Source organism: Salvia hispanica, chromosome 2 (assembly GCF_029641045.1).
Source record: "Salvia hispanica isolate PSC_SH4W2 chromosome 2, Shi_PSC_v1, whole genome shotgun sequence".
NCBI classification, from domain to species: Eukaryota; Viridiplantae; Streptophyta; class Magnoliopsida; order Lamiales; family Lamiaceae; genus Salvia; species Salvia hispanica.
The window spans coordinates 51,746,984-51,819,072 of NC_142693.1; the positions used below are offsets into that span (position 1 = coordinate 51,746,984).

The 72,089-nt window shown below is 46.8% G+C and overlaps 2 protein-coding genes across 2 annotated transcripts; both read left to right on the forward strand.

Annotated features, from left to right (window-relative positions):
* The first annotated feature begins 19,448 nt into the window (after positions 1-19,448).
* Positions 19,449-28,216, forward strand: LOC148932600 (uncharacterized). The gene is made up of 6 exons (XM_089065176.1): positions 19,449-19,592; positions 24,827-24,984; positions 25,432-25,692; positions 26,248-26,313; positions 26,776-27,354; positions 28,189-28,216. The coding sequence occupies exons 1-6, from the start codon at positions 19,449-19,451 to the stop codon at positions 28,214-28,216; spliced, it is 1,236 nt and encodes a 411-aa protein (XP_088921302.1).
* Positions 28,217-46,346: 18,130 nt separating this feature from the next.
* On the forward strand, positions 46,347-46,982 carry LOC148932601 (uncharacterized). Its single transcript, XM_089065177.1, has one exon. The coding sequence runs from the start codon at positions 46,347-46,349 to the stop codon at positions 46,980-46,982; it is 636 nt and encodes a 211-aa protein (XP_088921303.1).
* Positions 46,983-72,089: the final 25,107 nt, after the last annotated feature.

The following is a 72,089-nucleotide window of genomic DNA, read 5'->3' on the forward strand; positions in this document are numbered from 1 at the left end:
TACTAATTAATAGTATTATGGGAAGTGGGAACTTATAAATCTTGTTGAATAGGAAGGGACACGCGCCTACGACACGCGTGCGAAATCCCGACCTCTCAATCAGCTCCCATGCCGATTTGAGGGTGAAGTTACTTTGTTTCGACAGAACCCATCTTGGTATATCCTTGGCTCCTTGCAGGATAGGGGTGGCAAGGATTTGTTCAATAGCTCGTCAGGGTATCCCAGCTTGGTGCTGGAGGATTTGGAGCTTGCTAGGACACCAAGCACCATTCGACCAGAATTCTGCAACCTGGGTTAGAGGGGAACCCCTGTCGTCAAGACTCAGATCCCGAAGGGGGGAATTCTCCAACCAAATATCGTCCCAAAAAAGGCAGGAACCGTCGCCAATGGCCCACCTGATATGCGGGTGAGTCTTGGGCCAAGCCCGAGCCAAAATCCCCCAAGTTGGGCTGCAGTTGTTTGGGAGGCCGGGGGAGATGGGAGACTTATTTGTGCAGTATTTTTTAAGCGTGTAATCTACCCATAGCGATGATTTTTCCCGAAGTCTCCACAGAAATCTGCGGACCCCGAGGCCTCCTTCCGCGGTGGGGAGACAGATTTGTTCCCAGCTAATCCAATGCGTTCTTTTGAGGTCGGCTGAAGAGCCCCAAAAAAACCGTGCAAGTTGTTGTTCAAGTTGTTTGATTATCCCTGCCGTGGGTTCAATAGCCTGAAAGATATGGATTGGTATTGCTTCGAGCGTACTCTTAATTAAGGTAAGACGGCCCCCAAAGGATAAATGTTGATGGCCCCAACCATTGATACGTTTTGCCATCTTCTCTCGGAGGAAAATGAACATATCCGACCGTTTAACGCCTCTATAAATGGGAACCCCGAGATAAAGGAAAGGGAACGAACCTCTACTGAAGCCCCCTGTATTTTGTATCCTTGGAGCCCATTCCGAGAAGCCAGCCGCGATGAAGAAATTGCTTTTCTGGAGATTTATCTGTTGACCCGATGCGGCTGTATACTCGTCAAGGCACCGTTTGAGCCTCTGGATGGAGGCATCTGCCGCCTGGGTGAAAATGATGATATCATCCGCATAGGCGAGATGGCTTATATCTCCATACACGGTCGTGAGGATTTGAACACCATATTTCTATCTCCCAGAATTAGTTTGTCAAGCGATCGAGAGAGAAAGTCAGCTGCAATTACGAAGAGAGCAGGAGAGATGGGGTCTCCCTGTCTTAGTCCCCTCGTAGATATGAAGAAGCCCGACGGTGTGCCATTGACTAAAACTGAGAACCAGCAGCACCCAACACACCGGCTGATCAAGCTATTCCATCCTTCTGGAAATCCCATTTTTTCAAGGATCTTAAGAAGGAAAGGCCATTGGACCCTATCATAAGCCTTGGCCATATCCAATTTCAGAGCCAGGTTTGGAGACGGGTTGCAGCGGGAAAGCTCGTGGAACATTTCCTGAGCCAAGAGGACATTATCACTTAGAAGTCTACCCTTGATGAAGCCACTTTGGTTAGGAGCAACGACTAAAGGGAGGAGAGGGGCCAGCCGAGCAGTGAGGATCTTGGTGATAATCTTATTTGTAACATTGCACAGGCTGATTGGTCGATAGTCTGACCATGCCTCCGGGCTAGACTTCTTGGGAATGAGCACGATCATCGTGGCCGTGATGCTTCGTGGTAGGAATGCCCCACGAAAAAACTGGACAACTGCCTCAACAACATCTTGACCAACGGTATCCTTGCATTCAAAGGAAGAAGGATGCCGTAAAACCATACTGAAGGTCACATCTCTCACTTCCTTGGGGTCGGGCAAGGCAATAAGAGACTCTCGATCAATGTCCTCCGGAAGTCTCTTGATAAAACTAAGATCTGGGTCGGTGAGGTGAGGTTCAGTGGGCGCAAGGAGGTCTTGAAAGTAGGAGACTGCGGATGCTTGGATTTCCTTGTTGCCCGAGATAACTCTGCTGCCATATTGGATGGAATGGATCCGGGATTTAACTCTTTTCTGTTTTACCCAGCTTTGATAGAATTTAGTGTTTCTATCACCTTCCGCTAACCATCTAACCGCGGCTTTTTGCTTCCAAAAATCTTCTTCCATTTTCAAAAGGAGGATATATTCCGCAATGAGCTTGTTAGTTCGAGCTCGGTTGCGGCTGGATGGATCTACCTCGAAATCCACCTGTGCAATTGCGATATCCTCTTCCACTCTTCACAAGTTGGAGAAAAGGTTCCCAAAAGTTTCCTTGTTCCACTTTTTGAGGTCGGCCTTGAGACGTTTAAGTTTGATCTGCAATCGGAGGAGGCCCTCAGCGTTCACTCCCTGATTCCACGAGTTTCGGACGACCTGCTGGAAGTCCCTATGCCGGATCCACATGTTTTGGAACCGAAAGGGATTTCCTCCACTTCTCGAGTCGGCTGCTAAGCTGCATCTCGAAAGTAGCGGCCCATGGTCCGAGCAAATTCTGGGGAGATTGGTGACTCGGGTGGTGGCAAAAGTTGTCGCCCAGGTTTCATTTACAAGCATTCTATCCAATCTCTCAAAGAGGTTGTTCTTGGCCCAAGTAAATCTCGATCCATCGGTTCCGGGGTCGATTAACCTGCAATCTTCAATGGTCTCTGCAAGGTCAAGCATCTCCCTTTGTCGATTTGTATTGCTTCCTTCCCTTTTGGAGGGGTGCAAGATGGTGTTGAAATCCCCTCCGACAAGCCAGGGGTTATTCTCCATTGGTTCAGCCAGTTCTCTAAGCTTGTTCCAAAGGGGGTACCTGCCTTCCCTCGTGCATTTTTCGTAAACAACAGAGATGAATAAGGGTTGGGATATCCAGCTCACAGATAGCCTCCCGTGCATCACTTGTTCCGTATCTATCTCGATCTCAAACATCGAGCCATGCCGTGTGAAGGTCCAAATCTTCCCATTGACATTGCTCCCACGGAATGTCAGCCCCAAAGCTCGCGAATAGAAGTCCGGATCCGGAGCCGTGAGGGGGTTCAATGATGGCCAGGAAAGCAACATTATGTGAGACTATTAATCGTTTAATGGCGTTGCGAGTGGGTTTATTTGCTACCCCTCGAACGTTCCAAAACAGAATATTTAAAGACATTTAAACAGATAGGGTGGTACCTTCGGGGCGATCGTTCCCCTTGCCTCTGCCCCTTGCATTGCCCTTTCCATGATCTAGGCGCAATCCTCTGACGACTGTGGATGCCTCCATATTTGTATCTCCATCCATATCCGCCTCATCTTCGTAGGCTTCCGTGTCAAAAATCTCGTTCTCCATAAGCACGTGATACTTATTGATGCTGAGGATGTTTGTGCTTAAAGGATGTATTTCCTCGTGGGGATTACCACTGTGATGATTCTTCATGGGGTTTAGGCTCGGGGGGGAGAATGAGTGAGTCCGACTCGGATGGCTTTTCCTTCCTCCGTTTCTCCAGCCCCCGCCATGCCCAGGGGATCGACTCAGCCTCTTGTAATGAGCCGGGTCATCCCTTCTTTCCCTGCCTCTTCTGCTGCCTTGGTTATGGAACTCCAGAATGTGCATGCTTGAGTGTGGCTGATCACCATACATATCCAGCCTTTGAATTGGTTCTTGGTACTCTTGAGATCCGACCTCTACTGGGTGGATTGGCGTGGGGCTTCCTTGACGATTCTGTATTTTGTCTTTCCTTGCCCATTCGTACCTACCTTTGGATTGGTTCTGTTGGACTCCGGTTTTCTTGTTGTGGTCTTCCTCGGGTTCTTTATTCTTTTTGTCTTTGGGAGTCGACTCCGGCCAGGTTTGGCGTTTGTTTCGGGCGATTGCATAACAGTTAACTCTTTTATGGCCCACATGTCTACATTCAGAGCAGTAAGGGGGAAACTTATCCCAGACCACTTTGACTACTATCTCATTTCCTCCCATTTCAATGACAACCTCATCTGCTGGAACCTTTGTGGTGTCAACTTCAATGCATAGACGAGCAAAGGAGAGTCTAGACTTATCCGGCGTGGATTGATCAATTTGGATTGGGTTACCAAGGAGCTTCCCAATGGCAAAGAGGGCCGATGTATCATATAGGTGAAGAGGGAGGGCAATTAGGTTACACCATATCACTGCAGTGGGGGATTCGTGGAAGAGATCAAAATCTGAGGTCCACTTGAAGACTCTCATTGGGTTGTGCCCGACAAACCATAGCGGGGTCCCCTTCGGCCCGTTGAGTAGCTTCGCGTAATCCGTAATATCATCCAACTGAATCAGAATGTGTTTTGCGTTGATCGATCTCCAAGTGTAGCCATATAGCTGAATTTAATGTTTTCCAACGCATGTTGGATTTGGGATGCCGAGGGGATCGAGTGAGAGAATTTACCGATGATGGCGTGCCCTATGACGAGAGAGTGTGTTTCTTCCGGTGATAAGTAGATAGCAGGTCTATCTTTGTTGAGGGATATCGAGCCTATCTTTCTTACAGCATTTGGGTCAAATGGTTGCGGGCCCGATTCAGGTCTAGACCCTCGGAGGACGTCGGCGTTGTTGGCTGTTTCTGGTGCATGATCATCATTTCCTTTACTCGCATGTGCCGAGGAAACTCTCGGTGCAGGGAAGGCTGTGAAGGAGGACACAGGGGGACCCGACCACGGGTTATGACCAGAGCCGCGCATTTGTTCTTCCCCGACCAAGGGGTGGAAAATCTTCCGGCGGGAACATGGTGTTGGCGGCCAGCAGAGGAGTGGGCACGAGAGGGGTTCTCTGGATTCCCGGAAGCCAGGGGATGCTCTGTTTAGTTGGGAGAGGAAGCGGAGCTGCTGTGCCTAGCGGTTGCGCGGTATATGAGTCCACAGCTGCCGCTCGGCTGGGGTCTGCAACCCAGAGCAGAGAGTCCACGTTGCGCTGTTTAGGCAAAGAAGGTTCCAAGGGTAGTGGTGGGTTATCACAGCCCGATCCCTTTTCTTGACTTTCATGAAGAAGACTATGTGAGATTTCCCGGCAAGGGGAAAGGGGGGTTGAGGAGAGAATCTGGTCAGGTGGCCCCTGAAAAACCACGATTTGGGTGGTCGGAGGTGAGGTGTCTGCCCTTGGAGAAGTTTCTTCCGACAGAGTGAAGGCCGTCACCCTCATATTTCCGGCGTCGGTCTGAGTGTCTTCTAGCATAACATCCAAAACTTCCCTAGCTGGGTTGGCAGAGTTGTTTTTGTCTCTATTTTCATCAGCATTGACCAAGGGGTCTGCCCCTTGCCTCAGCCTGCAGAACAGAGGAAGGCTCTAGCATAGCAACCTGGTCATCAACCGCCTGCGGGTCAAGGTTCCGTTCTGGCGAAATTCTGGTAGGTGCTGAATGGCTCTTTTCATTAGGATTGTTATCAATGGCTGTGACTAATACCTCCAGAGAGGCCGGAGAGGGGGGTCCCCATGGGTGGCTCTAGCTGAGCTGGTTCTTGTTCGGGGATCGGCTCCTTGTTGGTATTAGGAATGACCGGCGGGGAGTAGATAGCGTTCACCACATCAGCGACCTCTGAGAGGTCCGCCATCAGATTCCGTCTATTTCGAAGTTCCCGGCCTCTCTCCTCGATCAGCTCGTTGTGTGCTGTTTTTTTGACGATGGCTTTAGGTCCGGCGAAGGAGAGAATGAGAACCTCTTTCTGCCGTTTCCTTTCAAAATCGGTCTGGGAGTAGATTTTCTCCCTTTGGTGCGTTTAACAATGCCTTTTTTGGCTCCAATTTCCCATGGCTTTGGTCGGAATCTGTGGGAAGCTCAGCTCGGAAGACGACCGGTTGAGGGGGGCTGCTGCTGTCGTCGGGTTCTTCCATGGTGCGCCTGGATGGTTCGCCCTAGGTGGTTCCGGGGAAAACCTCGAAGCAGCTGGGGGGTAGCCGAAGATGGCCCACGCGGCGGGGCGGTGGATCAGGGCAATGGGAGATGGCGAAGCGGCGGGGGGTTGGTGGGGGTTGAGGAGGAATTCTAGAGAGAAAATCCTAGAGAGAGAGTTTTTCTAGATCGGGTGCTCATTAATGAAGAATGGTCGACACATTTTGCTTCCAAAAGGATCACAGTTCTACCAAGGATAGTGTCTGATCATGGCCCTCTCCTAATTCGATGCGCGGAATCAATTAATAGGGGGCGAACCCCGTTCCGGTTTCAAGCTATGTGGACTAGAAACCGTCTTTACATTGGATGGTTTGGTGTTTTGATGATCCCTACCTTATTGACCACAACTTCTGTATTTATTATTGCCTTCATTGCTGCTCCTCCAGTAGATATTGATGGTATTCGTGAGCCTGTTTCTGGATCTCTACTTTACGGAAACAATATTATCTCAGGTGCCATTATTCCTACTTCTGCAGCTATCGGTTTGCACTTTTACCCAATTTGGGAAGCAGCATCCGTTGATGAATGGTTATACAATGGCAGTCCTTATGAACTAATTGTTCTACACTTTGTAGCTTGTTACATGGGTCGTGAGTGGGAGCTTAGTTTTCGTTTGGGTATGCGCCCTTGGATTGACATCATAATTTTTCCGACGAAGTCAGGAGGATCTGGAATGAGGGCACCGGGTTCTATGGGATGAAAAACCTTCAAATCAAGTTGGGTCGTGTCAAAGAGGGACTTAAAAAGTGGAACAAGGAGGTCTTCGGCAACTTGTTTGTTCGCCTAAAGAACGCAGAACAGGAAGCCGTTAACGCCCAAATTATGTTTGAAGTAGAGGCGAATGCGGGAAACAGAGAAAGGCTCCACAAGAAGACAGCTGAATATCTCCTTTGGTTGAGAATGGAGGAGGATTTTTGGCGTCAAAAGGCGGCGGCACGTTGGGTGATCGAGGGGGAGCGGAATACTAAGTTTTTTCAAGGTTGGGTTCGGCAAAGAAGATCGAAATACCGTATCCACGAAACTCAAGAGCGGGGGAACATGGTTTCTGAGGAGGACGAAATCAGATCGTTAGCCGCCGCTTTCTTCCAAAACATGCTCTCATCGGATGCTCAGCAACTGGAAGAACCGAACCTGGACCTAATCAAAGCCTTACCTGCAGATTTGGATACCAGAGATATGTGTAACAACCCATCCAAGGAAGAAGTGAAGAAGGCAGTCTTCGGAATTTCTGCGGATAGCACCCCGGGGCCGGATGGATTTTCATCGCTATTTTACCAAGTTTGTTGGGATATTGTTGGCGATGACGTATTGGCGGCCGTAACTAACTTCTTCAACGGAGCTTTCATGCCAAGGAGCTTCTCTGCGGCCATGATTGTTCTGCTACCGAAGAACGAGAACCCTCAAGCCTGGTCGGACTTTAGACCAATCAGCCTTTGCAACGTCTCGAATAAAATTATCTCAAAAATTCTGTCGGAGAGGCTGGCTCCGATGCTTCCTATCCTCACAGTTCCAAATCATAGACTCTTGAGTGATAATGTTCTTCTTGCGCGGGAAATTATACGGGACCTTGCAAATTGCTCTCCAGCTCCCAACGTGGCAATCAAGTTAAACATGGCGAAGGCTTATGATCGCGTTCAGTGGGCATTTCTGATCAAGGTCTTACGCAAAATGGGATTCGAGGAGAAGTGGATTTCAATGATTGAACGCAGCATCAATTCGTGTTGGTTCTTGGTTCTGATAAATGGGACGGCGGCAGGGTTCTTCAAATCGTCAAGAGGCCTCCGGCAAGGGGATCCGCTCTCACCCTCCCTTTTTATCCTTGCGGCAGAGTATTTGTCAAGGAGCCTTGATAATCTTATTCTCGGAAGATGGGAGATGAGGTACGCAACTACGAGATATGGATTGGAAGTGTCGCACCTCGCCTATGCAGATGACATAATTGTTTTCACACAAGCAAAGAAGGAGTCGGTTGATGAACTCATTGAGTGTTTGAATCATTATTCGGCTGTGTCAGGTCAGAAAATAAACATGGCTAAAAGTCAGTTTTGTATTGATGAGAAACACGTGAGCTGGGCACCGAACATTGAGTTGAGTGGTGGCTTTCAATGGGGATCCTTTCCTTTCACCTATCTCGGTGTCCCTATCTTCAAAGGGAAGAAGAAAATAGATATGTTCTTGTTCTTAAGAGAGAAGATCTCATCGCGTATCCATACGTGGTCCCACAAGTACTTATCATTCGGAGGTAGGCTCACGCTCATTAAGAGCACCCTCGGAGCTATCCCTCTTCATGTGTTTCAAGTCCTTGAACCAACCAAGGAGGCGTTGAAACAGCTGGAGGGTCTCCTTGTGAGGTTTTTTTGGGGCACGGCGAATGAGAAAAAAGCTACTCATTGGATTAGTTAGGATCAAATTTGTTACCCCACGGATGAAGGAGGACTCGGGATTCGTAAATTCGATGAGATGGTTGAAGCCTTTGGGATGAAGCTTTGGATCCGCTTTAGGGAGCACGACTCGCTATGGGCAAAGTTTATGTTAAAGAAATACTGTCGCAACATTGCTCCTTCATTAACACCATATTCAAAGACGCAGAGTATCACTTGGAAAAGAATGGCAGAGCTGCAAGCAAGACACATAACCGTATTAAGGTGATGGTTCCCCCATTTGAAGCAACTAGAGAGAAACACTATAAAAAAACTCTCTACCTTCTCTCTAAAATTTCGGTCTTCTCCCTCACCTTTGGGTGAGGTGGATATGTGACCATCGTCTCTTTGGCCATGGTTCAGCCCGGAAGGGATTCGCCGGTGAAGGCGGTCAAGGACACAAATTCGTCCCCTCCGGGGAAATGGGTTTTCCGGCCACCCAATGCAAGACGGAAATTGAAAAGGACAGCCACTCCTCACCCCAGCAAAGCTAGTGGTAATACTAAACGTGATGCGCTTGCTTCACTAAGGGAGACCGGGCGGGTGAGGAAGAAGATTGTTTTCGAGTTCGAAGAGTCAGCCGCCGGAATTAATGGTGGAAACTCCCCTGCCGGAGTGAGCAACGTGAGCTCGCCGACCGGTGATAGAAAGGGAGGCCGGTGGACTAGAAAGGCTCGACCTGGTCCTTTTGAGGCCCTACACCTCTCCACGGGCTTGAACGCAGTGGAGCCGGGAGTCCTTCCTTTGCTTGCGAAGGACCTGCGTTTCTCCATGGGCAAGAAGGAAACGTCGACCAAACACCAACCGGAAAAAGCTGTCGGAATGGGGCCGGCGACCGTGGCCGGAGCTCGGCCGGAGGATGACCGGCCGGAGGAGAATAGTTCCATTGTACTAGATGTGGCTTGTTCAACACATGAGGAGGTAGCTGCAAGCATAGCTACAATGGATGAGGACAAAACCCAAATCGGGGATGGTGCCAACATGCTTTCCGAGTCAACCATTCTTGCTGCACCATTTCCGGAAATACCTAGTAGTTCTCTAGATAGTGAGACATGTGACTTGTCTCAAAGTGAAAGCATGTTTGAATTCAAATCTGATGGAGTTTCAACCACCTTGCCCAAGGAGGCCAAGGTGGACGGCGAGGCTGAGGCCGCTGGGAAGCCGCCGGCGCCGGAAAACTCGCCGGAGCAAAACCTGGCCCAGCAAGATTATGGTCATTCCCAACCCGACAACCCGGTATTTGAGGATGGCAGCACGGCTGCACCCTTTGGAAGACCAATGGAGCCGATGGTTTCCAATGCTGACCCGCTCGGTAATGCTTGGAACCACCGTGTCAAACCGGCGCGTAGGGACAAGCTCGAGAACCAAAGTGCCGAGGAAGAGAATGGAGGAGCAGCGGATACCGACCCGGTGACCCTTGATGTCGAACACGATAAGGAGCTTGGAACAGCCGGGAGGTGCGAGGGAGTCCCATTGCTCACTTTCTCAAACGATGAAACAAAGCTTTTGGTGGACAAGATTGGGCACGCCATCATCGGGAAGTTCTCCCACACCATCCCGACACCACAACAAATCCAAAAATCCCTATCCCACATCCATTTCATTGATGGCTTCAAGTGGAAGTTTGTGAATGCCAAACACATCCTCATTCAATTCCGGGATGCCAGAGATTACGGCCGGTTGCTTAACGGCCCCAACGGAGCGCCGGTGTGGTACATTGAGCAACATCCTATGCGGGTGCTCAAGTGGACACCGGATTTTGACACTTTCTTTGAATCCCCGATTGCCGTGGTTTGGTGCAGGGTGATTGGTCTCCCAATCCACCTCTATGACCAATCAGCCCTTATTGCGATTGGCAAGCTCTTGGGGAAGCCAATTCAAGCCGATCGTGCAACTCTTAACCAAAACCGACTCACTTTTGCCCGGATTTGTATTGAGATTGATATCTCGACGCCTCCACCGGAAGAGATCATCCTCAACATCCTTGCAAAGGACACTAGGTACAAGGTGGTGTGGGAGCGGATCCCTTTGTATTGTGTGGAATACAAGCATGTTGGGCACGTCAAGGATACATGCTTCACATTGAGAAAGAAGAAGGCGGAGCAGCCCACGAAGGAGCCTAGTCGACCCTCTCATGGCCGTCGACCCAATCCCGGGTCAGATCCCAACCGCCGGGCGTGGAGGCTAAAAAAGCCTTCGTCCGACACCTACGTCCCGAACCCGGATCGAGACACCACGTCTAGGGAGGCAACCGAGCCGGGGTCAAGCAAGAAGAAGGGGGAAGCAGATGGGAAACCAAGAGTGAAAGCACCAATGAAGGTGCAAATCCAAGTTGATGAAGATGGGTTCCAATTAGTGTCAAACCGACGGAAAGGAAAACCGACATATACCTTTCACCAACCGCAAGGAGGTGCTCATAAAGCTACCTATTTAGACTCTCTCCTCAAAGGAAGCAACGTGGCGACGGTATCCTTTGGGATAGGCAATGCCGAGGTGATCGATCCGGGAGGAAGCTTGACCAACCTCAACTTGTGAGGTCAATGGAAAGCTTGGTTTTGCGATGCGGGTGGCATCATTCCAATGGTATTAGGTTTCGTTAAGAGTAGATAGGTGGCTACTCTAGTTGATAGAGAAGCCCTCATTGTACTCTCAATGGTCTTGGCGACTCGTCACTTTTGGGCGAGTCGGTGTTTGTTTTCATTGTCTTTGGTAATGTACAGGTGTGGGTCCGCCTTAACCCTCCACCATTGGGGTGAATTTAAAAAAAAAAAAAAAAAAAAAAAAAAAAGACACATAACCGTATTAGGTGGGTCTTAGGGAGTGGGGAAATCTACTTCTGGGAGGACATATGGTGGGGGGACAAGAAAATCAGCGAATTGTATTAATCTAGGAGGGAGGTATCCACATAAAAAAGTCAAGGAGTTTTGGAGGAATGGGAAGTGGAATGAAAACTTGGTTAGAGGCTTACTTGAACCGCTTGGAGTGCCTCTAGGTATGATCTCAGATATATTGTCAATACCCCAATTGAAGAAGGGTGCAGAGATACCCTACGTTGGACAGATTCACCGCATGGTAATTTCTCTACAAGCTCAGCCTGGGAAATATGCAGACGTCGGCAGCCATCTTTACAAGTCCTTAAGCTCATTTGGAATGATTGTCTCCTCCCCTCTATCTCTATCTTTCTTTGGAGGCTCCTTGCCAACCGAATTCCGGTGGATGCTAAGTTACAATAGAGAAAGATTAGCATTGCATCGAAGTGTAGATGCTGCCAATCTCCGGACGTGGAAACGAGAGAGCATCTTTTCATCGAGGGGGAGGTGGCAAGGCAGGTCTGGGATCGGACTTCAGCTTGGTTCCCAAATCTGCCAAGATGGAACGGAGCTGCTACTTTGGAGAGAAGAATCATATTTTGGCAAAGCAAGTTATGTAGAACGGAGAGCCACCAGGTCTGCATTGTCATACCCTTTTTTTTTTTTTTTTTTTTTTTTCCATAAAACACCTTTCGGTGGAGGGTTCGTGGGTCCCTCATCCCTATATATCATAGACCAAAGGAAGTACAATACTTGGCCACGCCCAAAAGTGACGTGCCGGAAGGTACAATACACACGGCCCTATTAGCCCAAACTCTTGGGGAAGCAAAACTATACAAGCAAGAGGTTACAAGGGCAATAACACCATAAGAGTATGGAGAGGGCGAGCCAAAGGGCTCGACACCTACCTACTCTAAGGTGACCAAATCGGAACACCGGCCGAATGTCTTCCTCGTGGTAAATCGGCCTAGCCGGGGTCTTCATCACATACCCGAATGTTGGGTATTCCCATTTCCTCCATTCGAACGATGGCTCTAAGCATCCTTGGGGCTGTTTGGGCATTGAAGCAGGTGTGTTCCTCTATCTCCAAGCCCATTTTGGCAAGGAAATCCGCAGCTTTGTTACCTTCCCGGGGGTGAAGGTAATGCGGAAGTTCCCATTTCTCCTGTGCAAGGCCAGGTGGGCCATGGCTCGGCGTGAGTGAGCTGGTCCCCAACTTAAGCCCTTGGCTAAGCTGATTGCTTGGGCAGTATCCGATTCGACCCAAAGTGGCTGGGAAAACTCCCTAGCCAAAGTCAAACCATGGTGGATGGCCAAGAGTTCTGCCTCCAAGGCCGACTGTGCATCTAGGGGGGTGGTGAAAGCAACGAGCAATCTACCCGAGTGATCTCGCAAGATGCCTCCACCTCCGGCCCTCCCTGTTATCTCTGAAAAGGCACCATCCGTATTGAGTTTGAGCCCCGGGTGGTCCGGGGGGTTCCACTTCACCGCCATGGCACGCGGTGAAGTGGCTGCACACGCCAAGCTTAACGTCCTTCCAATGCTTCGGCTTGATACTCCCATTGGCAATGCTATTTCGGACATACATTTGGACTTGCCAAATGACATTGAACGGCTTGAACTGTGTCTCTTGATGGCGGCTCCTATTTCGTTCAGCCCAAAGAAACCACAAAATGAGGTAAGGCATGGCACGACTAAGGTGTTTCTTACTTGTTTGGTTGGTTCTTTGGGGCCATACTTCCAGCCTGTCCGGGATAGTGTCATTGATGCGGAGTGGTGTGGAGGACCCTTCAAACCAGCCATCGAACTCCCTCCATACTCTAGAGGCCCCGCTGCCTTGGATGAAGAGGTGTTGGAGGGACTCCGTGTCGGGTCTAAGGGGGCAGCAAAGGCACTTAGACGCCAACTCAATCTTGCGCCATTGGAGCTTGGTGTCGACTGGAATTCGATTCGAAAGGAGTCTCCAAGCAAAAATGGAGATGGAAGAGGTGAGACCAGCCTTCCAAATGTCATCAAGGCTTGGGACAATCGGCCTCTGTGTACGGATAGTATCCCAAGTAGAGGATACTGCGAAATCGCCAAGGCGAGATAAAGACCATCTCGGGATGTCTGGCCCCCCGAGGATGATTGGGGTATTCCGAATCTTCATAATGATGTTTTGAGGAAGTCCAGCCTGGTCTTGAAGCTGCTGGAGTTTGGGCTCGTCCCAAGTACCCCCGTCCCTAATGAACTCTGAAACAAGGGTCCTAGGGCTGCCCCTCTCATCAAGGCATAGTTCTCTCAAGGTGTTATCGCCAATCCATATGTCATCCCAAAAGCAGATTCTCCCTTCCCCAACCAGCCACCGGATATACGGTTGAGCGTCAGGTCGAGCTCTTAATATCCTCCTCCAAGTAGGGCTAGCTCGACTCGAGGCACCATGCGTGAGCGGCGATGAATTGAAGCAATACTTAGCCAGCAAATATCTTGCCCAAAGGGAGTTCTGCTCCCGGAAACGCCACCACAATTTGATAGTAAAGGCTCGGAGTACCTCTTTGAAATTCCGTATTCCAAGACCACCTTCGGCGGTTGGGCGACAAATCTGGTCCCAGCTGATCCAATGGGTCCTTTTCTTCTCGTGTGATGATCCCCAAAAGAACCGCGCCATGAGCTGATCCAGTTGTTTAAGAATGCTAATTGTTGGCTCGATGGCTTGAAAGATGTGGATCGGGATCGCTTCGAGGGTGCTTCTGATGAGCGTGAGCCTTCCCCCAAAGGACAGGTGTCGGTGGGCCCACCCCGAGATCCTGTTGACGATCTTTTCCCGAAGAAACATGAACATCTCTGTGCGTTTGGCACCACGATAGATAGGCACTCCCAAGTAAGTACAAGGAAACGAACCCGGAGAGAAGCCTCCTTCCCGCTGAATAGGGTTGGACCATCCCACGTGCGCCTCCGCAATGTAAAAATTACTTTTGCCAAGGTTAATCTGCTGCCCGGAAACCGCCTCATACTCGGTGAGGCAAGCTCGAAGTTGACGCAAGGCAGGTGTAGCTGCTTGCGTGAAAATAATGATGTCATCGGCATAGGCAAGGTGGCTGATCTCCATGCACCGACGAGCCGCCTTGAATGTCATTTCTCTCTTGCCCAAAATGAGCCTATCAATGGCTTTCGACAGATAATCCGCTGCAATCACAAACAGAGCTGGGGAGATGGGGTCACCTTGTCTGAGCCCCCGCGTGGATTTGAAGAAATCTGAGGGGGCGCCATTAATGAGGATAGAAAACCAGCACGATCCCACACATCTATCAATAAGGGACAGCCAAGCTTCCGGGAAACCCATGCACCTAAGGACTTGAATAAGGAACGGCCATTGAACGCGATCGTAGGCCTTAGCCATATCAATTTTAATCGCAACATTTGGGGCTGGTGAACATCTGTGGAGTTCATGAAACATCTCTTGGGCAAGGAGGACATTGTCGTGGAGGAGACGCCCTTTCACAAAGCCACTTTGGTTAGGGGAGATAACCAACGGGAGGAGGGGGGTGATTCTCGCTGTAAGGATTTTGGTAATGATTTTGTTGATAACGTTGCAAAGACTAATGGGGCGATAATCAGCCCAAGTCTCTGGGAGGGTTTTCTTTGGGATGAGGACAATGCTTGTCGCCGTGATGCTACGGGGTAAGAAGGCCCCGTTAAAGAACTGTTGAACTGCAGCAATAACATCCGAGCCAACAATACTCCAACAAGATTGGTAGAAGGTAGCCGAGAAACCATCCGGACCAGGTGTGCTATCCCCAGAAATATCAAACACCGCTCTCTTCACTTCATCCGCATCCGGAGGTTCGGAGAGGGCCTCAAGTTGGGCTGAATGGGGAAGTGGCTGTATAAGAGTCGGGTCCATCTCGGCAAGGGCTGGGGCATCAGGAGCAAGGAGGTTTTTAAAGAAATCAACCGCAGAGCTTTTAATCTCCAAATCATCAGTAAGCTCTATACCGTTCACTTGAATTTTATGGATGCGAAGCCTTACCCTTTTTTGCTTTACCCAGCTTTGGTAGAATCTAGTGTTTTTGTCTCCCTCCGCAAGCCATTTCATGGCTGCTTTTTGTCGCCAGAAATCCTCTTCCATCTTTAGGCATAGGATGTAGGTAGCAATAGCTTTGTTGATCGCCGTCCTATTTGTGGGCGAGGGATCAGCTTCAAAATTAGCTTGAGCTGTAGCAATCTCCCCCTCCATGATCCTAATGTTGGCGTGGATGTTGCCAAACACCTCTCTATTCCACCTCTTGAGGGTCTTCTTCACTTTGGCAAGTTTGATTTGGAGTCCAAGCAGACCGTGTGCACCCGAGGGCTGATCCCACGCCTCCCGGACCAGCTCCAAAAAACCTTCATGCCGAGTCCACATATTTTGAAACCGGAAGGCACTTCCCGTGGGCGTGGTGTTCAACAATTTGCAACGAACAAGAACCGGGTCATGATCCGAGGACACCCGAGGCAGGTTTGTCACCCTAGTGGCCTCAAAGATCCTAGCCCACATCTCGCTGACCAAGACCCCTATCCAACCTCTCAAGAAGCCCATTCTTAGCCCAAGTGTATTCCGAGCCATCGAAGCCCGGGTCCAGCAGTCTGCAATCCTCAATAGTTTCCGCAAAGTCGACCATTTCGGCTTGTCGGTTGGTATCGCTACCAGCCCTATCTCCCGGGGTTAAAATGGTATTGAAATCCCCCCCGATCATCCACGGAGATCCATCAAAGCTGTTTGAGAGTTCCCTCATTTTATCCCAAAGCAAGTATCTTTCCACCCTCGCACACTTAGCATAAACGGCCGAGATGGCAATGTGATTAGCTAGCCGCGGAGATGTAAAACGGCCATGTAAGATCTGCACCGAGTCATCTTCGACAACAAAATTAGCCCCTTCTTTCACAAAGATCCAGATCTTTCCGTTGGTGTTGGAGCCTTTGAAGACTAGCCCCAAAGCCTTGGAGTATCGATCCGGGTTAGGAAGAGTGAGCGGCTCCATTATTGCAAGAAAATCAACATTGAAATTTTTAATTAATCGTCTAAGGACGTTTTGGGTAGGCGCGTTAGCGATTCCTCGAACGTTCCAAAACAAGAAATTGATAGACATAATTAACAAGGTAAGATCGTACCCGGCGAGGGGGAAAACCCGCCTTGAAATTCAGTGATTTGTAAATCGGTCCCCCCTTCGATGTTTGGAGGGGACGTTGCATCAGCCCCGGGGCCATGTTGCACTTCCATCTCCGAGGCCTCACCACCGCCGTTGCCATCAACGTCGAATTCGCCGTTTTCCATAAGAGAGTAGTATTGATTGGAGCTCATATAATTTCCAAATGAGGCGTTTCCTCGTCCCCCACCGGAGTGGTGGCGTCCAGCCCCCCTTGAGCCTCCTCGGCCATTGGAGAACGACCCCCGTCGAGCATGGTGGAGCTCCCACGTATGACTTGAGGAACCACGCTCGTGTAGAGTGGTGGCTGCACTAAAACCCGTGGGCTTGGCAGTGGGCCAAACCTCGGTCCGGTCTCCATTCCCCTTTTGGGGTTCGGCCACCCCTCCCCGGTCGTCATGAAGCTCCCCCATAACATCTGGGCCTTCCCATTCCGACTCCTTGACTTCCTTCCCTTTCGACCCCGGCTTGAAAGCGGCCCCGGGATCAGTCATCTCCGCACTCCTAGCGCCGCTCCTTTGCTTCTCATGCCCCGAGTTCCTTTCTTGTTGATCTAATTCGTTTTCTTTTGGTGTTCGATGTGGCTGATCTTGTTTTCCTTTCCCGTTCTGCTCTCCATGATATTTCGGTTTTGGGGTATTGTAGTTCCTCTTCGCCGGCCTTTCCATCTTGCCCGCCGCGTAGCACACCTCACTTGAGTGTCCCACATGTTTACACTCTCGACAATATGAGGGGATCTTTCCCCACTTAACTTGCTGCACCGTTTCGCGCCCACAGATATCAAGGATGATCTCCTCCGGAGGCGGCTTCGTGATGTCGATCTCTACGCACATGCGAGCAAATGATAGCCTTGTTTTGTCGGCTATGGCACGATCTACTTGTATCGGTGTTCCAAGAAGTTTCCCAATGGCGAATAGGGCAGATTGATCAAAAAGGTGTATGGGGAGGCCGATTAGGTTGCACCAAATTGCCGCAATCGGAGACTCACAATAGGCATCGAAATCCGGCGTCCATTTGAAGACCCTCATGGGATGGCGATCAATATACCAAACTGGTGTGCCTTTCGGACCACCAAGCATCCGCGCATAGTCCGCAATATCCTCAAATTGAACAAGAATGTGTTTTGCATTAATATACTTCCAAGAGAAACTCCGACCAAATTTAATGTTGTCAAGAGCCTTTTGAATTTGAAAAGAGGCCGGAATGGAGTGAGAAAACTTACCCACGATTGCGTACCCGACATTGTCCGCAAGCTTCTGAATTTCGGCTCCGGAGAAGTAGATTGACGGAATGCCGTTTGAGAGGGAGGCGTATCCGATATTCTGAATCTTTTCCGGCACGAATACTTGTGGGCCATTGGGGTCCGGTCTCTCCTGAATCACATCTGCCATGGTTCTCGGTTTCCCGGCATCACCCTCGACTTCGGCGGCTCCACCAGCCCCATTTGAGTTGTTTGCGCTCATGTTGGTTCTTGCCTTTGACACACTCGGGATACCGTCATTAACCATGTTTGTAGGCTGCCCATTCGGGTCCCCCTTATTCGTAGGGATGCCGGTGATTCTCGGGAGTCCGTTGACTCCCCCATCGAGATTGAATACAACCGGGCCGGGGCTGACCCCCTCCCCGATCAGTGGTGTCTTCACGAGAGGGTTTGGCATGGCTGTTGAATCCATTGGTTCTTGTGCGCCCTCAAGCCTTCTCGGCCATACCGAGTCCTTACCCCACTGCACCGCGCCCATCTCGAATGAGTCACGAATTTTCAAGGTCCGGCCTTTGCCGAGGGGGGGAAACTCTTCTAGAGATGGAATGAACGTTGCTAGAGGCGTTGGCATTGGTATTGGGGTCGGTGGAGGTGGGTTTTCGCGTAGCACAACAGCAAGGTGATCTCTCTCCGGTGGGCCTCCGGCGAGAAGGGGTTGAGCCGCGGCTGTATCAAGCAAATCCGGCGAAGTCAAAGATGCAAGCTGCAAGATGGTATCAATTTTTGGCTGCATTGAGTTTGCAACGGCTAGTACACCATGTGATTCTTCATTGTGGCAAGCCTCCAAGCCTCTTTCAAAAAGTAAGTTTGTCTTTAGGTCTTTTTTGGGAAGGTTGACTATCTCACCAACCACCACTTCATTTTCATTGGAGGATGCATCCAGCTTTGACCAAGATTTGAACACCCTATTATCTTCATCCGGTCCAGCATTCACGACGGCGCCGGCGACCTTGCCGGAATCCGGGGAGACTTCGGAGGCATTGGCCGGAGGGGTGCAAGTAAGCTCCATTTCAGCTCTCACATCATGCTCTTCATGAGATTTGCTCTCCTTTGCTCCGTAGGCCGTTCCAGCCGGGAAAATCGGGCCTTTGCACGTCGGAGCTTCCATATTCCGGCTAGCCACAGCTCCAAAATCAATCCTTTTCCGAAGTTGTTTATCTTCCGGGAGGGGTGAGAGGTCTAGCCGTTTCCGGCCATTACCTTTAGTTGGCGGCATCGGGGTGTTCTTCCGAGACTTGAGCCTTGTCTTGGCTGCCGATTTTCTAGTCATTCCTTCCGGTGGTGGGGCCTGGTTTGACCGGAAAACCATCAAATGGTCCGGGATAGATGTGCCTTCGTCGATAGCTTGGGCGTTGGCAGCGGTTGGTGTCGACAAGCTCGACATGGCCGTCGAGGCCAAGCGCGGCAGCTCGTGTTCTTGGGGGGAGGGGGGGATGGGAAGGAGGATGTGGAGAGGTGATCGGAGAGGATGATCGGACGTTGGTCGGCGGTGGTGGGGCGTCACCGGAGGACCATTACACTTAGAGAGAGAAAGTTAGAGAGAAGGGAGAGCGTCAGGTCAATTCCTGCATTGTCATACCCTGCTTGGTCCTCTGGTTCCTTTGGTCGGAACGCAACAATCATATTCATAGAGGAACGGTATTCACAGCGGAGATCGTGCTCAACCGGACCAAACAATATTTGCAACATCTCATTTCGGCCGGAAAGCTCGGGAAAAAATAATGGACGGGGTGTGAGACCAACATTGGACTGAATTTCTCGGTGTGGAAGGAGAGATCGCGAGAACAGATTAGGATAATCAGATGGCTGCCACCAGAGGGCAATTGGCTCAAGTTGAACATTATTGGAATTTGGAGTGCAGCAGGTGCAGGGGCTGGGGGCATTCTCCGGGATCCGGGAGGTAATCTTGTGTGCGGCTTCAAAACAAAAATCACAGCTAGGTCCGAATGGAGGCTGTTCTTCAATCAGTGTCTCTCGGCATCAACATGGCGGTGGGGAAGGGATCGAATATCTGGATGGAAATAGGGGAGCCCGAGGCTGCAAGGCTGTTGAGCGCTAAGAAGTATGGGGCGGCCAATACTCGGCTGTGGGTCACCCGGATCAGAAAATGTACTAAATTTGGTGGGTTACAAAATCACACAAATCCCCAATGAAGGTAATAAGGTGGCGCGCACCTTGGCCCAACAGGGATGCATGACAGAAAATATTGAAGTATTTAATCATGACACGGCCCCTCGTATGATTCTATCAATGGTCCGAATGGACCAACTGGGACTGCCCAACTTCAGGTTCAACAATTAGACTAGAATTGTAGTTTATTCCTTGAAAGCTTTTGAGCTCGAGAGTAGAGTAGAATGGTATTCCCCGGAATGTGGGGTGATGCCGTGATACTCTATCGTGGCTTTGAACTACCCTTTCCTTGTTGTACATGTCACTTTTGGACATGCATCTGTATAGTCTCAGCTTGATGATATGAAGGGATGAGGGACCCACGAACCCTCCACCATCAGGGTGTTTAAAAAAAAAAAAAAAAAAAAAAAAGAGCAAACCTATTTAATTGAAATTGCCCACAACTATGCATATTGTGATGTTTGTAACATAACGACAATGAAGACAAGATCATTTTGGTCAATAGAATAGAATAATCGTTGTTGTTTCATGCACGTTGATAAGTCGAATTCTAAGCCTTGGTTACTGGTCAGTATGTCGTGAAATTCATGTATTATCTGCAAAACAGTTGCTCAAGTGTGCAGGATTGAAGGATCCAAGTCAGTAGGAAACGATTCAGGTGACGCAAGTGAAAAGGGCTCCAGCAGGGTGCGATACTGACCAGGATGCATGCCAGATAAAAGGCTCGAGATAGAGAAGGAGGATAGCTGGGATGATCATTGACGAGGGCAAAAAGGTCAAAATGCGGGAGAAGTCTACCCTAAAAGCAAGGGCAAGCCTCCCTATAAAAGAAGCCACTTGGAGAGAGAGAAGGAGTTCAGTTCGGAGTTTGACAATCACACTTAGTAGAATTCTCTCTAGAAGATCCATCTTTCAGCATTATCCCACCTCTCATTCCTCGCCACAGCCATGGTCACTTGACGTCCAGAGTTTGCCGGAGAAGTCATCAGTCCGCCGTTCCAGCCAGTTGTCGTAGCAGTGTAGTAGTATCATCGCCCGGAGTGGCATAAATAATCTTAATCGCTTTCGTAGTTTAAAGTTTAATGGTTTTCATCATTTAAGTTACTTGCAAACACTCATCTTTGTTGCTCTTTTGAAGTACTTTGTTATTTTCCAACATTTGCATTATGAAGTTTCTATTTCGCATGTCACTTTGGTTCGAGTTTGCTTCATTCTGCCTAGGAAAGTTAGATTTAGTGATTGCTTTCAATTTCTAAGTATTTTCTTATCGGGAGTTGTTGATTCAAAAGTTGTAGCTATGTTTAGTCAAGTTTTCATGCATGAGTTTCTTTTCTGCGCCGCGATTACCATCTTGCATGTCAGTCAGTAGAAGTAAAGTTGCAGTTTCACCGTTTAATTTAAGTTTAAGCATTTTAATTGATGGATCTTGAGTTTGAATTTATGAATCTGAAGTTTTAGTTATGGTGTCTGTGTTCATATGATTTTTGTCAATACTTGGTGAGGAAGAAAACGTCAAAATAAACTTTATTTGGACCACTTTTACTTTTAAGTTACTTTTACTTTTGTTCCCTACTTTTCAGATGTACTATCGATACCTGTCAGGAAGCCCCCAGCCATCAGATATACCTTGTTGTCTAAATTTCCCCTTTTAGTAACTGTCTACTTTCCATATGTCTCTGATACATCTTGTCCCCTATTTTCACGAACACTCCCACATGTCCGTTATTTTCCCGCCTACTAGTCAGTAGAGTACCACCTTTAATTCCTGTCTAGGTAAAATCTCAACCCAAGCGTGGTAGCTAACCAAAACACCCAGGAAAGTCACCACAGTTCTCAAAACGTGTCCATCCTCGTGGGATTCGACCCTTACCTCCACTATACTAGCCAATAGAAGTGGGTTGAGGAAATTTGTTTGAAGCCAGGTCCCGGTTATCGTACCAACGACTCAGCTAGGTCGGGAATCTCTTCCTGATCAGTTGGAAACACTCCAATTTACATACGATAAACCACAAAACACCCAAAAAGAGTGGAAATGAACCTGAGGAACACTTCAAAATGGCGCTGTTGCCGGGGATGGATGGCGTTCATACCTGTTATTGTGTGTGATCTTTTTGGTGTACATACTATTTATAATTTTTCTTTTCTTTTTGTTTTCAGTTTATGAGAAGTGGCTCGGCTCCTGGCCAGTGGAGACCAAGGATACTTCCCCGAGAAACAATACTCGTTACCACTTGTTCTGGTCTGTCGACAGCACTGTCCGACCTAAGAACGAGTAGTGACGAAGAAAAAGAGGAGCCAGAGTACCAACTCCCAGAGCTTCCCCCCCCCTAACCAGTAAGAACACTAGTGAGAATGGCTGACCAAGGTGAGGACGATCCCGTGCTCGCAACGCTTACTGCGCACGCCGACGGAGATCCCCCACAAGCCATAGTAGTCACCCCAGGCCAGACCGCCTGTGATGTGAAACCCCACGTGATTGCAATCCTACCGACTTACGTGGGAAGAGTTATGAAGGACCCTACGAGTTCTTAAATGAGTTCTGCAAGATCTGTAAGGCACAGAGGCGGCCAGCAGGAGCGAGCGAGGATGATTACAGACTGAAGGCCCTACCTTTTGTCCTAAAGGGAGAGGCCAACACTTGGTTCATGCGTCTGCCGGCCGACTCTATCAATACGTGGGCCAATTTCAAGTCAGTTTTCCTAGCCGAGTTTTTCCCGTCTTCGAAGACAAGTGCATTGAAGAGGAAAATATCGTGCATAAGGCAAGAATATGATGAAACCCTGATCGAGTACTGGGAGAAGTACATGAGCCTTCTGGAGTCATGCCCCAACCATCGCATGAAGGAGATAGAGGTGCACCACACCTTCTATGAGGGGATGAACAAGGAAACCAAGGATCTGGCGAATTCATCATCTGGTGGTGATTTCACCCAATTGAGAGTAAGTGAAGCCAAAAAGGTGCTACGCAAACTGTTGAATGCGAAGAAGACGTACGATAATGCGAGAGATGGGTACAGCAGAGAAAGGGTAGCGAGTGCTTCGGCTACTGACCAGGAGGAACGGATGGACTTGAAGATGGAGGAATTGAAGAAGGAATTGCTGATTGCAATCAAACAGAACACTCCACCACCTTTTCCAACTGGAGGCCAAGAAGCCCCAGTACTACCATATGATTAGCCGGACAACTTGCCGGATGTGGAGCAAGCAAATGCCGCAGGATACTACAATTCCAACGGCAATTGGATTCCGGGGAAACAAAGAGATGCACCATGGAGGGACCACCAAAATTTCCGATGGGGAGATGGAAATCAGAATCAGAACCAAAATCAGGCTCCAAATCAACCCAACCCCCAGCCGAACCAATATCCCAACCGCGGACCAACAAACCCTGACTACCATTCTAACTGGGTAGGAAGAGACCAGCATCCTCGGAACCAAGGCTCTCAAAACCAGAATCCAAACCCTACCTATGTGCCACCCCATCAGCGAAACTCTCAAAACCAAAACCAAAACCAAAACCAGAACCAAAACCAGAACCAATTTAACCCAGGGCCTCAATATAACACCCACAATCAAAACCAAAGTCAGTACCAGCACAACCACGACCAGTATAACCCTCCTGCCCAGTATAACCAGTACCCACCGAACCAAAACCAACAAAATTTCTCAGGGTACCAGTCAAACCCACCACCTCAGTATAACCAGCATCAGAGCTCGAACCAATTCCATCACCCAAACAGGTCGAGGAGGTCCATGGAGGACATGATGGGAGAGATGCTTGCCTCGCAGCAAAGCATAAAGGGGAACTCGGTAATGAAACAATGCAAGGAATGAAAAGTGCCCAGAAGGAGCATAGGGCAAATATGGATATGATGAACAGGCAGTTGGCCCAGCTCGCTAACTCGGTGGGCGAAATGAAGGGGAACTCAGGGAAACTCCCATCTACAGTCCATGTACCTGAGAAGGTAAATGTGAGCAAGATTACACTGCGGTCCGGGACAGCCTATAATGGACCTCAGCTCAAGAACCCTGTTGGGGAGTCTAATAGAGAAAGGGTGCTGAGCGACGTTATTCCAGCGGAAGAGCTCAAGAGGCCTCTGCCTCAGATGGAGGATCCGTCTTTTCTAAACGAGAAGCCTACCGTGGAGGGAAAGGAGGAAGAAACACAACCTGGGAATGAGCAACCGGGAGGAGTAATGCCCACATCGGAACCTCAAGCCCAGGAGGAGCCAAAGGGAATTCCACAAGGACTGACTGGAGAGGCTAAGGGAGAAAAACCGTTTCCATATCGGTTTGTGACGAAAAGGAAGAAGGAAAACCCTGTGGATTTCATGTCGATCTTTGGGAAGCTGGATGTCACCATACCATTCCTCCAAGCCGTGAGACTGCCCCCTTTGGGGAAGTTTATAAAGGAGTTCATAGTCGGGAAGGCCCAGGAGGATGGAAAGATCATGGTGGAGGGAATAGCGTCAGCCATTGTACAAGAGAAGCTACCACCCAAGAGAGCCGACCCAGGTATGTTTACCCTACCTATAACGATTGGAGATGTGAAAATCGAGCATGCAATGTGTGATTTAGGAGCATCTATCAATGTTATGCCGTTATCCATTTATAATCGGTTAAAGGGGGTAAAATTGTCGAATACTAGGGTGTTGATCCAACTGGCTGATAGATCATGTATCAATCCTGAGGGTGTGTTAGAAAATGTGTTGGTCAGGATACAGAACTTTACTTATCCCGCTGATTTTTATGTCATTAAAATGAGTGAACCAGAAGCTAGGGAGTCTAGCGGGATATTGTTAGGAAGACCATTTTTAAGAACGGCTAAGACAATTGTGGATATGGCCGAGGGAACAATATGCATTGACTTTAGTGGTGAGAAATTTGTCTTTGACATCAATGAAGCCATGAAAAGACCAATAGATTCTGAAAATCTATGTTATGTTGATATAATTGACCCCCTAGTCCAAGAATTTCTTGAGACCGAATTATTCCAGGAAAAGCTCCAAACCTTGGATGTGTATCCCCAGGCTGATGTGGAAGCAGCCGCATGGTGTGATCTGATCAGTAGCCGAGGGTTGACTGACAAAGAGATCGAAGAAGCAATTATGGAATTCTGTCAGAAGTTAGAACTAGCAGGATCCGTGGGGGCCGTGGTACCGGCCAGTATGGAGGAAAAATCAGATGCTGAACAGGAACAAGAGGAGGATTCAAAGAAGAACCCTCTACCTACAGACACACTACCCCCGCAAGTGGAGTTGAAAAAGTTGCCAGCAAACCTTAAGTATGCCTACCTAGGGGAGGAAGACTCATTCCCTGTAATCATCAACAGCGGGTTGACTGTAGAGCAAGAGGCAAGACTACTAACTGTGCTGAGCAAGAACAAGAAGGCTATTGGATTGAGCCTTACGGACCTGGTAGGTATAAGCCCGGACGTCTGCATGCACCACATTAGTCTAGAGGATGGAGCCAAGGCGCATAGGGACTCTCAAAGAAAGGTGAACCCAAACATGCGAGAAGAGATACTGAAGGAAATCTTGAAGTTGCTCTCACTAGGCATTATATACTCGGTTCCAGACAGTGAATGGGTTAGCCCAATCCATATGGTCCCCAAGAAGTCAGGAATCCAGGTAATTAAGAATGAGAGGAATGAACTAGTGCCCACCAGACTAGTTACTGGGTGGCGAATGTGTATAGATTACCGAAAGTTGAACACTGCAACCAGGAAGGATCACTTCCCCCTGCCATTCATCGATCAAATGCTGGAGCGACTGGCTGGGAGGAAGTACTTCTGCTTTTTGGATGGGTACAGTGGATACTTTCAAATTTATGTGAACCCGGAGGACCAGGATAAGACCACGTTCACGTGCCCGTTTGGAACCTATGCGTATAGGCGCATGCCATTTGTCCTATGCAACGCCCCCGGTACTTTCCAACGGTGCATGATGAGCATATTCTCGGACTTGATCGAAGAATGTATAGAGATCTTTATGGATGATTTCACCGTCTATGGAGACTCTTTCGACTCGTGCTTGCAACATTTGGATGTGGTGCTAGGAAGGTGTCAAGCAAAGAGTCTGGTCTTGAACTTTGAGAAATGCCACTTTATGGTTACAGAAGGAATTGTTCTAGGACACGTGGTGTCGGAAAAGGGGATCCAGGTGGATCAAGCTAAAGTGGATGTCATATCCAAACTACCCTTCCCTACTGATCAGAAGGGAATAAGAGGTTTCCTTGGCCATGCTGGGTTTTATCGAAGATTTATCAAGGATTTCGCCAAGATTGCCCAACCTCTTACCAGGCTTCTCCAAAACGAGGTGGAGTTCGTCTTCGATGAGCATTGCAAGGCTGCTTTCAACCTCCTTAAGGAAAAATTGATTTCTGCACCGATCATTCAGGCTCCTGACTGGGATCACCCCTTCGAGGTGATGTGCGATGCTAGTGACTATGCAGTGGGGGCTGTGCTGGGTCAGAAGATAGACGGAAAAAGGTACGTGATATTCTATGCATCAAAAACCCTGAATCAAGCCCAACGAAATTATGACACCACCGAGAAAGAGATGTTGGCAGTTGTCTATTCATTCGAGAAGTTCAGGCAGTACCTACTGGGATCCAGAGTCATCGTCTATACTGATCATGCGGCGATCAAGTATCTCATTGCAAAGAAGGAGTCAAAGCCCCGACTTATTAGATGGGTGCTGCTTCGACAAGAATTCGACTGGGAGGTAGAAGACAAGAAGGGAGTTGAAAACAAGGTAGCAGACCCCTTGAGTAGAATAATACAAGAAGGGAACATTGAAGATGTAAGGGATCGATTCCCGGAAGAGCATTTATGTGAAGTGATTTTCTCCGTGAAAAAAATCGATTGGGAAGAGGTGATGAGACTTACTGGTCAGGACGCGACAACCAAGGGCAAGGAGAAAGTGGGACAGGAACCCTGGTATGCGGACTTGGCAAACTACTTAGTAACAGGAGAACTGCCAATGGTGCCAAACGTGACAAAGGCTCAGAAGATGAAGATCAAGAGCGAAGCAAGGTACTATTTCTGGGACGATCCATACTTGTGGAAGGCAGGAGCAGACCAGGTCATTAGAAGATGCGTTCCTGACTGGGAGCAACGGGATGTACTGACGCACTGCCAATCCTTGGCATGTGGAGGACATTTCGGGCCAAGAAAAACTGCCAGGAAGGTGCTAGATAGCGGATTCTACTGGCCAACCCTGAACAGAGATGCATACGAGTTCTGCAAAGGTTGTGACCGTTGCCAACTGACCGGTGGGATCTCCGCGAGGGATGAAATGCTGCAAGTTCCAGTAATAGTTTGTGAGGTGTTTGACATCTGGGGTATGGACTTCATGGGTCCTTTTCCCTCATCTTATGGTAACTCCTACATCCTAGTGGCAGTTGACTACGTGTCAAAATGGATAGAAGCCAAGGCCACAAGCACTTGTGAATCTAAGGAAGTCACCAAGTTCCTCAAGAGTCATATATTCAGCCGATTTGGGATACCAAGGGCAATCATCTCCGATCAAGGGACTCACTTCTGCAACCGAACGGTCGAAGTATTGATGAAGAAGTACGGAGTTCATCACCGCCTATCCAGTCCTTACCACCCTCAAGCCAACGGGCAGGCAGAGATCTCAAACATGGAAATAAAGAGCATTTTAGAGAAAACAGTCAACCCCTCCAGAAAAGATTGGAGCATAAGGTTGGAAGATGCTCTGTGTGACAACATACAAAACTCCTATAGGGATGTCCCCCTATCGCATCGTCTTTGGGAAGATGTGTCACTTGCCAGTGGGAATTGAGCACCGAGCGTACTGGGCATTACAACAGGTTAATGTGGATGCTAAGGCCTGTGAAGAGGAAAGGAAGCTACAACTACAAGAGCTGGAAGAACTCAGATTGGAGTCGTTCGACTCAGCCATGTGGTATAAAGAGAAAACAAAGATGTGGCACGACAAAAATCTGAGAACCAAGGATCTCCAAGTTGGTCAGAAAGTACTACTCTTCCAGTCAAGACTGAAGCTAATGCCTGGGAAGCTCAAATCCAAATGGGCAGGACCCTACATTATCACTGCGCTACGTGCTAATGGAGCGGTCGAGATTTCAGGGAGTATCCCTAACTCTGAACCTTTTGTCGTTAATGGACCATGATTGAAAATATATAGGGAGAATGAAGAGGTGTGTGTAGTGGAAGAAATTCCACTACACTTTAAGAGCGTCTAAATGACCAGTAGGAAAGGGATTTGAAGTTTCACCTGGTCAACGGCATAAGTATTGTACTTACTGACCCGGTAAAATTTCAAATACCCTTAGTAATGATGTAAATATTGTAGATATTTGGTAATTTAATTTAAGTTAAGAAGGAAAAACAACAAAAAGATTTTTCGGATCTTAAATATTAATTCGGAGTTCGTACTGACCACGAGGATACCACTTGGGTGAAACTCTGAATTATATTAAAGAGCCATTTATTTACTTTTTTCTATTTCTAGCTAATTGAGAAGAGAGAGTTGAGTAAAGTTTGAATTTTGGGCGTGTTACAGCTTTGCAGGCGAGTGCAGAGGCTGGAGGGCGCATGACAAGCAACGTCCAATCGGCTGCCAGCAAGCACAACCGCCTCCCACACGAAGCGTCTCAACCGAGCGACCGCCTACAACCTGTCAAACCCCTCAACTGCCCACCACTCTATAAAACACCCCACCGCCTACTCCCCTTCATTTTACAAACCCTTACCTGCACTCCCTCTCTCACAACCACCACTCCCACTCCGAAAAACTACCACCCACTACAGAAACCACTGCAAACCACCACCGGTACTGTCATGGCAAAGAGAAAGGCAACCAACAACCCGGCATCTACCACCGGCGAAGCCTCGTCAGAACTCCAGCCAGCAGCCGAGTCGCGGCCGCCAAGCCCACAACGATCACAACCACCGCCGACGACACAAATCCCGACGATGATTCCTCTAGACGCACTAGCGGCATTTCTAAGCCAACAGGACCCCAACAGAGACTGGGCAACAACCCTAGCCGGATTTAGCCTAACCGGAGGAATGCCGGCGACATCAAACCCTACCCCAACTGCAACCACAGAAAACCCACCCACCACCACCCCAAAAACCTCAATTCCGACGTCCGGAAATATTTCCTCAACAGTTGCTGCACAATCAGAACCCTCCCACCCTTTTCCCATACACCAACAAACAGAGCCGCTGGACGTCAGCCCTCTTTCCTCCTATCAAGATCCCAACTGGGGAGAAACAGAAGATAAGGAAGGTGGAGGGAGAGCAAGCGAGAGCGAGAAAGGTGAAGCAGAGGAGATTAGGGCCACTGATGCAAAAATCGATGTAGCGAGGGAGGAGATAGATCTGAACGAGACGGCCAGGAAGCAAGGGATAATGACGGATGAAGAATTCCAAACGGTTTTGGGCAAAGGGGATCGAATCGTGATAAACCCTGAAGGGTGGCTGAGGTAATGGACCTCACATCCCAGGCAGTAGGGAAGGGGAAAGCAACAAAGGAAGCGGAAAGGTCGGAAGGGGTAGCCCACCAGTCAGTAGAGGAGAAGACAGACGAACAACCGAAAAGGGCCGAACAACTTGAAGAGGAAAGACAAGACCCAGAAACACATCAAGAGGAGGCCTCAGTGGTGACTAAACCAAAGCCAGTAAAGAGGAGGCTAGTGTTGAAGAACGACCTCAAAGCGGAAAGGCAGAAACCCCAAAGAGTGTCACAGAGATGTTTGGGAAAGTGGACGTCCAACAAGGCAGGAGCAAACACCGCAGCAGATGCGGTGGAGGTTTCGAGTGATGACGAGAAGACTACTCCTACAAAACCTGGGGACGAGCCCTCGAATGCTAGCCAGGAGGAAACCCAAATGGCAACAGGGACAGTATCAGCAATGCCGACTGACCAGGAGGAGAATACTGACAAGATGGCTGAGGGTCTGGACCTCGCATAAAAGTCAGTAGGTCGGGAGGAGGCAGCAAGAAGTGATACTAGTGCCCGCATGGTGGCCGAGCCTACCGCCCAGGAGGACACTTCAACACAAGCCGACGAGGAAGCAGAGCCAATGGATATCGAAGAAACCAAGTACATTCAAGAAAGGAAGAGGAAGGGGAAGGCCCCTGTCAAGAGGAAACAAGTCATGAAAAACAGCGCACTGTCAATGCAAGCATAGTGATCAGAGAGCTGGAAGAAAAGGAGAGATCAAGCGACACCGACTACACTTCCAGCGAGGATTCTGACTCAGAGAGTGATATCTCTCTGGAAGGAGAAGACTATCATGAGCAGCAGCTCCCCGACAACCACCTTGAACTAGTCCATCCTCCGGTAGAGAGGATTGTATACCGGCGGTAGAGGGTAACGCTCACTGACGAGCTTATGGAGGACATGAAGCACTACGACACCAAAAAGCTTCAGGATGCATTTGACGACAAGGATGACAGTAGCAAGCAAGTCAAATGCGGAAAGGTACTCCATATACCCTCTTTGGATGAGTTGTCTGTTCGTGATTCCTTCTTGGCCAGTATGGAAGCATTGGGTTTTGAATGGCTGTTAGAGAATAGGGACCCAGAGATATCGGTGAGATTAGCGAAAGAATTCTTCACCACATTTAGGTTCCAACTCACTACGGACCTAGACAAGGTGTCAATCTCCTTTAGGATATTCGGTGGAGAACTGTCGATGAGTCTGATAGAGTGGACTGTGCGATTGGGTATGTGTAGCCTGGAGGAGGCTATAGGTCCGGACTGGAGAAGCCGTGAGAGGGGGGTACCGAGGCGTCATATAGAATTTGAGCCCCAGGAAGCCTGGGAGGAGTTAACCCACCCCAATGCTGGCCAGTTCGCCTCCACAAAATCCAGATCCACCCACTTCAACAATTCCATGCTGCGATTGGTGCAGCTCTACTTAGGCTATAACCTACTGGGGCAGAGCAACTCCGCTGCAAGAACGTCCATGACCGAATTGTACTTGGTATGGTGTGCTAAGCATGGAAGGAAACTGCACCTAGGGTTTTGGACAGCCTACCAATGCCATCTGATAGCCACCTACCCAGCCAGAAACTTGTCACTCTGCCACATACTAGGAGCCTTCGTGCGCAACAACATCATCATAACAGAGGCAGAGGACCTGTCTCCAATGTACATGGTCGACGCTCCTGGTCTATTTGATATACCCTTCTTCGCCCGCACCAACTTGGTATACTACAGAGAAGGTGTACCCCAGTTCTACCCAATAGGAGAAGCACCTGGAGGAAGGGCACAACAAGGCCAGGAGGTGCAAGCTGCCCAGATCGACCAAGCGCAGAGGCTGAGGCAAGAAAATCCGGAGAGGGCAGTGACAGAGCTGGCTGAGGAGAATAGACAAGCGCGGGCAGAGATGGCGAAGCTGACAACCCTAATGGAGAGCATACTAACGGAGTTTGCAAGAGGGAAAGCAAGCAGTGGAGCTGGAACAAGCGGACATGGAGGACAGGAAGAAGAACCCACCGGACATGAGGAAGGAGAAGGAAATGGACAACAGGAGGATGATGACAACCAACTCGGACCTACTGAAGAGGAACCAACAGACCCACCTGCAAAGAACCCTGCCCCAAGAAGGAGCAGGAGGAACACCTGACCGAACCACCCCCAACTGACCAGTTAGTTTTCTTTTTAATTTTTAAGTTTTTTCTTTTGTTTATGTTTTCGTACTTTTACTAAATGGGTAGATTTATGTGTTTTAATTGTATGCAAACCCCATTCGTAACACTTAGCCTATTTAATAGTCTAAGTGTGAGAAGTAAAGGGTTTGCTACTTCGGTGCATGTATTTTATTATGTTTTTCTTTGTGTTTTGTCGTGAGCATAATACCTCACACTTAGCCTACTGCGTAGTCTAAGTGTGAAGAGTTATATGTTTTTACTTCATCTTTGTAAATATATTGCTCTGTTTTATTTATAGATCTAGGTATATATCTGAAACTCTCCCACTTAGCCTATTGCATAGTCTAAGTGTGAGAAGTTTTTAGATATAATATGTGTTTATTATAAGTGAGTGTCCGTCATACTAGCCATTCCCAATTTTCACTTCACAGCCCGTATCTGGGGCAGACACTTGTGAAGTGAGAGGGGGGAGCAAATGGCCAGTATGACATGTATATATGTGTTATTTGAGTCAGTGCATGTTAGTTTTTTTTTTTAGGTTTGTTTAGGTCTAGGAATTATGTGTTATGTTTTATGAGTGGGCTTAAACTCAACTGCCTCGAACTGACGGTGAGGGGAATTGAGGGAGATAAGGCATGCCAAAAAACAGAAACCACCCCCTCCAGTAACCCCTAGTCAGTAGAGATGATGCAAGTATGAAGGAAAAACCCATCCCTTAGGTCCGACACGAAAGCCCTCTTAAAAGGTGAGTTAGAAACCCCAAAGTGGAACTACTTTCCACTAAATACTGGAAAAAAAAAAAAGAAGAGAGGCTACCACATGATGTCCAGGGCAAGGTGACCGCGTGTGGCAAACCCTGAAGGCAGTAGGAAACCCCCCCCCCCCCCATAAAAAAAAAAGAGAGAAAAAAAAAACCTACCCTTAGGACCCCATTTTCTAGCCTAAATTATAGCCCAAAATAACCCATCAGCCACTGGAACTGTGTGCGTGCAAGGCATGAGGCATGGAAGCTACTGACCAGGAGGACATACAAAAGGACCCAGCTGAAGAAGAGAAAAACAAAGAAAGAAGGAGAAAATCGATCTGAAGTTTCCAGATCCAAAAAAATAGAAGAAGGAATAAGGGTGGCGAAGCCACGAAGAAGCTACTGACCAGTTGGAAGCCAATGTCAGAAATTGTCCAGCCAAAGAAGAAGCCCTAGCCAGAAGCCCGAATGCACACAGTTATTGTTGAACCTTAGAGCCTTAGGGACAACTACCCCAAACACTACAAACCACTAGCCCCATTACAAGCCTTAAAGACCTTCAGGAGTTGCATGTGAGATCTGAGTCCGAAACATTTGTGGTTAAGCATTGAGAGAAAACAGTCCTAACATCCCCTGTGAGGAATGAGTGACTGAGTGAACCCAGTGTTTGGCCTAGGATTGGGTGATCCTGACAAGCAGATATACTGACTGGAAGAAAAGGGGGGTGGCGAAAGTTCAAGGCTGCCTAAGGCCGGATTGCACCTGATCTCGAGGGGAAGGGTGGTTGAAAATATAGCATGTTCTATGTGTTTAAGTTAACTATGTGTCTTATGTGTTTGTGTCATTTTTGTTTTCTTTTCTAGTGCATCAGAGTCTTGAGTCTAGTTAGGTAGAGTCGGTCAGGGGGAGTAACCAGGCTCGAATTCGACTTATTTCTTTTTGTTTGTAAGTGTGAGCAGTTTGATAAGTCGAATTCTAAGCCTTGGTTACTGGTCAGTATGTCGTGAAATTCATGTATTATCTGCAAAACAGTTGCTCAAGTGTGCAGGATTGAAGGATCCAAGTCAGTAGGAAATGATTCAGGTAACGCAAGTGAAAAGGGCTCCAGAAGGGTGCGATACTGACCAGGATGCATGCCAGATAAAAGGCTCGAGATGGAGAAGGAGGATAGCTGGGATGATCATTGACGAGGGCAAAATGGTCAAAATGCGGGAGAAGTCTACCCTAAAAGCAAGGGAAAGCCTCCCTATAAAAGAAGCCACTTGGAGAGAGAGAAGGAGTTCAGTTCGGAGTTTGGCAATCACACTTAGTAGAATTCTCTCTAGAAGATCCATCTTTCAGCATTATCCCACCTCTCATTCCTCGCCATAGCCATAGTCACTTGACGTCCAGAGTTTGCCGGAGAAGTCATCAGTCTGCCGTTCCAGCCAGTTGTCGTAGCAGTGTAGTAGTATCATCGCCCGGAGTGGCATAAACAATCTTAATCGCTTTCTTAGTTTAAAGTTTAATGGTTTTCAACATTTAAGTTACTTGCAAACACTCATCTTTGTTGCTCTTTTGAAGTACTTTGTTATTTTCCAACATTTGCATTATGAAGTTTCTATTTCGCATGTCACTTTGGTTCGAGTTTGCTTCATTCTGCCTAGGAAAGTTAGATTTAGTGATTGCTTTCAATTTCTAAGTATTTTCTTATCGGGAGTTGTTGACTCAAAAGTTGTAGCTATGTTTAGTCAAGTTTTCATGCATGAGTTTCTTTTCTGCGCCGCGATTACCACCTTGCATGTTAGTCAGTAGAAGTAAAGTTGCAGTTTTACCGTTTAATTTAAGTTTAAACATTTTAATTGATGGATCTTGAGTTTGAATTTATGAATCTGAAGTTTTAGTTATGGTGTCTGTGTTCATATGATTTTTGTCAATACTTGGTGAGGAAGAAAACGTCAAAATCAACTTTATTTGGACCACTTTTACTTTTAAGTTACTTTTACTTTTGTTCCCTACTTTTCAGATGTGCTATCCAGACCTGTCAGGAAGCCCCCAGCCATCAGATATACCTTGTTGTCTAAATTTCCCCTTTTAGTAACTGTCCACTTTCCATATGTCTCTGATACACCTTGTCCCCTATTTTCACGAACACTCCCACATGTCTGTTATTTTCCCGCCTACTAGTCAGTAGAGTACCACCTTTAATTCCTGTCTAGGTAAAATCTCAACCCAAGCGTGGTAGCTAACCAAAACACCCAGGAAAGTCACCACAGTTCTCAAAACGTGTCCATCCTCGTGGGATTCGACTCTTACCTCCACTATACTAGCCAGTAGAAGTGGGTTGAGGAAATTTGTTTGAAGCCAGGTCCCAGTTATCGTACCAACGACTCAGCTAGGTCGGGAATCTCTTCCTGATCAGTTGGAAACACTCCAATTTACATACGATAAACCACAAAACACCCAAAAAGAGTGGAAAGGAACCTGAGGAACCCTTCACACGTTCATTTAAAGCTTAACTCTTTATATTTGGGTTTACTTGGCCAACAAGCAAACCTATTGAATAGAAATTGCCCACAACCATGCATTTTGTGATGTTTGTAATGTAACGACAATGAATACAAGATCATTTTGGTCAATAGAGCATGATAATCGTTGTTGTTTCGTGCACGTTCTTTATATTTGGGTTTACTTGGCCAGCAAAGCAAACCTATTGAATAGGGGAAGAATGCGATTGTCTCTCTCTCTCTAAGATTTTCTCTCTCGCGGAGATGGTCTTCCGGTGACAGCCGCACCGCCGCCGGATTTCTTCCCTGCCCCCGCTTTGCCCTACCCTTCCCCCTTCTCCCCCGAAGACCACCACCCTATCTCACCCTCCCGGAGACCTACCTCCGGTGGCCAGCTATGGAAGCCTCAGCTCCGGTCGAGCATGGAGAGCATGAAAGAGCAGCTGCCCTTTCGGACCAACAAATAGTTTTCTCGTCGAAGTCTACGCCGCCTCCGGTTCAAACGACTAGGAAAATGAAGCTTGCCACCGCAAAGACTCGTATCAGCTCTCGCCGGAGTACCGAGCGCCGCCCCTCAAAGGTAATGGGAGGAAAAGACTCGACATTTCCCCACTCCCCGAAGATAAGCAACTCTGCAAAAGGATTGATTTCGGAGAGAACATTCCGGCGCCGGCCGCCATCCCAAAGTGCAAAAGCCCGATTTTCCCGACGAAGACTCAACAAGTAATGGATCCTACTCCCTCGGATGAAAACACAACTACTCTTGCTGGAAATGAGGCCCACCTACTATCTATAGTATGCTACGCTCCGACAAATTCTGCTGTCGGTCAAATGGCCGCCGGCAACTCCTCCGGTGTGGATATGGGCTCGGCGCCGGAAAGGGTCAGTTCCCTATGTCACTCCATGACAGCTGACCAGAAGTCAAATGAGACAAAAAGCATCTTGGTTGGTGATCCATTCAAACTGCCTAAAATGGATATAGAGACAAGTCCTCTTTTGGAAAGTCAAGTGGCGCCCTTCCCCTTTGAGGACTCATGGGCTGCCCTAGCCGTTGGGGCCAAAGTAGTGACAAAAATCAATCCTCTTCTCCACATTGCCAACAATGACTCGACGGATATGCTTGATTGTGAAAATGCTCAGCCTCTTCTCGTCACCATTCAGCCGGAAAACCTCCAGCAAGAGGCTGCTCCCGTCTTCCCCCAGCCTTCTACACCAGCCTCTTTTGCCCCTCCTTCACCTACGGCTAACTTCTCCCCATCCCTGGAGGAATTCCCCCCACTTGCTAAGGGAAGCTCCCAACCACTTTGCCATTCTCTTCATAAGCTTGATCGCCTCGGTCATCCTCTCATTCTGGGCAGATGATCGTCCAGCCAGGGTATCCAAACTCCCCTTGATCTCCGGTAGCACCTTCTTGACTCCCCCAATATCTTCTCTCACCTCAGCCATCTCCTTCCGTAGTTCGGTCACATCCACATTCATCACATCTTCTACCAGCTCCTGTTCACGCTTCACCTTGTCCACGTTGGCCCCTATGTTGTAGAAGCACAACTCCTTCCCTTATGTAAGAGCTATTTGTTGAAAAAGTACTCCATGCTGAATAGCTCCGTGGGCTCACACATTGTAACACTCGGCTCTGCCTTCCCAATCTTCATGACAAAGTTGCGCTCTATGTAGGCGCCTAGAAGGTGGCAGGTGTACATGTTGCGGGAAGGGTTGGCAGTCATCTGATGGCAGGCCTGGGCTAACCAATATCCAAGGTGAACCTTGATGCGTTTAGACATGCACCATGTAAAGTAGAGCTCGGTGGTGGTGATGCTGGAGCTGGCCGTGCCCATCAGATTGTACCCGATGCAGCTTGTGTCAAATATTCCCAGGCAGCTTGTGATGAGAATCCAGGGGTGTCTCTCGGTGGGCCGTATACTCTATCATCCCAAATACCCTCGTCATCCTCTGCATTTGTAAATAGCCCCATCCTCAAAGACCACTCCCTTACACTCATGGTATGCTCGATGGTGAAAAGACGGAAAGAGATGGAGTTCACATCCGGATCGGTAGTCAGATCATTTTACAAATATAATTCCCTCTCTCTAAAAAACTCTCTACCTTCTCTCTTGAATTTCGGTCATCTCCCTCACCTTTGGGTGAGGTGGATATGTGACCATCGTCCCTTTAGCCATGGTTCAGCCCGGAAGGGATTCACCGGTGAAGGCGGTCAAGGACACAAATCCTTCCCCTCCGCCGAAATGGGTTTTCCGGCCACCCAATGCAAGACGGAAACTGAAAAGAACAGCCACTCCTCACCCCGGAAAAGCTAGTGGTAATACTAAACGTGATGCACTTGCTTCACTAACGGAGACCGGGCGGATGAGAAAGAAGATTGTTTTCGAGTTTGAAGAGTCAGCCGCCGGAATTAATGGTGGAAACTCCCCCGCCGGAGTGGGCAAGGTGAGCTCGCCAACCGGTGATAGAAAGGGAAGCCGCTGGACTAGAAAGGCTCGACCTGGTCCTTTTGAGGCCTTGCACCTCTCCATGGGCCTGAACGAAGTGGAGCCGGGAGTCCATCCATTGCTTGCGAAGGACCTGCGTTTCTCTATGGGCAAGAGGGAAACCTTGACCAAGTATCAGCCGGAAGTAGCTGCCGGAACGGGACAGACGAGCGTGGCCGGAGCTCGGTTGGAGGAGAATAGTTCCGTTGCACTAGATGTGGCTCGGTCAACACTTGTGGGGGTAGCTGCAAGCATAGCTACAATGGATGAGGACATACTCCAGATCGGGGATGGTGCCAACATGCTTTCCGAGTCAACCTTTCTTTCTGCACCATTTCCGGAAATGTCTAGTTGTGCACTAGATAGTGAGACATGTGACTTGTCTCAAAGTGAAAGCAATTTTGAATTCAAATCTGATGCAGGTACAACCACCTTGCCAAAGGAAGCCAACGTGGATGGAGAGGCTGAGGCCGACGGGAAGCCGCCGGCGCCGGAAAACTAGCCGGAGCAAAATATCGCCCAGCATGATAATGGTCATTCCCAACCCGACAACCCGGTATTTGAAGAAGGCAGCGGCGTGGCTGCACCCTTCGGGAGACCAATGGAGCCGATGGTTTCCAATGTTGATCCGCTCGGTAATGCTTGGAACCACCGTGTCAAACCGGCGCTTGGGGACAAGTTAGAGAACCAAAGAGTCGAGGTAGAGAATGGAGGAGAAGCGGATACCGACCCGGTGACCCTTGATGCCGGACAAGATAAGGAGCTGGGAACAGCCGGGAGGTGTGAGGGAGTTCCATCGCTCAGTTTCTCAAACGATGAAACAAAGCATTTGGCGGACAAGATTGGGCACGCCATCATCGGGAAGTTCTCCCACACCATCCCGACACCACAACAAATCCAAAAATCCCTATCCCACATCCAATCCATTGATGGCTTCAAGTGGAAGTTTGTGAATGCCAAACACATCCTCATTCAATTCCGGGATGCCCGAGACTACGGCCGGATGCTCAATGGCACCAAAGGGGCGCCGGTGTGGTACATACAGCAACATCCTATGCGGGTGATCAAGTGGACACCGGATTTTGACACTTTCGTTGAATCCCCGATTGCCGTGGTTTGGTGTAGGGTGATTGGACTCCCAATCCACCTCTACGACCAATCAGCCCTTATTGCGATTGGCAAGCTCTTGGGGAAGCCTATTCAAGCTGATCGTGCAACACTTAACCAAAACCGACTCACTTTTGCCCGGATTTGTATTGAGATTGATATCTCGACGCCTCCACCGGAAGAGATCATCCTCAACATTCTAGGCAAGGACACTAGGTACAAGGTGGTGTGGGAGCGTATCCCTTTGTATTGTGTGGAATGCAAGCATGTTGGGCACGTCAAGGAAGCATGCTTCACATTGAGGAAGAAAAAGGAGGAGCAGCCCACGAAGGAGCCTGGTCGACCCTCTCATACCCGTCGACCCAATCTCGGGTCGGATTCCACCTAGTTGAGCCTAGTCAACTCTCTCATACCGGTCGAGCCAAAAAAGCCTTCACCTGACATCCACATCCCGAAACCGGACCGAGAGACCACGTGAGCCGGGGACAAGCAAAGAGCCTTGGGTGCGGACGGGACATCAAGAGTGAAAGCACCAACGAAGGCGCAAATTCAAGTAGATGGAGATGGGTTTCAATTAGTGTCAAATCGACGGAAAGGAAAACCGACATATACCTTTCACCAACCGCAAGGAGGTGCCCATAAAGCTAACCATTTGGAGACTCTCCTCAAGGGCAGCAACGTGGCGACGGTTTCTTTTGGGATAGGCAATGCCGAGGTGATCGATCCGGGAGGTAGTTCGACCAACCTCAATTTGTGAGGTCAATGGAAATCTTGGGTTTTACGATGCGGGAGGCATCATTCCAACTGTAATAGGGTTCGTTAAGAGTAGATAGGTGGTCACTCTAGTTGATAGAGAGGCCCTCATTGTTCTTGGCGACTCATCACTTTTGGGCGATTCGGTGTTTGTTTTTATTGTCTTTGGTAATGCACAGGTGTGGGTCTGCCTTAACCCTCCACCCCTGGGGTGATTTTAAATAAAATAAAATAAAAACATCCGGATCGGTAGTTGCCTTGAATCTGAAACTGGAGAAAAATTCCCCGGCCGCTTCCACTAGTACCTCCTGTTCGCTATGGTTCAGGAGCCACTCAAAGCCTATTCCCTTGATGTGACCAAGGAATTCTTCCTCGCACTCTATCTCCCTCAACGAGTCCCTGTCGTATCTCTTCCCTGATTTGGCCAGTTTCCCAACTGCACTTCGATCCTTGTACGTTTGTGTCCTCTTTGAGTCGTTGAACTTAGACATAGCCCCCAAGAGCTTCTTCGTGATCCAAATCTCCTCTCGCTCATAGTTAAGGACCTCCTCTTTTCAGACTCCTCATCTGTCTCACTGTTGGCTTTACCAGGTCCAGGAGCTTTAGGCAACGCACGAGGGGATTCCCTGACTGAGAGGAGCCTCTGCGACTTCCTAGGCCGATGAGTAAGGGCTGTCTTTCCTTTCCTCTTGCGCTCCTTGGCCATTCGACGCTCTTCTGCGGCTGCCACCTCATCTTCAAAGTCAGGAGTCTCTCCTCCCTGCATGCTAGTCGCCCCCGGGGCCAGGAATCCTGATCCCTTCGTCTGGTCATCCTCATCCACTTCGTCCAGCATGCTTCGCCGTGCCATCATCCTCCTTGACGCCCGCAGATCAACGGGTGAGTCCTCTGGTACCTCCTCTAGATCCACTACCTCCAACGGCCCGTCCTCTTTGGGCCTCTGTTCTGTAACATCAACGGGGACCTCGTCCCCTCCAGAATTCCTAGGGATTTCTCCCTCAGCACACATAATTGGGGTTTCCCCCGTAGATTTATTCAGAGTCTCCTCCTCAGGTTTGTTAGGGATTTCTCCCTCAAACACAAATGGGGTTTCCCCCTCAACGAGCAAAGTCGGGGTTGGCCCCTCGAAATCAAACGGGGTTCCCCCCTCCACATACAAATTCGGGGTTTCCCCCTCCACATTCTTAGAAACAGGGGTTCCCCCCCCCCCCAATTTCAACCACAGGGGTTGCCCCCTCCACCAATTGTAAATCAGATGTGTTACCTTCCCTTGCGACTCCATCTAAAGAGTGATCCACCGCCATCCTGTCAATTTCGTCTGCAAATCCGCTTACGCTTTCCTCCTCGAGTCCGCTGCCGCCTTTTCCCTGTTCTGCAATGTCTGGGTTTGGCCCAGTTTCCGCATGCGTCTGATCTAGGGTTTTGGAATCCCCTAGGTTTGAACTCGGTGGTTACGCCTTTGATTCCTCAGGGATTGCCTGCGGTTGCTGAAGAAACATCGAGAATCGAGAGAAAAGTCTCTCGGCCTCCTCTTTACTTCCGAACTTCTCCTCCAGTTCCTTCAAGAATGCTTCCTCATCGGGACTTTTGACGGCAGAGGAATCTGGCACAGAAGTCGGGTTCCATTCTGAGCGTATATCGAGCGCCGAAAAAATCGGCTAAGCCGGCAGTTGCCCGGACGGTAGTCTGGCGGCGGGATCTCCCTTCTTCACGATGGTATCCTGTGTTTTCTTCATGGTTAACTGCAAAAACTCACAATATCTGGGTGGATTCGATTAGGGTTTGAAGAACAAATTATTTGAGAGAGAAATATTTTGAGAGAGAGAGAGTTGTGAAAGTGGAGAGAGAAGTGACCGGTTGAAAAATATCTTTGGGGCTTTTCAGAGTGGCAGGCGAACGGTTGCGATATGAGGTAAGCCACCGTACGTTCCTCGAAAAGCGGAATTCGAAATTCCAAAATCAACCGTCATCCCTCCAATTTGCAAGCCTCTTCCTCCCCCTAGCAACAAAAGAAATGAAACACCAAATTCTTGGGTCGAAGATCATAAATGACAAAACAATTTCCCCAGGGAGCTTGGTGCTTCAAAAAATATTTTTGGGTTTTTGTATATTTGAAAGCAACTGAACTATTTACATAGCAAATGAGTATCCTCAATATTTCCTAGGCCAGTGTAAAAATAATTTTTTGTTCCCCACTTTACCTGACCTACGAATTCATTGAGGATATCCACTTGCCTGACCACACACTTAAATGATAATAGCAGATGCATGTAGTGGCGTCTCTTCCACCACATGCATATATGTATTATCTCTGTATACCTTCACTCTGTGCCCATTTACCAGAAAAGGAACTGATTTTGGGGCGCTCCCTTGAATCTCTACAGCTCCGTTTGCTCGAAGGCCAATGATCGTGTATGGCCCTATCCACTTGGATTTTAGCTTACCAGGCATTAGCTTCAGCCGGGATTGAAAAAGGAGTACTTTCTGCCCTACCCGAAGTTCCTTGACTCGGAGATTCTTATCATGCCAGAGTTTGGTTCTTTCTTTATACCACATGGCCGAGTCGAATGCCTCCAGTCTTAGCTCATCCAATTCTTGTAGCTGCAGTTTTCGTTCCTCTTCACAGGCTTGTGTCTTCATGTTCATCTCTTTAACGGCCCAGTAAGCTTTATGTTCCACCTCCACGGGTAAATGGCACATTTTCCCGAACACCAATTTGTACGGTGACATCCCGATTGGTGTTTTGTAAGCAGTCTATAAAACCAGAGAGCATCGTCGAGGTGCTTACTCCAATCTTTCCTCGTGGTGTTCACCGTCTTTTCCAAGATGTTTTTGATTTCTCTGTTCGAGATCTCCGCTTGACCATTCGACCGGGGATGATAGGGTGTAGATAACTGATGATGTACACCATATTTTCTCATCAAAGCATCTATTGTGCGTACCTTGGTCCGAGATGATGGCTCTGGGCACCCCATACCTATTGAAAGTATTGGTCCGCAAAAATTTAGCTACCTCCTTTGACTCACAGGTGGGCGTAGCCTTTGCTTCTATCCATTTGGATACATAATCCACCGCAACCAAAATGTATGCATTCCCATGTGAAGATGGGAAAGGGCCCATAAAGTCCATGCCCCAAACATCGAAAATCTCACAAACTATTATCGGGTTCTGTGGCATCTCATCTCTTCTAGAAATTCCCCCGGTCAGTTGACATCTTTCACAGACTTGACAAAACTCCAAAGAGTCCTTGTTCAGAGTCGGCCAATAAAATCCACTGTCAAAAACCTTCCTGGCAGTTTTCCTAGGCCCAAAATGACCCCCACAAGCTAAGGCATGGCAGTGGTTCAAGATATCTTTCTGTTCCCACTCCGGGATGTATCGTCGGATAACCTGATCTGAGCACATCTTCCAGAGGTAGGGATCATCCCAGAAGTAGTTTTTGGCTTCACTCTTCAGCTTCATTTTCTGGGCCCGGGAAATTTCGTGGGACCCTGGCAGTTCTCCAGTGACTAAGTAATTAGCCAGGTCAGCGAACCATGGCTCCGCATTCATCGGGCGCTTCCCCCTGTCTGATGTTCCTAGACCTGTTACTGTGAACACTGCTTCCCAGTCGATAGACCTAACAGACTTCCATATATAATAAAGATGTTCCTCGGGGAAGGCATCAGGTATAACTTCATCTGTATCCCCTTGGAATATTCGGCTCAAATGATCTACAACTTTGTTCTCTGTCCCTTTCTTATCTTTTACCTCCCAATCAAATTCTTGTAGCAACAGCACCCATCTAATCAACCTTGGCTTAGACTCCCTCTTGGCCAGGAGATACTTAATCGCAGCATGATCAGTGTAGACTATTACTTTCGACCCTAATAGATACGGTCGAAATTTCTTGAATGAGTACACCACTGCCAGCATCTATTTTTCTGTGGTATCATAGTTCTTCTGAGCCTGGTTGAGGGTCTTCGAGGCATAAAAAATGACATAGCTTTTCCCGTCAATCCTCTGACCTAGGACCGCTCCCACTGCAAAATCACTCGCATCGCACATTATTTCGAAGGGGTAATTCCAGTCTGGTGCGCGGATTATCGGGGCAGAGACAAGTCTATCCTTCAGCATCCGGAACGCCTTCTTGCATCCTTCATCAAAATCAAACTCCACATCATTGTGCTAGAGATGCGTTAGCGGTTGGGCAATTTTTGCAAAATCCCTGATGAACCTCCTATAAAAACCTGCGTGACCCAGGAACCCTCTAACCTCCTTCTGATTCGTGGGGTAGAGCAGTTTCGAGATTACATCCACCTTGGCTTTATCCACTTGAATCCCTCTCTCGGAGACTACATGGCCGAGGAGTATTCCTTCAGGCACCATGAAATGGCATTTCTTGAAGTTTAGGACTAAATTCTTCTCCTGACACCTTCTCAATACCAGATCCAAATTAGCCAAGCATGCATCGAAGGAATTCCCAAACACAGTGAAATCATCCATAAAAATTTCAATGCACACTTCCAACAAGTCTGAGAAGATGCTCATCATACAACGTTGGAATGTACCCGGTGCATTGCATAATCCAAACGGCATTCTTCAATACGCATAAGTACCAAACGGGCAGGTAAATGTTGTCTTCTCCTGATCTTCCGGATCCACATATATCTGGAAGTATCCACTGTATCCGTCTAGGAAGCAAAAATATTGCTTTCCAGCCAACCTCTCCAACATCTGGTCAATGAAGGGCAAAGGAAAATGATCCTTTTTAGTGGCTTCATTAAGCTTCCGGTAATCGATGCACATTCTTCATCCAGTCACCAATCTAGTAGGCACCAACTCATTCTTATCATTTTCCACAACTTGTATTCCCGACATCTTTGGCACCATGTGAACTGGGCTGACCCATTCGCTTTCTGGAATGGTACTAATCCCCAAGGATAGCAGCTTCAAAACTTCCTTCAGAACCTCTTCCCTCATGTTTGGGTTTAGCTTGTGTTGTGGGTCTCTACGCGCCTTTGCCCCCTCTTTCAGTCGGATGTGGTGCATGCAAAGATCAGGGCTGATTCCCACCAGGTCGGAGAGCGTCCACCCTATGGCCTTCTTGTTCCTCCGGATCACTTCCAGTAGATCATTCTCCTGTTCCGCTGTCAAATGGCTGTTGATTATTACTGGGAACGTTTCATCTTCCCCAATGTAGGCATACTTCAGGGTCTCGGGTAGTTTCTTCAACTCCTTCTATGGTGTGATGGCTTCCTGGGGCAGGGGGTTTTTCTCCAGACTTCTTGTTGCTATTTCATCCAAAGTGGTTCCCTCGTCTAGACCTTTTACCTGAACAGACCCCATTGACTCGAATGACAGTGGTTGGTGTTAAAATGCGTGATCGCTTCATTATCTGTTCATCTGTCAGGTTCCGAGTTAATAGGGTTTCACACCATCCTGCCACCTCCTTATCAACAGACTGGCTCAGCTCCGAATTATTAAACTGTTCCTGCATTAATTCAGTCTCAAGATATTCATGGACCAGGGGGTTAATGATATCGACAGAATGCAAATTCTCAACATCCAATGGTTTTTTCATGGCTTCATCGATGTTAAATGTGTATTTTTCCCCATGATATTCCAGGCATATTGTTCCATCAAACACATCTATTATAGTCTTAGCGGTGCGTAAGAATGGCCTTCCTAAAAGCACTCTGCTAGACTCAGCAAATTCATTATCACTCATTTTTATCACATGGAAATCAGCTGGGTACAGGAAATCATGCACTTTTACTATCACATTCTCCAGCACACCTTCGGGTGAAATGCATGTTCTATCGGCTAACAGAATTACCACTTTCATATCCACCAGACTCACTCCTATCAACTTCTTATATATCGAAAGTGGTAACACATTTATCGAGGCTCCTAGATCAAACATAGCATGCTCAATTTTTATGTCACCCAGAGAAATAGGCAAAGTGAACATACCTGGGTCTGTGCATTTTGATGGCATCCTCCTCTTTTGTATCACAGCCGACACATTTTCTCCAATTACTATTTTCCCGTCAGGCTTGGTTTTTCTTGCTATGAACTCCTTCATGAATTTACTGAATGTAAGCAGCTTCAAAGCTTGTAGGAAGGGCAGGTTGATCTCCAGCTTGCCGAAAATCTCCATGAAGTCTTCGGTGTCATCCTTCTTCTTTTTGGCTTCCCCCCGATGAGGAAATGGCTTCATGCGCTTCAACGTCCCTATTGGACCCGGGACGGATGATTCACCGACTTCATTCCTTCCTTCCTCAATCTCCACTTCAGGCTCTGGGTCTAAGAAAAATTGATCAGCCGTCCGAGGTAGTGGTTTCTCCAAATCTTCTTTTTGAAGACCGTCTTCTACTCTGATATTGCTTACCTCAGTATCCTCTAGGACAGGGGTCTTGCTTTCCTTACTCGTCAAAAGAGGTGTACTCTCATCTTCTTTCATCACCGGACCTTCATAGCCCCGTCCTGACCTCAAAGTTATCTGACTAATATTTGCCCGGTCAGGTGGTTTCACTGAAGCTGGTATCCTTCCCTCGTGTCCCCTCATCTCATTCAACGAAGTGGCCAATTGTGACATTTGCTTGGCTAACATATCCATAGCAGACTTATGCTCTTGTTGAGCATCTTGAATTTTGTGTACCACATCATTGTTTGTCTGAATATTGTTCTGCATATGTTGTTGAGAGCTGACTAGGTCGTGTTCCATCTCATCCAGATTCCTCGAAGGTATGTAGTTCGATTGATTTGAACTTGACCCCTCCCCTGATTTGGGCGATAATTACCCTGACCTCCTTGATTATTGCTGAACTGGCTCCCTGACCCTTGATTTCTAGGGTGTGTATGCTGGAAGTTCTGATTGTTTCCGGTGGCGTTCCTCTGATGTGGTGGCACATAAGAGCTCCCTTGATTACTCTGGTTCCTGTTGTTTCAATTGGACTGGTCCCCTTGATTGCGATAACTCCAGTTATTCGGTCCTTCCTGGTTTTTTTCCCTGACCAGTTTGAATTATGTTGGGGTCTGTCTTGACCACGGTTAGGCCAGTTCTGCGGGTTCTCTGCTGGACCTGGGTACTGTAGCTGGAGCTGTTGGTTTCCGTCTGCCCATCTAAAACAAGGGTTGTCTCTCCATGGTGCTTCCTTGATCTTCCACAGATTCCAGCTTGTATTCTGATTACTTTGATTCTAATTCCCCATTGCATTTACCTAGGCTTGGAACTCTCCATCGGGTGGTGGACCATAATAGAGCTGGAGTTGATTTTCCTCTGGACCTGGAAGTTTCTCTTTCTCCTGCGAGGTCGGGGAATTCTTTTTCTCAATCGCACTCAGAAGTGCCTTCTCCAACCGATCTATCATGTCCCCAACTCCTTCTCCTTCTTATTCCTTGATTGCGTTGGCTGAACCTCTCCTCATGATACGTGGGTGGTCGTACGCCTTCTTTGCGTTGATCAGCCTTCCCAAAATAACTCCGGGTTTGGAGTGTACAGATGCATATTCAAAACCTCATCGTTATAGGGCGCGTCAGCCCCGAGCAGTGGAGAGGAACTAATATGCAAATACCGATCGCAGCACGGGGGACAACAAGAAGGCCAGCTTTGCCCACCGGGCAGATCAAATGGAAACCCCCCGAACCCCCGTGGATTAAGCTTAATGTCAGTGGAGGTTCGGACGCGGTAACTAGACGGACGTGCGGAGGAGGAATCGTCCGAGATCACCAGGGAAGAGTTCTAACTGCATTTTCCTCAAGAGTTAACGGCCACTCGCTTCTGGAGGCCGAATTCCTTGCCATTCACCTTGGCCTCCAGCTGGCCAAGGAGGTTGGGGACCACATTTGGGTTGAAGCGGATGCCACCCAAGCCATCTCCACTATTAACTCTAAAAGGCTCGGCCCCGCCCAGATACGGCATGTTATGACCCTTATCATCCACATAAAACAGGATTGCACGACAAAGTTCTCATCCATGCCGCGAGAGCGGAATAAAGCCGCAGCCGCTCTGGCTAAGATGGGGCTGGAATCTGACCAATTCCTTCAGTTCGATAGACACTCAATCCCGAGGCTCATCAAGGCTCTCCTTCGGCTAGAAAAGGAAGGAGTCCCCTACGTTGGACAGGTTGCTCACTAAGCTGAACCGAAATCTCAAGAGTCATCTCCGTTTATCTCCGTTTGTTGATCTCCTAGTGACACGGTAGAGTAGGCACCGTCAAGCCCTTTTGGCTTTTCCTTTTCTTACTCTCGAGGTGTTCTTTTCTTTTGAATGTACCTTGTTTTGCAAGCTTGTTCCCTTTGGCATGGCACTTTTGGCCGTGGCCAAGTACTGTACTAAATGGAGATTGGAAATATAGGGATGAGGGACCCGCGAACCCTCCACGGCTAGGTGTTTAAAAAAAAATCTCGTGCTTCACTTGCCTTGTTCTTTGTAAAATTCCCCCCGCTCGAGGAATTCATTAAGTCCTTCGACTCAGGATTAGCTCCTTCATAGAACAGGTAAAAGGTCTCAGCCTCCATCATCCTGTGATTGGGACAGGCGTCGAGCAGCCCCTTAAATCGAGACCAGTACTGACTCAAGGACTCATCGTAATCCTGCTTGCATTCCTGAATCTCCTTCTTTAGGGCATTTGTTTTGTTGGACGGGAAGAAATAATCCAGGAATTCCAGCTTGAAATCCTTCCATGTGTTGATCGAGTCTGGTGGAAGCCTCAGCAGCCAAGTATTAGCCTCCCCCTTAAGGGCAAACGGGACTGCACGCAAACGGTAGTCCTCCTCAGTAGCCTCGTTGGGTCGCTTTTGGATACTGCATAGCTTACTAAACTCGTTTAGGAATTCGTAATGACATTCATTCCTTCGTCCAGAGAATGTAGGTAAAACACCCAGCACATTTGTCTTGATATCAATAGACCTCTGGCGCTGGTTCGAGACTATGGCATGGGCGGGTTCACCGTCCAGATGCGCGGTGAGTGAACCTATCTCCTGATCGGGATCCTCCAAGTGTGCCATATCTACGTCTTCCTCTTCCTCAGTTTGGGAGTGCTCTATTTCTGTAGACGACTTCGGGTCCTCTCCTCCTGGCGAGTTCCACTCCTTCTCACTTTCTGATTCGAATGGGAATGGATCTACTGTCGTAAACCCTGATCTGGTGGTGATGGTGGATGTCGATTCCTTAACCTGCCACCTGACTTGAGCGTCCTTTGACCCAGACGGGTTACTCCAGTTCCCAAATCGTGAGCCCTTGCTCATAAACTGCCAAGAAAAACATTTCTTGAAAAGGCAGAGTACGACTGAAAAGCTGCAAAATAACTAACTAAAGGACTAACTAACAGCGACATCATCTTCTCCAATATTTATCACGAAACAACCTGTTAAAACAGAGCAAAAACGAAGATCGAAGCAAAGTAAACGAAATTAAACCGAAAGAAATGAAGAACAAGTAAAACTAGAGCAGATCTACGACTACTAGACGAGGCAAAACAAGAATGTAGAATTTAAATAACAAAATCAAGCGAAAACAAGCAGATCCATCCACGGGACGCTTAATCCACTCCGGATCCAAGCCATCCACAACAACCAAACATCATTTCCACCTCCGATCCTCAAAAGTCTACGTAGATTCAACCGATCAACAATAGATTTCTTACAAAACAACTCCAAACTCAGATTAACCAACAATAATCAGCAAATCAAACCAAAAACAACACGATAAGATAAACAGAACAAAAGCAGCGATATCCATTGCAAAGTACGAAGTATCCAATGATAATAACAAACAGAACCGAGCCTCGAACAGCGAGGACTCGGCGAGTACGAGAGATAAACAGAAAAAGCAAAAGATGATTGTTTCTTCGCCTCCGTAGAGACGGTGTTGCGACACTTATCGAGGTGAAATGTGAACCCCGCACCAAATTCCCCGTGATGTGTGTGTGTAGAGAAGTGAAAATTAAACTAAGAGCTAAAAAAGTGATGATCCTCATGCCAAGCGCATGCTTTTATTTATAGTGGACAAAGCTTCTAGACTGTTCCTGCATTCTCCATTTTGCCCTCTGATCTGATGTTCCTCAGTCTATTGGTTTTTCCTTCTTTCTGCTTAATTTTCCCGCTAGCTTCTTTTCCCCGGCGATCTTCATTTCCTTCCTGGGGCTAGCGGTTTCTCTACACACCTGGCTTATAAAACCTTGTTAGACCCAAGAAATCACATAATTTTACCCCATAACCAATGCATGAAATTAGCCTTATCATTGGCCTTATTACATTTTAAATCTGATATTATTGCAGTGATGTACTAAATCTAATATTATTTCAAAATTATCATTCTTCTTCCCTCTTACTATCCTTCACTTTGTTTCTTTATTTCAATATTAGATTTAATTTTATAAAAATAAATTTTAAATTTTAATTTTTAAATATCAATAAACTTTTATTAATTATTAAAATTACTATTCAATAACAAATTAATAGTTTTAATCATTATTTGATAGTGTCTAATATTTAATCAATAAGGTACGATGACGCTTTAGTTTTAATCAATATTTAATAGTTTTAATCATAAATAGATCATATAACACGATTTATTCTGAGATAAATATGCATCTAATGTAAGACTAATATAATTTTCGTTTATTAATTTGAAAACAATCAAAATTAACTAGAAAATTTCAACAAAAACTCTCCTATATCAAAATTTTAGTAGTATCAAATTTTTAGTCAACTTCATAATATTTAATCACAAGCAATTATAACAACCGAACGAAGGCTAAATAGAATAGCTCTTATTTTTCTATCATGATTAATCAGTACTTCTTCAATTCAGCTGAATATTATATTAAATAACAAAAATTAATAGTTTTAATCAATATTTATAGTGTCCATGAATTAATAGTTTTAATTAAAAAAATTTATTGATATTTAAAAATTAAAATTTAAAATTTAATTTTATAAAACTAAATCTAATATTGAAATAAAGAAACAAAGTGAATGATGGAAAAAGGGAAGAAGAATGATAATTTTGAAATAATATTAGATTTAGTACATCACTGAAATAAACGCTTAGTCCAGGGTTGTCTGTTGATATTTTAAAAGTCCAGGGACTAATGGCGAGATAAAAGCATTGTCCAGGGACTATTTTTGTAGTTCACTCTTGAAAAAATTAGTGGACTATGCGTTTCACTTATTTATACTTATTTAGTTTAGAAATGTGTGAGTGGAATGGGTAGTGCAATATATGGTCTATTAGTACTTGGTAAATATGAACGAGACTCATATTTACGGATGGACCAAAATGGAAAAATGAGAAATCGGGGATGGAGGGAGTAGTATTTTGGATACCAAAATTTTTAGTGTAATTTTGTTTGTCTTTATTTTTATTTTTTTAGGTAAAATGTCAATTTTATGTTTTCTTTTCTCTAACTTCTCTTTCTTATTTTTTTAAGAGTGAATTACAAAGTGTTGGATATCTTATTTTTTAAGATATGCGCTAAGAAGGGGCAGATATATTAATTAGAACCTTTCAATGAGAATGAGATAGTGCTTTTCAAATTCTCTCATGATAAAATTTATTCTGAATGTATGTTCCCTGGTTCCTTAGTTCGACAAAGTACAAATATCTAAATTCGATATTTTCAAATTATTTTGCAAATCTATTGGAAATACTAAGAAACAGTCAAAATTTTATAGCCATTTCATGATATTTATGCCTATGTCAGGTATCATCATGGCGAATTCAACATTTTTTTTTCAATTTTTTTTATAATCAATAAGGCAGGCACATTCGTGGTTCCTTCTTAATTATCGGATGTTTATAAGAGCATCTCCAGCGTCGCCCTTCCCGTCGCCCTTCGGAGAGGTTTCTGGGAAGGGCGCCCTGGACGTCCGGTGAGGACGTGGGAGGAGCGCGGTCATCGGCGGAAGGGTGTGCGGACGTCCGCCATTGTGGCGACCGCGGACGGACGTCATTTTTAATTTATGTTTTAATTTAAAAAAAAAGGGTCTATGTATACAGCTCGTTGAACTTCATTTCATTCGCACCACTTGTGTTAACAAGTTTCTCTCTCTAAATCTAAATTTCATTTCTGTTGAAGATAAATGGAGAACGATAGGACCTGAATGGAAACTTGAGTCACATATGTCGACGTTTCCCGCCGGAGGTGATGGAAACTTGAGCGGACGTGCGAGGATGGTTCCCCAAATGGCGGGGATGCATCCGCAACTGGCGGGGATGCATCCCTAAATGTCCCCGTACTACAATATGTACAATTGGATGGGTGGGATGGGTGGGATGATGCCGGGAATGATGCCCGGGGCAGCGGGGATGGGGGGGGGGGGATGACACCAACTATGATGGGGGGGAATGACACCAGCGGAGATGGGGGAGGGGGAGAATGATGTCTGGTATGATGCAGACCATGCCTGCCGTTGCGGTGGGGGGTAACAGGGGCCTCCAAACACTTGGGGACAATGTCTATCGCCCATATATGGATTTATTGTCTAGTGATTACCCCAGAGTACTCCTCTGGATACTCAGTTCACCGGCATCGACACTTTCTCTTTTGAGGAGTTGGGGCTATTGAAAAGCCAGATATCCTAATTGTGTGTGTGTATATTCAAAAATAGAGAATAACAGGTTCCCTAGATCCAGCAAATCCACTAGATCACGTGGTCTAGGAACTCGTTGAACGCGTGGAATCCCGGTCGTCGAACACACAAAGTACTGTTTTCAAAAACCCTCAACCACTTTACTAAACCTAGTATAGGGAAGTAGGGATCGATCCCACAGAGAAGGATGCGTAATACTCATGTTCAAGGATTTGGGTGTGTTTTTGGTGTTGGCTGCTGCCACGCATTTTCATGGGTTGAGGAAAATCAAAATTAACTTGACTTGGGAACTTTTAGAAATTCTTAAGCTAACAGCTAGACCTAGGCAAAAATCATGAAAGAGCGAAGTAAAGGAAATTAACTGTTCGACACTTGATCTAAGAAAACTACTTCACTACTAGACCTAGGAAATAAACCTACTGTGGGACCATGTCTGAATAAAGCAAGGTACGAATGAAAAGTTGGCAGAATAACTAACTCTCGTACTAACTGACAGCGACATCGTCTTCTACAACCAAATTGCGAAAAACTTCTTAAGGAATGCAACATAAGCAAAATTAAAACAGAGCAACTGACTTGAAATCAAATTAATGCATAACAAACGAAGAACTAAACAGATCTGCATACTCTAGACGAAGTAAAATAGAAATCAAGAAGAAAAACAGAATCTATCGAACAACTATCTTTCCACACGTCGAATCCAACCTCAGACGCTAAATCCACTCCGGATCCAAGCGTCCGACATGAACTCCAAGCAACAGAAACCCTCCATCACGTCAGATTTAAACCAGGAACTCCGAATACTCAAACAACCACAGATCTGTCACCAAATTCCATATCAAACACCACAACATCAAAATAAACAGAGATCGACATGACATTTGAAGAAATAAACTAACAGCAGAGAGATCTATGCAAATTGACTTGAAATTTAACTGCTAAACGCAGATCAACAAACAGAAAGACAAATAAGCATCATCAACATCAAGGTCAACTCCCAAAAGTGAAGTTCGACGGTAAAGAAAAGCAAAACAACAGAAATTAAAGGTAATTGTATCTTCGCCCTCACTCGGACGGTGTTGCCAACCATGAAATTTCTAAGAAAGTAACCTTCCGTTCCCGACTACCCCAGATCCATTCCCAAGTGTGTGTAATGTGTGTGAGCTAAGAAGAGTGAAAAAGTGATGATCCCTCTTGCGTTGCATGCTCTTCTATATATAGGCGTTTGAGTGGGGCCCAGCGAGGTATAGATAAGACTTTGATACCATCAGCTATTGACTCCTCTGTCACGCCAGTTTCCTTATAATTCCTGCTCACTTCGCTCCTTTCCTTCGCTAGACCATCTCCTTCAGTACTTCCTTGATCTAGCGATTTTCTTCACACACCTGGCTTAAGAAAAGTGTTAGACCCAGCAAATTATAACATTTTTCGCACATTACCGATGCATGAAATTAGCCTTATCAAACTGCTCACACTTAAACCATACTTGTCCCCAAGTATAAAGACAAGAAAAGAAAGAGAATAAGGCGAATTTCAAGCACGGTTATCTCTTGACCGACTCCTAGACCTAGACACAAAGAAAAACTAAGAAAATATAAGAAAACATACAAACACATAAACACATATGCATGAGCTAGCTTCAATTTTTAGGCATCTGTCCCCACAAGATTAAGGTCAATTCAATAGGTTGCACTCCTCCAAATAGGCTCTTTCCCTTCCTTTACCTAGCTAATCTGTCAGCTTGTCAAGATAGCTTCCACTTACCCGTTTGTTGGGTTCACTCGATTACTCATTCCTCACCAGGGATGTTAGGATCGATTCTCTCTCAAGTTAATGCTACACCACTGAAGCGTTGGGTTATGAGAGTTTCTCCTTCCTGGGTCAGGCTATTATCATTCCTGTTTTTAGACCATTCCCCCCTGGACTTCGTCCAGCTTATTCCTCCCTTTTTTTTCTTTCTTTTTTATTTTTTTATTTTTTTTATTTATTTATTTTTCTCTGGACTTTATCCAGCTTATTCCTCCACTTCTCCCTTCTTCTGGACTTCGTCCAGCTTATAACGCCTTTCCCTGGACTTCGTTCAGCTTATACCTTCATAACCCAATTCCCAATTTTTTCTCCTTCACAACTCTTCTCCCTAAGCATTCAGTGGTGGCCCTTAAACATGTGTTAGCTCGAAGTTATCTAAGGCTTATAACTTACTATATAGTAGGGCTTCACAACCAAGTAAGTAGGGGCATTCTCCATCGTTCTCGCTTCACTCAAATTAACTAGGCTTATTTAAGGAAAAAGCTTCTAAGTTGAAATGCCTCCTATCTTCAATTACTTTCACTAAGGGAATCATGCCGTATTATATCAACTGGCTCATGCGACAACACTTAAGACTAACAGACTCTTAATATGCAGACAAAGGTAATGCATTGACCTCTCCCCCTCCCACTTCACTCAAGCTTGGCCTCAAGCCATCGTCGTGAAGGGGGGAATAGAGAGATCAATGCAAAATAACAAAACAGTCTATATAAACACAAACTTCTCACACTTAGACCAAGCAATGGGCTAAGTGGGAGAAGAAGCACAGAAACATAAGAAAACAAACATAACAACAGAAACACAAAACTTCTCACACTTAGACCACGCAATGGGCTAAGTGGGAGAAGATATAGCAACTATTAACATGTATATAACACGGATAAAATAAAAAAAAAAACTAAAAGAACGACAAATTAAAGTTACTTGGTCAAGAGATGATTGGTCACTTCTGGGGCTGGCTCCCTCGAGAGCCAGACTGGGGTGGGATTCCGGGTCGGGTCACTTTGATTTTCTTCTTTGCTGGCTGCTCCAGCTCTTCTTCCTCCTGTGTTGCTTGTTTAGATACTGGCTTTCTCACGATAGACTTTGTTTTTGGTGGGGCTGGAACTTGCATGGGAACAGTCGGGGAGATCAATTGCTTGAGCAATTCTTGCGACTGCCTGACGGAGGGACTGCTCTGAGTGGGCTTCCTGACTTCACTGCTGGACCCAGGAGTCGTTCTCGACTGGGTCAAGGGGAGCATCTGCTGCAACCACTTTAGCATCTTCAATGAAAGCTCCACCACTTCCGTCATCCGCTCATTCTGTTTGGCACACATCACCGCCAAATCAGCAATATTTCCCCTCAGGGTCTGTACTTCCTCCCGATTTCCCATCAATTCCTTCCTTATCCCACCGAGCTCCTTGATCATTTCTCTCCTCATCATCTGCATAACTTTCTTCACGTCCTGGACTTCCTTGCGCAGCTCCTCAACCTCTTCACTCGGTATGGCTTCCTCGGCTTCCTCCGGCTCTGCCTTCACCTTGTCTCCCAACGAATAGAAGAGAGTTTTGGTGCCTTGAGTCTGCAGCAACCCCTTGTTGAAGAAATAATCAACACTAAACACCTCCGGGGGTTCGCACATGACTACTAGCGGAGCGGCCTTGGCAATTCTCATTTCTATATTTCTCTAGAGGTAAGCGCCAATGAGGTGGCAGGTGTACATATGACGCCCCGGGTTGCTCGTCATTTGGTGGCACGCCTGCGCCAACCAATATCCGAGGTGCACCTTAACACCCTTCGCCATGCACCATGTGAAGTAGAGGTCGGTAGTGGTGAGAGCTGAATTCGCACTGCCCATCAAATTATAGCTGACAAATATTTGAGCAAAACGGAGGACCCGGTCTTCGATGTGAGAGGCTTTGGAGTAGCTGGATTTAAACGCCCCTGACTTAGGGTGCGTAACCAGTTCCCATGCTGTTTGGACTTTGAATCCAGGTGTGTTCTTTGGCATCCCGACCATCCTGTCGTTCCATGCCCCTTCTTCATCTTCTGCCTGGGTAAACAACCCCATCCGCAGAGACCACTCCCTAATGCTCAATTCGTACTCCTGGTTGAAAAGCATGAATGTGATAGAATCCGCATCCAGGTCGGTGGTATTCTTCAAACGAAAAGTGGAGAAAAACTCCCTTGCTAAATCCACTGGTACCCTCTCCTGGCTGTGCTGCAACAGCCACTCAAACCCTATCGCTTGGATACAGGCGCGGAATTATTTGTCACATGCGATCATTTTGAGCTCCCTTGAGCTATACTGCTTTCCTGACTTAGCCATCTTCCCGTCGCTACACCTCTCCTTATATACCGCGACCCTCTTTTGATCGTCGAACTGCCTCATCTCCTCTAGCAAACTTTTAGTCAGCCAAATTACCGGGCGTCCCATAATCGGCTCTTCTTCAGCCTCCTCGGAGTTATAGCTGGGCTCGGGGATGGGCTCGTCGTGCTCCTCGACAGAGGGTTCCTCGGTCACAGGGGAAAGGGTCTCCTCGACCTCCTGGACGGAGGGAGCTTTCCTGGACCGGGTGGATGAGGTCGCCGCCGCCTTCCCTTTTCTTGCCTTCTCCTTGGCCAAGCGGCGTTCCTCTACCTCTGTCGCATCTGGCACCAAGTCATCGACTTCGTCGAGGAGGTTCCTCCTGGTACGCCTCCTTTCTGCCCTCTCATCAACCTTGGGCTCACTTTCTTCCTGGTCATCAACCAGGTCCACGATCAGTTTCAGCCCTTCTTCAGGCTCCGGTACTTCAGTTGAATGTAGATCTGACTCCGCCAAAAGCTTTTCCGGGGTTTCCCCCTCTCCAACCAACATTGGGGTTGCCCCCTCGATATAAATGGGGTTCTCCCCCCTGACATCTCCTGGGGTTGCCCCTCCTCCACGAACTCAGGGGTTGCACCCCTGAAATCAACCGGGGCCCCATCCCCCTTCTCCAGAATAGGGGTTTCCCCCTCAGCGATTCTTTCCAAAGTAGGGGTTTCCCCCTCAGTAGTCTTTTCAAACTTAGGGGTTTCCCCCTCAGCAGTCTTCTCAAACACAGGGGTTTCCCCCTCAGCCACATTCTCCACCATAGGGGTTTCCCCCTCACGAACTTCAACAGAAATAGGGATTTCCCCCTCACACACTTCCCTACCCTCAAGATTAGGGCTCTCAGTTTCTTTCCCTTCTGTCTCCACCAAGGTCTCGTCGTGAGTCGGTTCACCATCCTCCGACTGTTTGTGTAATGCCCCCTCTTCCTCCGCTCTCTGTGAAGCGGTTTCTGCATGCGGTGATGTAGAGACTCGCGACCCTTCTTCAGGGAGATTCGCCGATTTCACAGCCGAATCTGCCGGAATTGTCAGTGATGGTGCGGTCGGCGCAGACGGCATTAGACTGGCGGCGAATAGGGCATACACCTCCTTTGCTTTCTCTATACTTCCCACCTTCTGCGTCAACTCGGCCAACAAGGTTGGGTCATACATAGTGCCTTTGGTAGAATCCATCGGTGTAGATCTGAAAAAAATTGAAAAGAAACTGGGCAAATTCTTGGTTAGGGTTTCGTTTGTTTTTAGAGAGAGAAAATGAAATTAGAGAGAAGGGAGAGCACATACTAATAATTTTTTTTTTCGTCTAATTGGGAATAACTGGAGAGAGAAACCGACGGTTGCTTTTCTGGTGAAAAGATGGTGCGGTTGCAGGCGTGATGTAAGCAACCGTACGTCTCCCATAATTATCGGCCAGAATTTGAAATTCGAAATATCTTTTCCCTCCTTGACTCTTTCCTCCAGACTTCCCTTGACTCTTTCCCTCAGATTCTCCTCTAGCTAATTCCCTCGACCATGTCCTACAAAACCAAGAAAATGAAGGTTCCAGACCCCTAGGTCGAGGTTAGAGCATAAAATATCGGTTCCCCTTGGAGTCTGGTGCTTCGAAAATATTTTTTAGATTTTCTTATAGACTTTCACTCTATGACCGTTTACAAGGAAAGGAACAGAGTTTGGAGTACTTCCCTGGATCTCCACTGCTCCATTTGCTCGGATGCCAACGATGGTGTATGGGCCGATCCATTTAGACTTCAGTTTCCCTGGCATTAGCTTGAGTCGAGATTGAAAAAGGAGCACCTTCTGCCCCACATGAAGTTCCTTGACCCGGAGATTTTTATCATGCCATAACTTTGTTCTTTCTTTGTACCACATGGCAGACTCAAACGACTCCAGCCTAAGTTCCTCCAACTCTTGCAATTGTAACTTCCTCTCTTCTTTGCAAGCTATCGGCTTCATGTTCATTTCTTTCACTGCCCAATACGCCTTGTGCTCAATACCAACAGGTAAGTGACACATTTTGCCAAACACAAGTCTGTAAGGCGACATTCCAATAGGCGTTTTAAAAGCAGTTCTGTAAGCCCACAATGCGTCCCCGAGTCTCTTGCTCCAGTCCTTCCTTGATGGATTAACTGTTTTCTCCAATATTGCCTTGATCTCGCGATTAGAAATCTCTGTCTGGCCATTAGACTGAGGATGGTAAGGAGTCGACACTCTATGGTGAACCCCATATTTCTTCATCAAAGCCTCGATGGTGCGATTACAGAAATGAGTTCCTTGGTCCGAGATAATAGCCCGAGGAACTCCATATCGGTTGAAAATATTGGCCTTCAAAAATTTCGCCACCTCCTTCGATTCACATGTTATGGTGGCCTTAGCTTCTATCCACTTAGACACATAGTCCACAACAGCCAATATATATGTATTCCCACAAGACGACGGGAATGGTCCCATAAAGTCCATTCCCCACACATCAAAAATTTCGCACACTATCACTGGGACCTGAGGCATCTCGTCTCTTCTCGAAATTCCCCCTGTTTGTTGGCATCTCTCGCAGCATTGGCAAAATTCAAAAGCATCCCTATTCAGCGTCGGCCAATAAAACCCGCTGTCTTCCTTGGCCCAAAGTGGCCTCCACATGCTAACGTGTGGCAATGGATTAACACATCTCTTTGTTCCCATTCGGGAATGCAGCGCCTAATCACTTGATCTGAGCATATTTTCCATAGGTAAGGATCCTCCCAAAAGTAATATTTAGCTTCACTTCTCATCTTCATCCTCTGGGCCCGGGAAATCTCGTCTGAACTTGGCATCTCTCCCGTGACCAAGTAGTTAGCTAAATCAGCAAACCATGGTTCTGCATTCAGTGTGCGCTTCCCCTTATCCGATTCCCCTAGACTGGTCAAGGCCAAAACTGCTTCCCAGTTAGGTGGTCTAGGCAATTTCTCCAGAAGATATAAGTGCTCCTCGGGGAAGGTATCGGGTATGGCCTCTTCTGTTTCCCCTTGATGTATTCTGCTCAAGTGATCAGCCACTCTATTTTCCGTTCCCTTCTTGTCTCTCACTTCCCAATCAAACTCCTGCAAGAGTAACACCCAACGGATTAATCGCGGCTTAGACTCTTTCTTAGCCAGCAAGTACTTAATCGCCGCGTGATCTGTGAAGACGATAACCCTAGACCCAAGGAGATAGGGTCAGAATTTTTCAAACGCGTATACGACAGCTAACATTTCCTTCTCCGTGGTGTCATAATTTTTCTGAGCCTGATTCAGCGTCTTGGAAACATAGAAGATCACATAACTCTTTCCATCAATTTTTTGCCCTAGGACAGCTCCCACAGCAAAATCGCTTTCATCACACATTATCTCGAAATGGCTCCAGTCCGGTGCCCTGATAATTGGTGCTGATATTAACCTATCCTTAAGCAACTGGAACGCCCTTTCGCACCCTTCGTCAAAGACGAACTCCACATCATTATGTAACAACCGAGTGAGTGGTTGTGCGACTTTTGCAAAATCCTTGATGAACCTCCTATAAAACCCTGCATGGCCTAAGAAACCTCTCACCTCTTTTTGATTCGTAGGGTATGGTAATTTTGATATCACATCCACCTTTGCCTTGTCTACCTGAATACCTGATAAGGCTAATTTCATACATCGGTATGCGCAAAAAAATGTTATAATTTGCTGGGACTAACACCTTTCCTAAGCCAGGTGTGTGAAGAAAAGCGCTAGATCAAGGAAGTAAGGAAGGAGATGGTCTAGCGAGAGAAAGAAGTGAAAATGAGCAGAATTTACAAAGAAAAGTGGCGTGACAGAGGAGTCTACAGCTGAGGGCAACAAAGTCATTATCAATACCTCGCTGGGCCCACCTAAAACGCCTATATATAGAGAAGAGCATGCAACGCAGAGCATATAGTTTTTCACTCTTCTTAGCTCATACAATTTTTACACACACTTGGGAATGGTTCTGGGGTAATCGTGATAGGGGGGGGGGGTATTTTCTAAGATTTCTTGTTTGGCAACACCGTCCTAGTGAGGGCGAAGATACAATTACTTTTAATTTCAGCTGTTTTTGCTAGTTCCCACCGTCGAACTTCACTTTTGGGAGTCGACTTTGATGTTGATGATGTTTAACTGCTTACCGTTCATGGATCTGCGTTTATCTGTTTAATTTCAAGTTATTTTGCTTAGATCTCTCTGCTGTTAGCGTAATTCTTAAATTGCTATGTCGATCTCTATTTATTTCATTATTGAGGTGTTTGATGTGGAATTTGGTGACAGATCTGTGGTTGATTGAGTGTTCGGAGCTTAAATTTGTAAAATCTGACGTGATGGAGAATTTCTTCTGTTTGGAGTTCGTGTCGGACGCTTGGATCCGGAGTGGATTTAGCGTCTGAAGTTGGTTTTGGCGTGTGAAAGAAACAGTAGTTGATAGACTTGTTTTATTTCCTCTTGTTTTCTATTTCACTTCGTCTAGGTATGCAGATCTGTTAAGTTCTTCGTTATTTATGCATAGATTTGATTTCAAGTTAGTAGCCCTGTTTTTGATTTGCTTATGTGTTTTCTCAAGAAGTTTTATGCGAATTTGGTTGTAGAAGACGATGTCACTGTCAGTTAGTACGAGAGTTAGTTATTCTGCCACTTTTCAGTCGTACTTTGTTTTTTTAGACATGGTCCCCACTGTAGAATTATCTCCTAGGTCTAGCTGTTAGGTTAAGTTTCTTTCTAAGGTTCCCAAGTCAAGTTAATTTTAATTTTCCTCAACCCAAGAAAATGCGTGGCAGCAGCCAACACCAAAAATACTCCCAAAGATTTCGAGTCTTACACATCCTTCTCTGTGGGATTGATCCCTACTTCCCTATACTAGGTTTAGTAAAGTGGTTGAGGGTTTTTTTTTTAAGAAGGGGAAGTACTTGTGTGTCCGACGACCGGGATTCCGCATGACCACGAGTTCCTAGACCAAGTGATCTAGTGGACTTGCTGGATCTAGGGAACCTGTTATTTCCTTGTTTGAATATTGCAACACGCACTGCACACACTACACTTGTACCATTCCCGTAGCTTCAAGTGGCGCCGTTGCCGGGGAATGGATGGCGTTTGCTGTTATTAAGGATTTGGTGTAAATATTTTAATTTCCGTTATTTTCTTTCTCCCTGACAGTTTATGAAAGCGGGCTTCCAATCTGGAAGTTGGGCAAGTTCATCCGGATCAGGGAGTGGCCAGTACGAGTGGCGAATCAAGGAATCTACATCTACCATCACTACTAGATCAGGATTGAGAACAGAAGATCCATTTCCATTCGAGTCAGAAAGTGAAAAGGAGTGGAATTCATCGACAGAGGAGAACCCAGGGACATCAACCGAACCAGAGCATTCCGAGACCGAGGAGGAGAAGGACCCAGATATGGCTCATTTATTAGACCCCGATCCGGATATAGGGTCGCTCACCGCACATCTTGATGGTGAACCCGCTCATGCTATAGTCTCGATCCCACGACGGAGGTCGATCGACATCAAGACGAATGTGCTTGGAGTTCTGCCTATCTTCTCTGGGCGTAGGAACGAATGCCCTTATGAATTTCTGAACGAGTTCAGTAAACTATGCAGCATTCAGAAGCGACCCAACGAGGCAACAGAAGAGGACTACCGTCTTCGAGCAATTCCGTTTGCTCTCAAAGGGGAGGCGAACACTTGGCTGCTGAGGCTTCCACCGGACTCGATCAACACGTGGAAGGATTTTAAACTGGAATTTTTGGATTACTTTTTTCCATCTAACAAGACGAATGCCTTGAAGAAGGAGATTCAGGAGTGCAAACAAGAATACGATGTGTCTCTAAGTTCTTATTGGTCCCGCTTCAAGGGGATGCTGGATGCTTGTCCAAACCACAGGATGATAGAAGCGAAGACTTACTATTTGTTCTATGAAGGTGCAAACCCTGAGTCAAAGGACTTGATGAACTCCTCGAGCGGGGGAAATTTTACTAAGAACAAAGCAAGTGAAGCCAGGGAAACGCTGGGGAGATTGATTGAGGCAAAGAAGGCCTATGATAACCCGCGAAGCATATTGAGGAGAGGATCAGCTAATGCAGTGATGGATCAAGAAGACAAGAAGGTGGAAGATAGGATCGATAAACTGGAAAAGGCCTTGCTAAGTGCGATCGAGAAATGCAATCCGCATGCTCCAGTGGAAAATGAGAAATCACCTGGTCAAGAGGAAAGGCAACTGCAACCATACTACAGTCAGCCCTGCGAAGGGGAGTGCCAAGCTCAAGCAAATTCGATGGGAAGTTGGAATCCCGATGGAAGTTGGAATCACGGAAGACAGAGGGACGCTCCATGGAGGACTCACCCAAACTTCAGATGGACTGACCATGATCCAAGCCAGCCACCTCCCTTGCAGCCCACGAATTTTGCACACCCTCCGGAGAGGCAGTCCAATTGGTCAGGGAAGGGACAAGAAGGACAATTGCAGATGGGATACAGAAATCAGGACCAAGCTAATTGGGGGAACAAAAATCAAAACAACCCAGGACACTCTTATGTGCCACCTCACCAATGGAATAACCAAGGCAATTTTCAGAATTCCCAACAGAACCATCAAGGGAATCAAGGGTCTGGTGGCCAGTACAACAATCAAGGGTCGAGTAACCAATACAATAATCATCAAGGAAATTTTAGACAGAACCAAGGTCAAGGACAAAATTTTGGTCAATTCAACTTCAGACCGCAACGGAGCTTGGATGAGATGGTCCATGATTTGGTAAATTCACAGCAGTTCATGCAAGGTAACCTACATTCCAACAATGACATGGTGCACAAGTTACAAGATGCTCAGTCAGAGCAAAAACCCGCCATGGACATGATGGCAAAACAACTTTCCCAGATCGCAGTTTCCTTGAACGAGATGCGAGGGAATGAAGGCAAGCTTCCTGCTACCGTCAAACCGCCAGACCGAGCAAACATTAGTCAAATCACTTTGAGATCTGGGCGAGGTTACGAAGGGCCGATGTTGGGAACTGATGAGGAAGCGCTTATGCAAGTTAAAGAAGGGAAACAGAGTCAGAAACAGCAAGAGAGAGGCGCTGAACCGAGGGAGATCATTGTTCAGAGAGACTTCCAGAAGGAAGATTTAGGGGGATCTCTACCTCGACCAAGGGACCCGTTCTTCCTAGACCCCGAACCTGAGGAAGTAAGCAGGGAAGGAAACAAAGCAGTTGATGAAACCCAGGCTGGTACTTCCACAAATGCAGTAAAGCGAGCAAAACCATTTCCATATCGAGGGGAGGCGAAGAAGAAAAAGGATGACACAGAGGATCTCATGGACATTTTCAGCAAGTTGAAAATCAACTTGCCATTCTTGCAAGCCTTGAAAATGCCCACCTTCAGTAAGTTCATCAAGGAGTTTATTGCAGGGAAAACCAAGCTAGATGGGAAGATTGTGATTGGAGAAACTGTGTCTGCGGTGATACAGAAAAGAAGGATGCCCTCAAAATGCACCGACCCAGGTATGTTTACATTACCCATTTCTTTAGGGGATATCAAGGTTGAGCATGCCATGTGTGATCTAGGGGCGTCAATAAATGTTTTGCCACTTTCAATCTATAAAAGGTTAACTGGGGTAAGAATGGTTGATACCAAGGTAGTGATCCAGCTAGCAGATAGAACTTGCATTTGCCCTGAAGGAGTGTTGGAAAATATTATAGTCAAAGTGCATGAGTTTCTATATCGTGCTGATTTTTACGTGATCAACATAAATGATAATGAGTCTGCTGAGTCTAGTGGGGTACTTTTGGGGAGGCCATTTTTGCGTACGGCTAAGACCATTATCGATGTGTTTGATGGAACAATTTGCTTGGACTATAATGGGGAAAAATATACCTTTAGCATAGATGAGGGGATGAAAAGACCTTTAGATGTTGAGAATCTCTATGCTATTGATGTTATTAACCCTTTAGTCCAAAAATATCTTGAGACAGAATTGATACAGGAACAAATCGACAACTCGGAGTTGAGCCATTCAATTGACAAAGTGGTTGTAGGGTGGTGTGCAGCAGTGAACACAGAGGAATTGACATATGAAGAGCTCACAGAGGCCATTATGGAATTCTGCAGAAGCCCGGAATCAGCTAGGTCCAAGGGATCAGCTTATGTGGCCAGTTTGGAAAAATCTCCTGGGTCGGGGAAAGAGACTTTACCGGAAAATTCAGAAAGAAATCCCTTGCCCCAGGAGATGAATGGAACGAAGAAAGAGCTAAAAACACTTCCACCAGGCCTTAAGTACGCTTACTTGGAGAAGGACGAGACATTTCCAGTAATAGTCAACAGCAACTTGACCAAGGAACAAGAGAAGGAGTTGTTGGAGGTCATCAAAAGGAACAAGAAGGCAATAGGATGGACGCTCTCAGATTTGGTGGGAATAAGTCCAGATCTTTGCATGCACCACATCCGTCTGGAAGAAGGTGCAAAGGCTCATCGAGATGCACAACGGAAGCTGAACCCGAACATGCGAGAGGAAGTCCTAAAGGAAGTATTGAAGTTGCTTGCTCTAGGAATCATTTACTCCATTCCTGACAGTGAGTGGGTCAGTCCTGTCCATATGGTGCCAAAGAAGTTTGGGATACAAGTCATCAAAAATGAGAAGAATGAATTGGTACCCACCAGATTAATGACAGGGTGGAGGATGTGCATCGACTACAGGAAGTTGAATGAAGCCACAAAGAAGGATCATTTTCCTTTACCTTTCATTGATCAGATGCTGGAGAGATTGGTAGGTAAACAGTATTTTTGTTTCCTTGACGGATACAGTGGATATTTCCAAATCTACGTTAATCCAGAGGATCAAGAGAACACCACTTTCACGTGCCCTTTTGGTACATATGCCTACCGAAGAATGCCATTTGGATTGTGTAATGCACCGGGGACTTTTCAACGATGTATGATGAGCATTTTTTCGGATCTGTTGGAAGTGTGCATTGAGATATTCATGGACGATTTCACCGTCTATGGGAACTCATTTGATGCTTGTTTAGCCAGCCTTGATCTAGTGTTGCAGAGATGTCAGGAAAAGCATTTAGTGTTGAACTTCGAGAAGTGCCACTTCATGGTGACTGAAGGCATTGTCCTAGGTCACGTGGTTTCTGAGAGGGGTATCCAGGTAGACAAGGCAAAGGTGGATGTGATATCAAAATTACCATACCCTACGAATCAAAAAGAGGTGAGAGGTTTCCTAGGCCATGCAGGGTTCTATAGGAGGTTCATAAAGGATTTTGCAAAAATCGCTCAACCACTCACTCGGTTGTTACAAAATGATGTTGAATTCGTCTTTGACGAAGGATGCGAAAGGGCGTTCCAGTTGCTTAAGGACAGGTTAGTGTCAGCACCAATTATCAGGGCACCAGACTGGAACCATCCTTTCGAGATAATGTGTGATGCAAGCGATTTCGCCGTGGGAGCTGTCTTAGGACAAAAAATTGATGGAAAAAGCTATGTGATCTTCTATGCTTCCAAAACACTAAATCAAGCTCAGAAGAATTATGACACCACGGAGAAGGAAATGTTAGCCATCGTGTATGCCTTTGAAAAATTCCGACCCTACCTTCTTGGGTCAAAGGTTATAGTCTTCACGGATCACGCAACAATAAAGTACTTACTGGCTAAGAAGGAGTCGAAGCCAAGGTTAATCCGTTGGGTGTTACTTTTACAAGAGTTTGATTGGGAAGTACGAGATAAAAGAGGAACGGAGAATAGGGTAGCTGATCATTTGAGCAGAATCTTCCAAGGAGAAACAGAAGAGGCCATACTCGATGCCTTTCCCGAGGAACATTTGTACCTTTTGGAGAAATTTCCTAGACCACCTGACTGGGAAGTAGTTTTGGCTCTGACCGGTCTAGGGGAATCGGATAAAGGGAAGCGCACGCTGAATGCAGAACCATGGTTTGCTGATCTAGCCAACTACTTGGTCACGGGAGAGATGCCGGTTTCAGAAGAAGTTTCCCGGGCCCAGAGGATGAAGATTAGAAGCGAATCCAAATTTTATTTTTGGGATGATCCTTACCTGTGGAAAATGTGCTCAGATCAAGTGATTAGGCGCTGCATTCCTGAATGGGAACAAAGAGATGTGTTAAATCATTACCACGCGTTAGCATGTGGAGGCCACTTTGGGCCAAGGAAAACAGCGAGGAAGGTTCTCGACAGCGGATTTTATTGGCCAACATTGAATAAGGATGCTTTCGAATTCTGCCAGTGTTGTGAGAGATGCCAACAGACAGGGGGAATTTCAAGGAGAGATGAGATGCCACTGATCCCAGTGATCGTGTGCGAAATTTTTGATGTGTGGGGAATGGACTTTATGGGACCGTTTCCGTCATCATGTGAAAATACTTACATATTGGTGGCAGTGGATTATGTATCTAAGTGGATAAAAGCTAAGGCCACCACAACTTGTGAATCGAAGGAGGTGGCAAAATTTCTCAGGTATAATATTTTCAATAGATACGGAGTTCCTAGAGCCATCATCTCAGACCAAGGAACACATTTCTGCAATCGCACCATCGAGGCTTTGATGAAGAAATATGATGTACACCATCGAGTGTCAACTCCTTACCTCCTCAGTCTAATGGCCAGGCAGAGATTTCTAATCGCGAGATCAAGGCGATATTGGAGAAAACAGTTAATCCGTCAAGGAAAGACTGGAGCAAAAGACTCGGGGATGCATTGTGGGCCTACAGAACTGCTTTTAAAATACCTATTGGAATGTCACCCTACAGACTTGTGTTTGGTAAGATGTGTCACTTACTTGTAGGAATTGAACACAAGGCATACTGGGCCGTGAAAGAAATGAACATGAAACCGATAGCATGCGAAGAAGAGAGGAAGTTGCAATTGCAAGAGTTGGAGGAACTTCGGCTGGAGTCGTTTGAGTCTGCCATGTGGTACAAAGAAAGAACGAAGTTATGGCATGATAAAAACCTACGGGTCAAGGAACTTCATGTGGGACAGAAAGTGCTCCTTTTTCAGTCTCGGCTTAAGCTCATACCAGGGAAACTGAAGTCTAAATGGATTGGCCCATACACCATCGTTGGCATCCGAGCAAATGGAGCAGTGGAAATCCAGGGAAGTGCTCAAAACTCTGTTCCTTTCCTTGTAAACGGTCATAGAGTGAAAGTTTTTAGTGATAATTCTGAGTTGTGTGTAGTGGACGAGATTCCACTACACACACTCCCTATTATTGCCTAAAAAGACAGGAGTAATTTCCGATGAATTCCTGGGTCAAGGGGTAAGCTGATAATTTTGAAAATTCACAACTGAACCAGGGAATCTCGGAAATACAACATGTAAATAGTTTAATTTTTCTCTAAAAAAATAAAAAAAAAAGAAAAAAATGATGATAAAAAAATGTAATTATGTGTATATAATTTCGAAGCACCAGACTCCTAGGGGAACCCGTATTTTATGCCCTAACCTCGACCCAGGGGTCTGGAATCTTCAATTTTTATTTTGTAGGGCATGGTCGAGGGGATTCGCCAGGAGGAGAGCCTGAAGGAAGGAGTCAAGGAGGGAAAAGATATTTTGAATTTCAAATTTTGGCCGATAATTATGGGAGACGTACGGTTGCTTACATCACGCATGCAACCGCACCATCTTTTCACCAGAAAAGGCAACTGTCGTCCTTCTCTCTCCATCATTCCAAATTAGACAAAGATCTTCCTTCTCTCTTCATTCACCCTCACTCTAAAAGACGGACGAAACCCTAACAACAAAATCGCCCAGTTCTTTTCAATTTTTTTCAGATCTATACCGATGGATTCTACCAAGGGAACTGAGTATGACCCCACTTTGTTGGCCGAATTGACACAGAAGGTGGGAAGCATAGAGAAAGCGAAGGAGGTGTACGCCCTATTCGCCACCAGTCTGATGCCGTCTGCGCTGACTGTACCGTCACTGCCAATTCCGGCGGATTCGGCCGCGACACCGGCAAATCTCTTTGCAACAAGATCGCAAGTCGCTGAACCACCGCATGCAAAGGCCGTTTCGCAAGTAGCGGAGAAAGAGGAGGTTTTACACAGACAATCGGAGGACGGTGAACAGACGAATGACGAGACCTTGAATGAGACAGAAGGTAATGTACCGGAGAACCCTAATCTTGAGGGTAGAGAAATGTATGAGGGGGAAACCCCTATTGCTGATGAAATTCTTGAGGGGGGAACCCCTATTGCTGTTGAAATATGTGAGGGGGAAACCCCTGTTGTATTTGAAGTTCGTGAGGGGGAAACCCCGATTTCTGTTGAAATTGCTGAAGGGGAGACCCCTGTGTTTGAGAAGGCTGCTGAGGGGGAAACCCCTATGTTTGAAACAACTACTGAGGGGGAAACCCCTACTTTGGAGAGAATCGCTGAGGGGGAAACCCCTATTCCAGGAGATGTCAGGGGGGAGAACCCCATCTATATCGAGGGGGCAACCCCAATGTTGATTGGAGAGGGGAAAACCCCAGAAAAGCTGTTGGCGGAGTCGGATCTACATTCGACGGAGGTACCGGAGCCCGAGGAAGGGCTGAAATTGATCGTGGACCTGGTCGATGACCAGGTAGAGAGTGAGCCCAAGATTGATGAAAGGGCCGAAAGGAGGCGCACCAGGAGAAGCCTCCTTGACGAAGTTGATGACTTTATACCTGAAGCGACAGAGACAGAGGCGCGCTTGGCCAAGGAGAAAGCAAGAAAAGGAAAGGCGCCGGCAACTGCATCTACCCGGTCAAGGAAAGCTCCCTCCGTCCAGGAGGTCGAGGAGACCCTTTCCCCTGTGGCCGAGGAACCCTTTGTCGAGGAGCACGACGAGCCCATCCCTGAGCCAAGCTATAACTCTGAGGAGGTTGAGGAAGAGCCAATTCCCGGACGCCCCGTGATTTGGCTGACTAAGAGCTTGCTGGAGGAGATGAGACAGTTTGACGACCAGAAAAGGATCGCGGTGTACAAGGAACGGTGCAGCGCAGGGAAGATGGCCAAGTCGGGGAAACAGTGTAGAAAGAGGGAACTCAAGATGATTGCATGTGATAAAGAATTCCGCGCCTATATCCAAGCAATAGGGTTTGAGTGGCTGTTGCAGCACAGCCAAGAGAGGGTACCGGTGGACCTAGCAAGGGAGTTTTCTCCACTTTTCGTTTGAAGAATACCACAGACCTGGACGCGGATTCTATCACATTCAGGCTCTTCAATCAGGAGCACGAGTTGAGCATTAGGGAGTGGTCCCTACGGATGGGGTTGTTCACTAAGGAAGAAGATGAAGAGGGGGCATGGAACGACAGGATGGTGGGGATGCCCAAGAACACGCCTGGTTTCAAAGTCCAGACAGCATGGGAACTGGTCACGCACTCTAAATCAGGGGTGTTTAAATCCAGCTACTCCAAAGCCTCCCACATCGAAGACCGGATCCTCCGTTTTGCTCAAACATTTATCAGTTACAATTTGATGGGCAGTGCGAATTCAGCCCTCACTACTACCGATCTCTACTTCACTTGGTGCATGACGGAGGGTGTTAAGGTGCACCTCGGATATTGGATGGCGCAGGCGTGCCACCAGATGACGAGCAACCCGGGGTGTCATATGTACACCTGCCACCTCATCGGCGCTTACCTCCAGAGGAATCTAGAAATGAGAATTGCCAAGCCCGCCCCGTTAGTAATCATGTGCAACCCCCCAGAGGTGTTTAGTGTTGATTACTTCTTCAACAAGGGGTTGCTACAGACTCAAGGCACCAAAACTCTCTTCTATTCATTGGGAGACAAGGTGAAGGCGGAGCCAGAGGAAGCCGAAGAGGCCATGCCAAGTGAAGAGATCGAGGAGCTGCGGAAGGAAGTCCAGGACATGAAAAAGGAGATGCAGATAATGCGGAAGGATATGATGAAGGAACTCGGTGGGATAAGGAACGAATTGATGGGAAATCGGGAGGCAGTGCAGACCCTGAGGGGAAATATTGCTGATTTGGCAGTAAAATGTGCCAAACAGAATGATAGGATGACGGAAGCGGTGGAGCTTTCAATGAAAATGTTGAAGTGGATGCAGCAGACGCTCCCCTTGACCCAGTTGAGGACAACTCCTGGGTCCAGCAGTGAAGTCAGGCAGCCCACCCATAGCAGTCCCTCCGTCAAGCGACCACAGCAGTCGCTTCAGATGATCTCCCCGACCATTCACGTGCAAGTTTCAGCCCCACCAATATCAAAATTGATCATGAGAAAGTCAGTACCGGAAATCCCAGAGCAGAAGGAAGAAGAGCTGGAGCAGCCAGCTAAGAAGAAGGTGAAAGCAACCCGCCCCGGAGTCCCACCCCAGTCTGGCTCCCGAGGGAGCCAGCCCCAGAAATGATCAAACATCTCTTGACCAAGTAACTTTTATTTTTCATTCTTTTCATTTTTTTTTATTTTCTACCTGTTATATATGTGTTTAACATTTGTTATATCTTCTCCCACTTAGCCCACTGCGTGGTCTAAGTGTGAGAAGTTTGTGTTTTCTGTTGTTTTATTTGTTTTCCTATATTTTTTTCTGTATCTTTCTCCCACTTAGCCCATTGCTTGGTCTAAGTGTGAGAAGTTTTATGATTTTGGTTTTGCATTGATCTCTCTGTTCCCCCCTTCACGACGATGGCTTAGGGACAAGCTTGAGTGAAGTGGGAGGGGGAGAGGAGTCAATGCATTACCCGTATTGCATGTTAAGAGTCTGTTAGTTTTAAGTGTTGTCACATGAGCCAGTGGATTTAATACGGCATGATTCCCTTAGTGAAAGTAATTGAAGATAGGAGGCATTTCAACTTAGAAGCTTTTTCCTTAAATGAGCCTAGTTAATTTGAATGAAGCAAGAATGACGGAGAATGCCTCTACTTACTTAGTTGTGAAGCCCTACTATATAGTGAGTTATAAACCTCAGATAACTTTGAACTAACAAATGTTTAAGGGCCACCACTGAATGCTTAGGGAAGAGAGCTATGAAGGAGGAAAAAAAAAGGGGGGGGGGAATTGGGTTATGGAGGTATAAGCTGGACGAAGTCTAGGGTAAGGCGGTATAAGCTGGACGAAGTCCAGGGGAAAGAAAAAAATGGAGGAATAAGCTGGACAAAGTCCAAATGTTGAAAAAAAAAAAAAGAAAAGAAAAGAAAAGAAAAAAAAAAGATGGAGGTATAAGCTGGACGAAGTCCAGAGGGGGGAATGGTCTAAAACAGGAATAATAATAGCCTGACCCAGGAAGGAGAAACTCTCATAACCCAACGCTTCAGTGGTGTAGCATTAACTTAAGAGAGAATCGATTCTAACATCCCTGGTGAGGAATGAGTGATCGAGTGAACCTAACAATTGGGTAAGTAGAAAGCTATCTTGACAAGCTGACAGATTCACTAGGTAAAGGAAGAGAAAGGGCCTATTTGGAGGAGTGCAAACTATTGGAATTACCTTAATCTTGTGGGGACAGATGCCTAAAAATTGAAACTAGCTCATGTATATATGTGTTTTGCGTGTTTGTGTGATTTTCTTATATTTCTTAGTTTTTCTTGTGTCTAGGTCTAGGAGTCGGTCAAGAGATAACCTCGCTTGAAATTTGCCTTATTCTTTTTCTTTTCTTGTCTTTATACTTGAGGACAAGTATGGTTTAAGTGTGATCAGTTTGATAAGGCTAATTTCATGCATCGGTATGCGCAAAAAAATGTTATAATTTGTTGGGTCTAACACGTTTCCTAAGCCAGGTGTGTGAAGAAAAGCGCTAGATCAAGGAAGTAAGGAAGGAGATGGTCTAGCGAGAGAAAGGAGTGAAAATGAGCAGAATTTACAAAGAAAAGTGGCGTGACAGAGGAGTCTACAGCTGAGGGCAACAAAGTCATTATCAATACCTCGCTGGGCCAACCTAAAACGCCTATATATAGAGAAGAGCATGCAACGCAGAGCATATAGTTTTTCACTCTTCTTAGCTCATACAATTTTTACACACACTTGGGAATGGTTCTGGGGTAATCGTGATAGGGGGGGTATTTTCTAAGATTTCTTGTTTGGCAACACCGTCCTAGTGAGAGCGAAGATACAATTACTTTTAATTTCAGCTGTTTTTGCTAGTTTCCACCGTCGAACTTCACTTTTGGGAGTCGACTTTGATGTTGATGATGTTTAACTGCTTACCGTTCATGGATCTGCGTTTATCTGTTTAATTTCAAGTTATTTTGCTTAGATCTCTCTGCTGTTAGCGTAATTCTTAAATTGCTATGTCGATCTCTGTTTATTTCGTTATTGAGGTGTTTGATGTGGAATTTGGTGACAGATCTGTGGTTGATTGAGTGTTCGGAGCTTAAATTTGTAAAATCTGACGTGATGGAGAATTTCTTCTATTTGGAGTTCGTGTCGGACGCTTGGATCCGGAGTGGATTTAGCGTCTGAAGTTGGTTTTGGCATGTGAAAAAAACAGTAGTTGATAGACTTGTTTTATTTCCTCTTGTTTTCTATTTCACTTCGTCTAGGTATGCAGATCTGTTAAGCTCTTCGTT

Bases quoted from the DNA above. Each gene is read 5' to 3' on its own strand.
- LOC148932601 (XM_089065177.1), top strand. From the start codon at position 46,347: ATGCATATTCAAAACCTCATCGTTATAGGGCGCGTCAGCCCCGAGCAG.
- LOC148932600 (XM_089065176.1), top strand. From the start codon at position 19,449: ATGGAGGCTGTTCTTCAATCAGTGTCTCTCGGCATCAACATGGCGGTG. The intron at 24,985-25,431 runs GGCAAGACTACT...CTTCTGCTTTTT, and splicing joins GGGTTGACTGTAGAGCAAGA to GGATGGGTACAGTGGATACT. The intron at 26,314-26,775 runs ACTTATTAGATG...GCACTGCCAATC, and splicing joins AAGAAGGAGTCAAAGCCCCG to CTTGGCATGTGGAGGACATT.